Source organism: Solenopsis invicta, chromosome 9 (genome assembly GCF_016802725.1).
Source record: "Solenopsis invicta isolate M01_SB chromosome 9, UNIL_Sinv_3.0, whole genome shotgun sequence".
Lineage (NCBI taxonomy): Eukaryota > Metazoa > Arthropoda > Insecta > Hymenoptera > Formicidae > Solenopsis > Solenopsis invicta.
Window position 1 is genome coordinate 8,727,531 of NC_052672.1, and position 55,934 is coordinate 8,783,464.

The window sequence follows — 55,934 nt, forward strand, 5'->3', positions numbered from 1 at the left end:
ATTTCAAAACTTCGAAAGAATCAGTATATAATCAACGTGACATGTGCGCTCTTGAAAAAATGAACTGATAAATGTTTCAATAAATCATTCAGTAATTATATCAGTAACTGATGATACTGCATTAGTCACCGATATATGAAATATCATCAGTTATTGATATAGTAATCATTTCATTGAAACACTTTATCAGTTCATTTTTTTCAAGAGGGAGCATAGTTAAAGTGGAATTAATAGTTGTCTATTTTGTAAAGTATTAGGAATCCTCAACTTTTGAAATCAATTGATTATTTCCTTTCCTTTTTCAAATATTCATTCGAGCGGGTTCCAAGTGTAATCAACCTCGTTAGCTTCACCAGACGTGTAACGCGGAAAACGAAAGGGAAGACGATTTTTCACCGATGTCGAATCATACTCATTCGGCGATCGGTAAGATTTGTGGGGAAAGGGAAGAATTTCCTGGAAGCGTGTCTTCACGGTGGCTGGACACGCACTTCGCAATTCTCTCCGTGTCCCTCCCGCCATCGCCCACACCATGGTACCCGTCATCTTCTCCCCTCAAGTTTGTGCAGGCCACCACGCTTTTGCGAACAGCTTCTTCAGTGCATTTAGTACGTAACGAGATCACGAAAAGCTAGACTCGTGACCGAGGAGACGTTGAAAAAGATCAGGCATGTGTATCTGTGTGTGTGCGCGCGGACTCCTGTAAAAAATACATTGTTTGTTTTATATATGAGTGTAAATTATTTTCAAGAAACAAATTTGATTTCTCTTGGTGAATTCCGTTCTTGCTAAGAAACACAGAGTTCTTTAGAAGACGCTGACTTGGCGAACACTGCCGATATAGAAGGTAAATAAAACTTTATAAACAAAAAATGTTTGAACATTCATATTATTTGTAATTTTCTTTAAATAAATTTGACCGGCACAATAGCAAGATTGATACGTAGTTTTGTATTAACTGCTTTAAATCATACTTCCGTTTCATAAAATTTTACTTATTATTATTATTATTTAATTATTTTGATAGCACGCCCAGCGGGAAAATTAAAGTAACATTTAAAAATGTTGATTTTATATTCTTTGAACGTTTGAAAATAATATTGTATACATTTTTGTATTGTAAAGAGATAATTTTATAATGATTTTTTCGAAACACTGTTAAAATCCATTTCCAAGTCATGGTCAAAGTTTATATTGTTCATTTTAATGTTAAATTACAACGTAATGTTAAATATGACACGATGTTAAAAATGTTACATATTATTGAATATTGTTGCAATAACATGGTAGTAATGATTTCATGCATTAGGTGATAATACATAGAAACGAAAAAACTTTCTCAGAGATAACTAATTTTTCGATAGGTATATAATTATATAGAAGAATATTTTAGAAACTAAGTCAGAGAAATTTTACAATAAACAAGTTGCCAGAAATCTATATAGTTTTATATTGTTTAACGTTCTTGTGCGTTTTAGACACCTCGTCATACAAAGAGCATTATCTTCCTCATGCAGTTGCATAATGACGTAAAATTAGCATTTGAGATAGAAAATGAGATGTACGCTTGAGGTCACTGACGGCGAAATATCAGGGAAGTGGGTATCACTTTCACTAAAATTGCATCCATACTTACTCGATGCCAAACAAACGCTATTGTTTGATCGAAATTCTGATCTGATCAATTTATGATGATGAAATCGGAAGACAATTCATGACAATTACCTGCCGATAATCTTCATTGTGCTAGTTATGCCACAGTACTTATCAGTGCGTCTTTTGAATAATATTGTAAAAAAAATAAATAATAAATAATAATAATATCATATAATAATATAATTATATATATATATATATATATATATATATAGAGAGAGAGAGAGGGGGGGGGAGGGGGTGATGAAATACTATTTGTTTTCTTAAAATATCTCAATAAATATTGACGCGACACAATTCTTATGAATACCAATTTGTTAACACCATAGAGTTCTACCAATTGCTCTATAAGTAGAAGTTCATACAGATCATATATAATTTACAATTTACTAAAGAGAGAAAGAAAAACGCGTTTGCAAGATAGGAGGAGGGTCGTACTAACAATTAATGTCATAAAAGGCACTTTTAATCACAAAAAATCACAAAGTAATGATTCTTCATAAATCTTATTCAATAATAAGCACTATAAAACAAGGTTTTATGAACGTTTGTCTTAGAATCTATGACTGAGGAAAAACATTCCCTAACAGTACAAGATATCATATGAATATTCTAGAATACACATATCGTTCAAATATTTACTCATGACGTTTGTGACATTCGCGATACTCGCAACGTTCGTAACGCAAATAGCTCACAACCATCTCACGACCTCTCGCTATATGATAAAATTTTCTATGCCGAATTCATATACATATTATAGTACACATTAAATTCAACTAAATTCATTTATTTGAAGCCGCATTCAAAGCCTTTAAGTTAGACTAAAATTAAAAAATTTATATCTAACACATTTCTCAAAATTACGTAGAGAGTATAAACTGTAAAAATCGTTGCTATACTAAATATATAAATAAATGGTATATAGAATACTAACGCAAAACATAAAAGAAACTAAGACAAGGCTACAATATTAACATTGCTGTAATGCTAGAGGTTTAAACACATCTTTCGATAAGATACGTAAGCGTTAATTAATATACATGTATACGAAAATAATGAATACGTAAATAAAATTACAGAAAATGACAATAAGAATAATATACAATTAATTATCTCGAATAGAAAGAGATGTATTATACGAGAATTTTCAGTACAAAGAAAAAAATGAGAAAAAGAGAAATATATGTTAGTTGTAAAAAGTAATGGATACTGTAAACTGTTAATGCTTCAATGAATACAATAAATCTCTTTTAACTAATTGTAAGCACGTGCCGCATACATATCTCTCTATAAGGCGTAATTGCAACTTGATTGCCTACCGACCACGTAATCACTTTCGATGTACATATTAAAATTTATTTATGGCAGTTTAAAGTTTATTTATAGTAATCTTACACATTTTAAAATATGAAATTTTATACAAGAAAACTGGTTAGAGCGGTTTCCAAGCCTCAGCAACTTTATAGAACATATCCGTACTTTTTTTCTTAGATCCGTATTCAGAACGCGCTTGTAAGGATGTTATCGTGTTTTTATTATTCTATCTTTATCATTCATTAGATGTAAAACAAGGACAGAACAATATAAAAAGTGTGCTAATATCTTTATGAGCGCGTTCTAAACATGTGCCTTAATTTCTAAGTTAGCTATATATTGTTTTGCTAGCTAGAGTATTGCCAATCTTTATATTACTCACATTTATAATGTAAAATACTTACTAACCAATAGCTCATAAACGCATATTACATTTTTGCAATTGCACTATGAAAAGAGTCTTGCATTAATTAATCAATCAATTGTCTGTTGAAAAACTGACAAATCAGTAAAGTCTATAAAAACGTTTCAATTAAAAAATCTCGAGTCTTATTATAATAATCAAAAAATCTGTTTGGTTTCATCAAAATGCACTAAATCATATAAGTCTTGTTAATATAATAAAATCATTTTTTTCAATAAACCACTAATGTTATTTTATCATCTAAATTCAGACAAAAATTCGATGTTAATGTTTCAATTTTCTTTCTTCAATCTTACGGAAACATCTTTTGAGATGCGGAAATGGATGCATCAAGACGTGATCTTTTCGTTAGCGCAACACGCACAATGCAACTTAGAATCGTTTTATCGTGGATCGCACTGTATCGACGTTATTCACGTGCGAATGGCTTTTCAGGCCACCCAATTGTTTCCTCCTTCTTCTTAAAGGCTGGCACATTACGAAATACGTTTCTCTGACAGGATTCGTGAACGCCTTTATTTTTCTATTAATTAACATTTGCGTTAATTGCAAGTTATTCCTCACAATAATAATTACGCAAAATATTATTATCTCAAAATAGTGCGTAGTTATAACAAAAGCAAATAATGTGCTGCAAAACGTAAAAAATTAATGTTATCTCTTAACTTCATTTCTTGTATACATACACAGAAAAAAATAGTATCAAATTAACAATTCATTGTTTCATATATAAGCAAAAATATAAAATTTTCCTGGTAAAATTTATAATCTTAAACAGACATAATTTGCTTACACGAAGAAAAGAATTTTCTTTATGTAAGCAAAATTATGTCTGTTTAAGATTATAAATTCTTCAAAGAAGATTTTATATTCTTGCTTATATATGAAACAATAAATTGTTGATTTAATAATAATTTTTTTCTGTGTAGAAAAAAAAATATATGTATAAGTATAAATGTAATTGTATAATTTTGTGTCGTTTCGTCATGGCAACGAAACAAAGGTGCTCCAACGTATTATATTCAAAGTACAATAATTCCCTCAAACTTTCTCCCTCTTCAAAGTGTGAATTTTTAATCCGACTCACCCTCCAGTTTTATTCGCCGGTCATCACTTTATACATCAGAAGCGCGCTCGCGCGACGACAATTATTACGGACAATGATTGCCCTAGCGGTCTTTAACTTCGCTTACGGTACGGGACATCAATTTTGTCGTCTGCGACCGTGACGTGTGTACACGCGTACACAGTGCGTGGCATCGTGCTCAGGATACAGAGGCGTACCGTAACGTCCAAGGGCTTTTAGCGTCTAAAATCCCACCAATCGGTGGGTTATTTCGCTAACGAGATTTCTCAAATCTTAGCCGCGCATTCGTCATATTCGCGGAAACGCTACGTAACTCTTGATATGTCGAAACGCGACACTCGTTATCATTTTCATAATGAGTCTTTTGCGTTAAGTTCACAAAATCACGTGTAAGAGCGACTTGACAGATCGTGACGGGTCTAAAGGAAATTAAGAAAGCTCAACTATTCTTATGTGTCATGCCATGTTGCTCAGTCTAAAAAAAAAATGAAGATTTAGACAGATTTTGAATAGGAATCTTAATTATCAACCTGTAAAGCGCACAATCTAGAAGAGCAAAAGTCATTAGTTTCTAACACCTGATTCTTTTATTCCTCCAAACCCACATTTGTCCGTTCGCATGCGAATGCACGCGTATTCTAGAAAATGCGGAACTGGTACTCGCGGTCGTAGACTACGGTCCAAATGCGCGATGGTCAGGTCGTCGGAGGGCGGTGGGCTTCTGATAGTCGGCTGGCTCCTGGCACTCCGTTCCATCAGTGCCGGTGCCCAGTTAGATCCAGATTACGGATGTCCGCTTCAAGAAAGGATACTGCCATGCAGATGTTCCACGCGCGATATGGAGGTCCAGATATGGCAAGTTCACATGATCGGATAATCTTGAGTGTAGAATTACGCGAAATGCTCTAAATATTGAATGCTCCAAACGCGTGCAGGTGTAGCCACAGTGAATTACCAAAGGTACTGGAAGGTTTGCAGGCAGTCAGTCACTATATGGATCGACCGGTAGACGAGCTGATTCTGGAGAACAATAACCTGCCAAGTCTACCCGGCAAGGTGTTTGCAACATTACGAGTTTTACGCTTAATGTTGCGAAACAATCGCCTCGAAAGGGTGTCTTCCGGCTGGCTGGAAGGCCTACACGACTCCTTGCTAGAACTGTTCATCGTCGAGCCCGATCTGCGATCTCTACCCGTGGACAGTCTGGAGAACCTGCAGGGTATCGAAGCGATGACGCTGCAGAGTCGCGTGATGAAGCGACTGCCGAGGTTCGCCAGTCTGCCGAAACTGAGATACCTTCAGATCAACTCCCCAGCCTTGCTAGAACTCGTCCCGAGAAATTTCCGAGATGTTCCCAATTTGGAGCAGCTACACGTATTGGGTAGTCCGAGACTGACCAGATTAGAGGCCGGGCTTCTTCGAGATCTGCCGCGATTGGAACTGCTCAACATCACTGATTCCGGAATCCACTGGATTCATCCGCGAGCGATGATCAATCTGCCGGAGCTCAAGGAGATCTCGTTGGTCGGAAACGCCATAATCGATGCCGGTATGGTCGGTCGCGCGTGCATGGATCTACCGTCGTTGTCAGTGATACGTCTGGATCGAAATCGCATCAACCGCCTGGGCGAAGGCTCCTTCGTCGATCTTCCTGTTTTATCGCGCCTCTATCTGTCGCGCAATTACATCACCGAGATATTTGCCCAGGCTTTCCAGCAGGTGCCAGTTCTCAAGTCCTTGGATCTGAATCACAATCTAATTCATCGCATCCATCCGGAATTCTTTCCGCAGCGGACAGGAAACGCGTTGGAAGAAATATGGCTAATCAATAATGATCTTAGCCACGTGGCTGAAATACGATCGGTGTTTGAGGCTCTGCCAAGGTTGAAATTTCTAGACGCCAGTCATAATCAGTTAGAGGAAATACCCTTCGGTGCTCTAAGAGGCCATCCCACTTTGGAGAGGCTCCATCTAAATCACAACAGACTAGCATTTTTGCAAAGAGAAACGTTCACAGCGATGCCGGCGCTCAGGGAGCTCAGGTTAAAAAACAATTCCCTGTCGAACCTACTGGAGGCTCCTTTCTGGAATTTGCCAGCGTTAAAGGTAAAGTGCGTGTCAAATTCTTTAAATACTTTAGTTGTGGATTATGTGCAAGCATTCATTACTCTTCATTTTTTTTTATTAATTTCAAATTTAACTTCAACTTCTCTCTTAAAAATTAAACTGAATATCGCCAATCTTTTACTTCTACATTGATCGTAATCAATACGTAATTCCAGGGTCTAGATCTCTCGGAAAACTACTTTCGTCACATAGAACCACGCTTGTTCGCTAATCTGCCAAATCTTCGACGATTAGATCTTAGCGGTAATGCCATAGGACTCATTGAACCCGAGTCCTTTCTGGGCACTCCGGCGCTAGAGCACATCAATGTCTCCGGGAACGCTTTATCCGTAATTCATCCCATGACCTTCCAACACTTGACAAACTTGTACGAACTGGACATCGGTTTGAATCGTATGCTGGAAGTGGTTCCTGGCCTACCGAAAGATATCGAACATCTTCATATGTCCAAGAACCGTATTGTCGCCCTGCCAACCGTATCTTCTCAGGATCTAGCACTACCTGCCCTACGATCATTGGATTTGAGCTCGAATGGGATTGAAAGAATTCTGCCTGGCACCCTGGCTGACTTGTCAAACTTGAAAAAACTGAATCTAGGCTACAACGCTCTGAGAATTTTAGACGACGGAGTTTTCGATGGACTCACAGGATTAGAACAGTTAGACTTGAAGTGCAATCGCCTAGTCACGTTGCACGGACGAAGCTTTCGACCTCTAAAATCGTTGATGGATGTGAATCTTCGGGGTAATCGAGTGGAGGTTCTGCGACCGGATATTTTTCAAGAGAACAGTAGATTGCAAAGAGTCGACTTGAGCAGAAATAATCTCGCACAAATTCCTCACGCTACCTTCACCAATACAAGGTAAGAAGTATGATAATTTAAATAATAATAAGTGTTTTGCAATTGCTTAATATATATCGACACATATGTACACAAGAACGTACAAAGTGTAACATCGTGCACGATTCAATTGAAACAAAGTGTGTACTAATGTGCAAAGTTTCGGATAGGATTAGGATTATTTTTCAATACCATGTCCATGCCTTAGCATTTTTTAATTCCTGATCATGGTAGAGAAACTACGTTTTCAACATTTCAATCTCATCTATCACTGCCGCGGTTAGTAACTATTTAATGAAACTGGAAAATAAACTTACAGATGTGTAGTGTTGTATCGATGATTACAATTGGAAAGCACTTAATATGATTTTATATTAATAAATAATAAAATACGCTTGTAGCTGTTATTCCTAAACGAGGTACTTACATTGTAATGATATTGTTTTGCTTTCACGTACATATATTAAAAAATCACTTATATAGAAAGTTCCTATCTAAATATCCTATTTCACCATTTAATTTAATTATCAAAATTTATCGTAATGTCAAACTTGTAGTAAAAAACATAATTTTCCTCTCTTCTGTATATTACTTTGGTCGCGTATTATAGTGGAAAAGTAGTTTCACTCGTGGTTACTTGGTTGCATCACTCTTAACTTGGTACCTAGAAAGTTCTTCGTGCACACGCTAATATCTCTTTCTCGTCGTTGTATAGCATCGGCCTGGCGTGTCGACTAATTTGACAGTAATTTGGCTCGAGTTTATATGCGATTTTATTTAATCTCATCCATCAACTTTAACTTGATTGCATCGATCAAACTCAAGGCATTTTAAAAGATAAATGTGCTTCAATTCAAATCAAAACTGAATTATCTGAAACAGAGATAAGAATTAGAAAGCTAATGCCATCATAATTTTCTCCCGATAAGACCGATAAATTTATCGATCCGAGACAGCCATATTATTTGTGGTCATACTTAAATTAATAAATCCATTATATCTAAACGAGTACATTTTCGTTTAAAACGCTATAAATAATGCCGGAAAAGAAGTTCGAAGGATATTCATCCGATCGTTCATACATCTTTCAACGTCTTTCGCACTTTCACTGTGAGAAAGGATTTGCTTAAACATTTCAAATCCAAAATGGTAACAGTCAATGTCAATTACAGAGACCTTCGTGAACTGTACGCGTCGCACAATACTTTGACCGAGTTACCCGGATCGCTGCACGGCTTAACTGCTCTACGGGTCCTCGACTTGAGCTTCAACAAGCTGAACATCCTATCGCCGGAAACTCTAAGCAGTCTGTCGTCCTTGTTGGAATTGAAACTGGTCAGAAATCATATACGAGAGCTGCGGGAAGGCGCGTTCGACGGATTGCCGCAACTGTCCTTGATCGATCTCGAGAACAACGATCTTAGGGTGATCGAGAGAAACGCCATCAGAGCGTTACCGGAACTGCAAGCCGTCCGTCTCGGCAAAAATCGATTACAGGTAATAATAATAATAGTATTACAATCATCCACGATTATAGAATAATGATGTTAGATCAGTATCTTTAGATAAAGCATCTTTGTTATACACCTTGTCAAAAAAAAACGTGGATAGTTTCCAAATTTGTTATCGTAAAAATCTTCAAATCATATCGAAAACTTATAGTACACATTAGCGTTTAACTTTTATGTTTAATAAGTTTTATAAATGTATTAAGCTAAATAAGTAGTCATCTAATGTAATGAACATGATGTTGTAGTCCATCCCCAGCGGCGCTTTCACCGAATTACCACTGCTGCAGAGTGCGGAACTTCAGGAAAATAGTATTCAGGAAATCGCTAATAATGCTTTCATTAACGTGCCACATTTACTTTTCCTTAATCTAAGTCACAATCACCTGCCGGACTTGGAATACGTTGGTCTGGATAGTCTTCGCTCGTTAGAGGTTCTTGATCTCAGTTACAATCGATTATCCAGAGTTTCCAGCAACAGTTTAGCAGCTATGGAGTGGCTAGTGGAACTAAAGGTAATCACAGCAAAAATTCCAAGATCTCACGAGATAGATTTTACAAAATAAAATAGGTTACCTTGAGCTTCAGTGTAATATTAGTAATATTTTATATTTTTTAAATACCTTTTTACATCAGAAATTTAAAACTGCTGCAAACACAAATTTTTTTTTTAAAGATTTATTCAAATTAATTTGCAAAGCATCACGTATAAAACGATAAGAGTTTGAGAGCGTTCGCTAATAAAGAAGAATACTTTCTCGTCGAGAGTGAAACTCTAGTGTGAACCATGGTGCGAGACGGGCCGTTCTGCTGGCGGAGTAATTATTCGTACACCTGCATCGTTAATTAGGAAGATAGCTCAACCGTTTAACACAGCCGCCTTACAGACGTTTCCCTTTCTGCATGCAGATGGACAACAATCGGATTTGCGCCGTGCACGGTTCGCCTTTTGATGATATGCCCAGGTTGCGGGTATTGAGCCTGCGAAGCAATCGGATGACCGCGGTCTCAGAAAACGCTTTCAAAAGGCTGCGATCGAATATCGCTATCTTGGATATCGACGGTAATTTAGAGTGTTGATTAAATTACATAAATTAAATTATATAAAAGGTATTTAAGTCGATTACTTAACATTAAGATAACATATTATGAGAATATATAATACTTGCTTTCGATATCATTTTGGTATCTATTTTTAAAAGTAATTTTTTTTTATAAAAATATAACAACTATATTCTAGAACTTGGTACATTTATTCTTTGATATTTCAACTAGAAAAGATACTTCGTGTAAAGTATATTTCTAAATTTATATGAACAATTTTAAAAAATTTTTTGAAAAAAATTCTTTTAAACTTTTTGAAAAAAGAAACCAATTTTTAATTTGTTAATAATTTCGAAAAATATATTCATATATATGAATTAAAAATTCTTTTAAATTTTTTGTTTCAGATTTTGTTTTTATATCTTAAATCACGATATAGTGAGACAAAATTTTTTGACATATAGATTTACATATAATTTACAAAAAATAACTTTTCTAACGTTTGAAAAAATTTACTAAGAACATTAAAATATAAAAAAATTTTAAAAAAAGCAATTTTATTTTTTTGCTTTTTAACTTTTCTTAAAAAGTTGTTAAAGAAAGTTTTTTGAAAACTTTCAACTTTTATAAAAAATAAAAATGTTAAAATTTTTATTGAATTATAGTTCGAACAAGACAGAAAAAATAATATGTAATATTTCCTAAAAATTTTGAGATCGAATTAAAATTAGATAACAATAAAAGTAAATCGAAGTAAAACTAGATAAGTTATAGCAACAATTTAAAAAAATGTTTTAAGAAAAATCAGTTTAAGATTGTATTTTAAAAATACAATAGTTTATATTTGCAAATAATTAATAAAACCTTTTATAAATCTCTTACCCTTTTTTAACTTTGTTCTCTTCCTCTCTTAAATTTCAAACTATTAAAAAAAAACCAAAAAATATTAATTCAATTTTTTTTAATATCTAAAAGCAAGAATACTTCCTTAATTTGGGTCAATATTTTTTTATAAAAGTATTCCTTGATATCTGTATAATTCATCAATATGCTTTTGTATTTATATATATTTCCTCTTCATTTCTGAGAAAGGAAATCCATTATCCTGTTCTTGCGGCATGCTTTGGCTGCGAGGATGGCTACAGCAGGCTTCTTCGGAAGGTCCTAGATGCGCTGATGGTTCTCTCTTCAAGGAGCTCAGATTATCGCGACAAGATTGTCAGCGTGAGAGACACGTGGAACCGATTCATCCAGGATGCGAGGCCGAAATGATTAACGTTGCGACACCTTCAGTCTCTTCCTCAGGTAAATTATAATTAATCCAAATAATATGAATTAATTAACAACTCAGAAAAATTGAAACATTAATCACTGGAGAGAGAGAGAGAGAGAGAGAGAGAGAGAGAGAGAGAGAATTATTACATTATTTTATTTATTCAATAATTTCAATTAAATTTTAATTATTTCATACGTTTACTAATTCTGGTTACAATTTATACATGTAAAAAGGATTTTTCTTCGAAAGTACTGTGATACTCTTGAATTATGTACATCTAAAATTTATAAATTAAATTAAAACAAATGATACTCGAAATAAGCAGATTATGTTATAAATTATTTTATAACTTATTAAATTATATTGAAATTCGCCAGCGTTTGGGATTACAGAAACGGTACCATTATGGATGAATCTAAAGGATTCCTCGACACAGAGGCCTTCCGTTTCTCAGGACTCCGACTATTTGTATCAATATGTAGATTACCAGGACAACGGAAATGATACGAGCACGTCGCTGCCGAGCGTGTCTACCATTAGCTCACCTACTCAGACCGTGAAGATCATTCACCCGCCGCCACATACGCAGAAGCATCCAGTGCAAAAGAACACTACATTACCAATAAAGAAGAATCCTCTAATGCCCCCATCGCCCAGCAGCTCCGGTTTTACCTTCTTCGGTTTACCCTTACCGAATTTAAATTTCAATCTGTGGGGCAGGAAGGCGGAGAGAAAGGAATCCTCGTTGTCGTCGTCGTCGTCGTCGTCGTCGGATAGACCTGGCCGAGGACGTTACAGGTCCTTCCCGCCCTCAGAACCGGAAATCCACAGAGGAGGCTTCGTACCTCTGCCGCGCGGTCAAAGCGGATTCGTACCGATCGCCGATCCTAGATTGGCGTACGAGAAACACGTGAAGCATGATAACACTTCAAGATCATTGAATGCAAGTAGTGCACCGATACAGGAGGAACGTGCTCGAAAAAGTGGAAACAGCACCGTGACCAAGATAGAGAAAACTATCTCCAAAAGCGGAAAACCGCGGACGAGCTACCGAGAGAAGGAAGAACTACCCACTGCTGCGTCGACAAACGTTCGACCAACTAGTTTTGAATCTCGCAAGATTTCATCCAACGTCAGTAAAATCATCCAAAGGTGAATGATCTAAATTATTCTCTTCCTTTCTGCAACCTTTGTAGAATGTAGGAATCTTTTAAATTTAACAAATACAGCCCAAGATAAGACATTCTCCAGAGTCTTTAATTAATTAAAACAAAATATTTTTTAGTTAATTTTCAAAATAATTTACAGTTTAAAAAATGTATACCTAATATATATATATATATATATATATATATATATATATATATATATATATATATATATGTTTATCTCGACATTTTAAATACAAAAAACTGCATTTTAAATTGCTATAAATTTAGCTATTCTTGACAAAAATTATTAGAGAATGTGTATACATACTATATATCTGTTTGTGAAAAATTTTATCGATGGTTACATTGTTTAAGAAAAGTTTCATTGATAGTTAAATATGTTGTTTAAAAGTATATTGCAAATACCTGATAAATCTTCGGTTAAATAACAATTTTATAAATACTTAGAAAACTATAATGGAAATGTTTGAGACTATGTTATTAATGTCAGGTGGACAAGGTGTAGTTCTATTTCTCGTAAATAAAACAAACATTGTTGAACATCTTATAAATCAATTCCATATTGAAATTTCCATCTCATAAACACTTTAATAAATGTTTTTAAAATTTCTATTAAAGCTTAAGATTGCTGTTAAATAAACTTCTTATAAACTTTTAATAAACATGCTTATATTTTCGCCAAGGTATCATAGTGATACTTTCTTTCAGCTAATCTTTTTAAACATTTTCTGTTTGTTAGCCTTAATGCATCAAATACAGTGAAAAGTAGTACATCGATAATCGTGGAGGATGATTCATCGCAAGAAGCTCACGAAACATCAGTGTCCACCGAAATTTACGGCGGCGAAAGTTTAGAAGTAAATACGGAAGATACTAAATTCATAGAGAAACCGCAGATGGAAGTCGCTAACAGGATAGTTTGGACCACGCCAAAAGCAATAATAGCGGAAACGAAGAAAACTACGATTACTAAGGAGACTACAACTGCAGCGGTGAAGGTGGCACCGTCGAAAGAAACCGGATCCAAAGATTGGAACTTAGAAATACCTGAGTATGAAAAGGATTCAACCCTTGTAGGCAGTACAACTGAGTCTTATGAGAAATTTGGTTAGTTTACATCTTAATGAAACTAATAAAATTTGAGTTCAAAATGTTCAAAACGTGTTTGCATACTTCATCACAAGATTTCTTCATTCTTACATTTTAACTTTTAACCCTCCATGGTCCAATATTCTTTTTTGCTGCTTTCCTAGTTCAACTGATGCCTGATAATGTTTTTGAACTTTAAAAAATCTGAAAAAATTCTGGAACACATTCCAACATTCCAGAATATATATAATTTCACAATTGCTTGACTCAAAATGTTTTTCATTTCTTTTTTGTCCGTGTTCAAATTTGATGCAGAATTGATAAAATTTGTTGTTATACCAAACTAAAAAATGCATAACTTTTTTATATATGCATAACAAAAAAAACCTTTGTAGCTTCAAATAGTCGAAGATAGTACTTACGAGAAAAAAACAGAGAGCCACCTTCCTTATTGATTTATACTAAAATTTAATTTTTAAAAAAAGTTAAGAATTTCGTATCATAACCCATAAAACATCTAACAAGAATAATAATTCATTTATTGCAGACAATTCGGATGTTGTGACGGATGCGGAACCGATTCCATACTTTTCAGCACCTGTAACGTCTACTACATCGAATCCACGACCCAAAGAAACCATGACTGTGACTTCTCGAGGGACAGAGGCATCCGCTCTGTCCGCGCTTCTGGTTCCGGGGGGATTAGTACCGTCTTCGGGATCCGTAGTAAATATACGTCCGCTTGGTAGATCTACGATAACCAAGGTTGCCTCGCCGTACATCAGCTACAACGCCGATCAATCCAGAGAAAAGCAGAAGTCGATCGCTGGCGCCGCTCAGAGGAGCGAGATCATCGACGAGACAACCGAAAGTCAGAACGAGGCGTTTGTCGTTGACGATGAAGCTAAAGTGATAAAGGACAGTCCTTTCAACTGGTACTTCCAACACTACAACGATACAAATTTAGAGCCTTATGTGGGTATAGCTTACAGCAGTGCTACAAAAATCGACGCCTATCAATGGTTTCCTTTGCTTATCTTCAGCATTCTGATATAAAAAAATTTAGAATTTGCACAGCGGACTCTAGATAACAGACAAATTAATCTCTCCCTGAACACGAAAAGTAAAATATATTGTAATATTTGTTAATAAATGCTATAGTACGTGGATGTTTCAAATAATATATCATACACGTAAAATCGTGCTATGTATACGATTGAAGAAATTTATATGCAGTCGAATCTCGATAACTACTTTGTAATTTGAATTTAAAGTAGCCAGACTTTTATAAATCGAAGTTCACCTGTATAAATCAAATTTCTATTATCGCTGCCTCTAACTCAAAGTTGTTACCATTCGTAGAGGAAACTCCAGTTTCGACTAAGCAAGCCAGAACAGCGGTAACGTTTTACGAAGTTTTGTAGAAAGATATAATATTGAGGACAACGTATTCTCTACTTTGATTACCGTTGAAAATGCCATTGATCAACTATGTATTAAGTCATTAATACAAAATAAAATTACAGATTTTTTTAATAACTATGAGTAATAGCCTGGTATTTGTTATGATTATGTTTATTATACATATGTATGCAATAAATAATTCACGTCAAAAATGGAATTTTTTCCTTTAAAAGCCATTATAATCGGAAAATTATTGACGTACAAAGCCTCTGTAAACCAAATTTTCATAGTTAATCGTCTTTTACTTGAAAACTTCGAAAAGTTGAAACTTCTATAAAAAGTTCGAAACTTTTAGCTCTTCCCTTTTGAGATTCGAGTTATCGAAGTCCGACTGTATATTAACTTAGTAAAATAGCTTTGATGTTGAATATATAACAGTATTAGTCTTTCTTAAATAAAATTTAAACATTTTTAATATTAAAAAACCAATAAATTGTTTATGATTATTATCTGATTATTATTAATTACTATATTATATAGTATATTAAAATTATTTTTTAATAGTTCTCTTAATCATTAACTTATTTGCAAGAACTATAATAAGTTCACTTAACTATAATATATATTATATTATATTAACAAAATTTGTATGGTTTACCCCTTATAGTTACCATTGCTAGAATTTTTTCTCTCAGTGTAAATGAAGAAAAAAGCTCATATTTTCTTAATTCCTTTTGTAAGAGAGCGATTAGTTCTATGAGTAAATACGATATATTATTTAAGAATCTATGAGATATTTTTAAATAAATGAGAAATTTCTTCAAAAATGAATTTGTTTTACATATTATATGTATACGAGGAAAATATGAAGATAATCATGTATAAGAGAAAATAAAAATTTTTGTAATTGTTACATTGTTATTCAAGCGTTTCAATATTAAATCATGTTCAGTTTATATTTAAACAAAGCAATTATTTCTTAAATTATTTTTTGTTTTTCACAGTATCTTACATGACTGGAAAAATTTGTAACTATTTCCCTGAGTTTATATTATAAAATAAAATAAATGTATAAACGTTGATATCAATTTCTACATACAATTGTCTTTGTTTAATTAATTTTTTTATAATATATAAATATAAAAAGTCTGTAAATTTATCATCAATTTTGCTGTGTGTGACATACAAGACATAATAACATTTAATTGCTATAAATAATTTGATAAATATGAATTCCCATATATAAAATTTAAACGAAATCAAAGGTTTACCAATTCCAATAACACATCTTTGTTCGAGATTTAATCTGCGGCGTCAAGGATTTTTTCTGTTGTTTACGTATTGGTATTCTACTTCAGCTATCACGTATTTTATTTGATTACTTCAATATTAAGATATAAGTAATTAAAAACTGCACATTTTATACATGTCGCCTATACAAATTTCATAAAAATGTATTTAGTTTTGAAGTGGTTATGTTAAAAATGACTCATTTATATATATTTCGTTTGAACATGCACAAGTTGTACAAATATAAAGATCACGCAGATAATGCGTTTTTGTATATAATTCTTTTAAAGAGTATAAATAAAAAAGCATTTCTATATCAATGATAACTTAATAAAAGAGTATTATTAAAAGATTATTTTATATATTAATGCAATATTTTCTTTTAATAGAATGACTTGTATTCCCTAAAAAATACATTATCTATATCTATCACACATGTTAATTGAAACTTAATTTTTAAGCACCTGAAGCAATTTGAAAAAGTACATTGATTACTTGTTACTAGTTAAGTAATGGATGGAACTGCAAAAAAATAAATAATTGTGCCTCGTATAGAATACTATTGTTTGTATTAACGGATTGTTAATTAAAACACTAAAAATATTGTAATGCTTACAATATTCTGTAAAAATGTCTTAATCCTATAAAGTTCTCGGTATATTTACTGCAGCATTCATTACATTCAAAATACACACAGAAGTGTAAAGTTGTTATTTTATTTTTTTTTTCTCTCTTGTGCCTAATATATTAAAAATTCACAGTATTATGCCGAAACAGTTCGGGAATTAAATTGCTATTTCTCATTCATATTTAAATTGTCAATATTTATATGTGAGGGATGTAATTCTGTACAAATAGTGAACAGGCTTGACTATTACACACAGAGTCATTAATTGTCCTCAACTTTAACAGTCTCAGTCTCGCAACTCAGAAATGCTCTGATCACTGACTTTTAGCTTTTGCCTTCTCTTCGCCTTTCTTCTCTTCTTCCTTCTTTTCCTCCTTCTTTGTATCCTTTTTCCCGTCTGTCTCTTTTTTCTCAGCATCACGATTGGTTAGCTTGTTGTTAATTAAATTGTGCAACGCCACTATAGACCTAACCAATGCTGCTAGATATACAACCAGCATCTGATCGTTTGTCTTTACATATAATGAATCGACAAAACTACTTTGAGTCATATCCGGTAATAAATTAAAGATATCCTGCAGCTGATAAACAATTTGATGATTTATAGGTAATTTCCCATTGCCAACCTAAAACAATATTTAATTAGGTAATCCTCTCAACAATATTAACACAAAAATGGTTTTTGTATCAACATATACCTGAAGCAAATAATCTCTAATTTCTCGGATTTGTTCGTGAAGACCTTTCAAACCAAGTAGTTGATTCGTAATTCTTTGACTGAGGGTACCAACTGTAGTATCTTTGATATCCCGCAATAAATGTTCTACTCCAACCTCTTCCGCTTCTTCAGCTCCAATTTCACTTGGAATATGCTCGAAAGTTTTGGAAGTAGGAGAACCATCCTGCAAATAAAATTCTTAGTAAACTTTGTATTCATGGTACTAGAAATCGGTCCAAGATCTAGAATGGAGAGTTGATTAATCACATTGGTCAATTAATTTGTCAGTTCTTTCTCTATCTGAAATCTCAGACCAATTTCTAGCATTATGGACATAAAGCTTTAAATATTCTATACTTCTTTTTCAAAACAAATATTAGATAATATCTATGTAAACACACATCGTGTACTTCTTCTACAGCTTGATACGCCTCGGTAGGAAGCCCAAGATCTTTTGGTTTGGCATCGATAATCACCAAAACTGAATTAGGACAATATCTTCTTATTAGTTCGTTGATGGCAACGTCGTTTTGATGCAGCTTAGGTCCAGTGTGGTACCAGCCTACTACCTTCTCGCGAGCTAAGAGTCAACATGGAATATCGCAATCAGAATTCTTGCTCCAAGTAAAACTTATCAAATTTACATTATTTACAGGGCTTTACCGTTAACTTTCTTGAACATTCCATACATATTTTCAAGATAATCATGATCAAGGAACCATACACTTTTGTCCTTGTCATCCTCATCAAAGGGTACTGAAACACAAGTATTTATTTCTTTATATTGCACTCAGCTTCAAAGGAAAAGACACTTTTTCCTCGTGCATTTATGTATCTATTAACAGAAGCACAATAGCTTGACTGCAAATTGATGCGAATATTTTAAGAAACATCGTAACATATCTTCCTAACCTGCAAAGCTGTTCGACACGTCCAGGATTCCCTTGGCCCTCCAGCAGCCCAGGAGCACTCCGACTACTCTCTTTTGATTTCCGATTTTTCCCATGCGATTAAAGTGGTCCACCACACTCAATAGCACCAGCGGGTGGACCACAACTTTCGTCGTTACAACCTCTTGACTCGGCATTTTTGGACAACCCAGAAACGACACACATATACCGCTATACTATTGACACTCACTCCGGCCCGGTGTTACTAGAGAAGTCGCTTTCTCGCGCATGCGGTCAGCGAGTCCAGCGATGTATACGTTATGTGGCGCAAGAAATTTTAGAGAATACCAGATGAGAGAATTAATACTTATTTTTATAATTATATTTGTATATATTTATATACACGTACGTGTCTTTTATATAAATATGTGTCTGATACATATGATTAATTTTCAGAAAATTTTTAAAAACTTATTTGTAAATACAGTGTGCTTAAAGTACCCCATTTGTGATAATTTTTATACTTTACTTACGCGCATGTGTAAAAAAAGACTGCCCAGCCATGACTGATCATTTGGAAGAAAATCATGAATACTTGTATTTTTTTTACGAATAAAATAATAACGGGATAATTTTAAATGTCAAAAATAAAATATTATATTATATTTAATTGCTTCTCATTATAAATAATAAAGCTATTTCTCATTTTACTAATGAATGAAGACGATCTTTGGTTTTCGCGATTTATCTGACTGAAGTTGGTCAGCTTGTTCGAGAAAACTACATTGGCTACAGTGCTTTTGTTGGTTAGGAGCAACTACAGAGGTTTTAACGTAAAAGTAGTGCAGTTAAGAAGGTAACAGTTTTCTTTTTCTTATCGTATGCCTTACAAAAGTAATTCATTATTCGAACACATTACACTCATATTATCTCGAAATCAATCCGTAATAACAAAAATCTAAACGTGTCAAACGTGTATAACATGTATCATGCAATTATTGGACAGGTTCAGAGCAATAGCTACCAACTTAAAAGATGCAAAAAGCGCGCGAGATCGGAAAGAGAATAATTACAATAAAATTAGTTCAATAATAATTAATATATTTGTAAGACCGTAAAGAATATAACATAATTAAAATTAAAAAATGATCAACAATCAGAGTGGATCTTAATGTACATTCAAATGATAGTTTCTTAAGAGATTTTATATACATTTTTGTTTGTGCATTACATGTTCAAGTCTTAAAATGCACTTCTTAAAATGAACAAAGATACATTCAAGGCCTTCAAGTTAGATTAAAGTTAAAAAAAAATTAATTCCTAACAAACTTCTCAAAATTACGTGAAGAATATATACCTAAGACCATGTATAAAAACATATTGTATAAAAAAAATGTACAAATAATCGATGCGCAGTTTATATAAATTAGAAAATCAAAAATTCAAATAAAAGTATTCTCAAAAGCTGTTTAATCAAATCGATCCTCCTTTATTTATTAATTTGTGTCCACAAATCGGTCGAATTCACACAATTTACTATTATTTATGAAGATTATTTAATTAATTTTTTTAAGTATATTCTTTTCCAAATTTTTAAGTTTTGAAAAAATTAAATTAGTATATAATTTCAGTAGATATGTCAAAATTTTAATAAAAATTTAAATTGTATAAAAAATATAGACAATTTAATTTTATTTCCTGTTGTAATTACATGATTTTATTCTTCATAAGGCACAAAAAATACAAAAATTATTTTTCATAATTATTTTTTATGTCAAAAACGCATAAATCATTATTTTGCAAATGTGAAACTATTAAAACTAATAAAGTTAAAACAGTATTAAAATTGACAATAAACAATATATACTCTTGTAATAGTTTTGTTAATGTTCTTAGGAATCAGTTGCGTAGTAAAAATCAATATTGACTGTGAAAAAAATTAAATGATAAATCGATACGCGTGCTGTAACGAGCCTGAGCGCACGATTTTTATGAGATATTATTAGCTATATTTGATCAGTTATAATTCAAAAATATTATATTCTCGACATTTTTGTATTAAGATCTTTTACTATACCTTATTTCTAAAATACGCTATTAAAGTACTGCTCAGTGATTGTGAGATATCTTGCATGTATGTACATCATATCATAAATATAACTATGTATAGTTATATAATAGTAAAAAAACTAAGAAGTTTTTATTACAATTTTTCTTGTTTTGTAATAATTTAATTCACTTTATACCATAAAAATAAGATAACTATATATATTTATGCATATATATTTATCTTATTTTTTACGATATAAAGTATATTAAATTATTACAAAACAAAGAAAATAGTATGTATAAAAAAATTATTTTGTTATACCTTTTTCTGTTTTCTGTAATAATTCACTGTTTTTTATTGAAAAAATTGTTTAAAATTGTTTTTTACAAAATTCGATAACATAATTTATATTACGTCAGTCAAATGAGTTAATCCTATAGTGAAAAAATTTTGACGTAATGATTGACCGAAGAGATTTTAATTAAAATAATGTATATGCCACACCTGGCGCATCTATGTGTCTTCTGTTGCAGAATGTCTATAGTGTTTGTAACGGGAAACGCAAAGAAGTTGGAGGAGTTTATCGCTATTTTGGGAAAAGATTTTTCTCGATCGGTAACGAGTAAGAAGATCGATCTGCCTGAATATCAAGGCGAAGTAGACGAAATATGTCGAGACAAGTGTCGGGCTGCAGCAAACTTAGTGAAAGGCCCAGTGATCATCGAAGACACTTGTCTCTGCTTCAACGCGCTGAAAGGTCTTCCCGGGCCTTACATTAAATGGTTTCTTGAAAAACTGGGCCCCGAAGGACTCCATCAGATGCTCTTTGGATTTGAGGACAAATCAGCGGAAGCAGTTTGCACGTTCGGTTACTGCTCCGGCGAAAACTCTGAGGTCCATCTATTTCAAGGTCGAACTCAGGGCACTATTGTGAGTCCACGAGGTTCCAGGGATTTCGGCTGGGACCCTTGTTTCCAGCCGCTGGGCTACGATAAGACCTACGCAGAATTGCCGAAGGAAGAGAAAAACAAAATTTCTCATCGCAGCAAGGCATTAGAGAAACTAAAAGATTATTTGTTAAATAACAAAATTTAATTTATTAATATATAAATAATAAAATGACTGTCGCACACATAATTCTTGCTGTCTTCTCTCTCTTTTTATGGCTTTTCTCCTCAAAATGTCTCATCTCCACATGCCTATCGATAATTCGCTTTCAAAAGATCAGAGATTTTTTATTATAATTTTGCATTAATTAATTACATTTACATTAATTAGATAGAAGCACTTTATAGAAGCACTTTATAGATATTTATATTTTTATTTTGTAAAATTCAATCATACCGTAATCGAAATAGTAGGTAACTGTCGCAATTACTGCCACTTCAAGCGTATAGTGGCAGTTGATATGCTTATTTTACAATTTTTAAGTATAAATATTCTTTATCTATTATCATTATCCAAGTAAATACTTTCATATATACAAAATAAGAACAACAAGCTTGAAAGCTGATTATTTTAAAAAATATACTGAAAGAAAAATATAAGAATGTTGAACTTATTACTACCAAAGTCAATGTTCTGAATACTGCTCTTCTCTCCCTTCTTTCTGTTACTGTCGTACCTAATATATTGCCTTCCTTTTATTGAAAGTGTACTTATTAATAGTTTCATTCATTTACTGTCATCTCTATCAAAATCAACCTGCAAATAGCTCCTAGTTTGAGTTAAGACCAAAAATATTAGACCAGTATTTTAGCCAGTATCAAAATTTCAGCACCCGATATTAAGCCAATATTGGGTTATTTGTAAATTTCCACTGGTGGATTCATTAACTAACTGGTAAAAATGCAGAGAAGCCTGAAATAATTATCTCTAATGCTGCTCAATAAATTAAATTTAAAAGATAACTTGTCACTTTTTCATACTTATTTTTTGAAACATTATTTAAACATACAATTGCTTTAGAAAATATCAAAAAATGAAAATATCTTCTTTTTCAAAATGTGCAGCTTTTATTTAGACTATGATATACCCACATCCTTAACTATGTACCTAACTTCTTCATATTATTAATTTATAAACATAAGACTTATTAAATATTTTATATATAATAATTATGTTTATATTTATATGACAATCTTAGTTTAGCATTAAAATATTTTTAATACGTTCTATTTTTAATACATATTTTTATTTTAATACTACAATTAGAAAAAGCGACAGTAATTGGGACACTGGCAGTAATTGGAGCAGTTACCCTAACTGATATTAATGCGACCGCATTAATAAAATTCTTCTTAATTTTAGAGAGTGCAATGAGTACGCGTTGTTTTGTCTTCACTTTGTAATTTACACTGTGACCTATAATGTTAACGCTCGATATCCGTTCAATTTATCAAAGGTGATTCTTCTCCGAAAACAACGCATGTATTTCTTGTCTTGTCACAGCGATAGTCGTCGGAACATATGGAACTATTTGCCGACAACCTTGAAGCCATTGCGACACCTTACGTCTGAAAATCTGATAACTTCAATTTTAATAGATGACGCAATGTGTTATTCGACCATTTTCACCTTGCAAATCTTACGTGACGCAACAAATTGAAATATGAAACAACATAAATTTTAATCGTCCAGTGGTAGATATTGTTAATCATATAAACCGATACCTCTTGTACGCAAGCACTTTTAATTAATAAATAAGAACAGTAAATCATGTATAATAATAACCACGACGAAAAACTGCCGCTGTCAAAATTGCTTTATTTACTAATAATGCGATTGCATGTGTTACAGGAGTGTCACTGAAATAAAAGCTATTTAAAATATAACGAGTAAGATATTAGCGAATAAATGCATAGATAGATTAAGAAATGTATGCAATATAATGCTATCTATCAATATCAAATAATTAGATTTTTTTATGAGATACATGCTCTGCATTTTTAGCACTGCAAATAATCAATTTCTGTCATGTATAACAACAAAGATTTTTATAATCTTGCTAGTTGTTTTCATAAATATGACGGTATCTCGTTTTATATCTCGTTTTAAAAAAAATAAATTGATTACTATGAGAGAGTATAAATAACATTAAATATCCCTGCCAGTTAATGAACATTTAAGAATGATAGTGCAAGAATAAAAAGAAACAAATTAATTTTATACATATTAAAAAGTATATAAAATAATTTGTATACAATTAATTATTATTTATTACAAAATTAAATGATTGATTGATTAACATTGTATACAAAATTAATACAAAAGTATACACACTAAATTTTATATTGTGTCACTTGATTCTATTTAATGCAAAGGAACTAAAAATATATTTGAATATAGTAAAAAAAGAGAACATTATTAGGTTTATCTTCAACATAATGATCGCAACAAAATGAAAATAAAGTAATCATTCAATATACAGAGTATCCTGTAAAGAACATAACAACGCTCAAGGGTAGACTTCTGAAATCATTTTGAGAGATAAAAATCCTAATACCAAAATATCGAAATTACAATAATATTTAAATAAAAAATTTAAAGTTGGCAAATCAAACTGCGCGAAACTCGCGCGCTCAGGTATAGCACATGCTGAAAAATAAGAATAGTAATCCGTTCTCAAGACCAGTTTCTTTCAAGACCGTCTCAAGAACAGTCTTAAGATGATAGTACGGCTCTGTGATTTGTTTATGCTTACAATTAGATTAAGATTATACTTAAGATCATGATTAAGACTATCTTGAATATAAGAACGGACTGTGAATACCAGCTTAAGAATCATACTTTCGCGTTTAACATAAAAACATATTTAAGAGCACCTTCACTACGTGATACGTCGTACCTGAGCGCGCGCATGACGGACAATTTGATTAATCAACTTTAAATACTTCCCAGCAAACACTAAATTACAATTATATAACTGTTAGTTGTAATTTTCTACTCAACAATATAACTATTGTATAACACACTCGTTATACAACAATTATATTGTTAAATAGAAAATTACAAGTAATAGTTATATAATTCTAATTCGGTCCACATTTAAAAACTATTGTAGGCTCGACATTTTGTTATGTGAAGACTTTTTTCTCAAATTGATTTCAGAAATCGAAAACGGTCTTTACAGGTTATCCTGTATATAATTATTATCTACAAACAGACTGTTTACCAAAGTAAACTTGCAGATAAAAATAATTAATAACGAGATATCTCACAAAATCGAATGTTCTTTTAAGGACAAATTTTTTGACTAATTTAATTACAAATTTTTTGTAGCGAATTCATGTTATAAGGTAAGAGAAGAAGCATATTCACGATGCATCTCTAAACTTTAAGAAATCAAATGAATACTATGTTCTTCATTCATATTCAGTTAATATCCAATAAATTTGCTTTAAAAAATTTTAATGCAAGACATAGTTATAACCAGTGTGTTTTCCATTATTTGTATAAAATTATCTAAATGATTATCTAGATGAAAAAATAGCTTTATCTTATCTTTATTTAGATTATTAAAAGGTATATCACTTCCTTTATCTTAGGTAAAAGAGAGTGTTCTGTTTTTCAAATTATCTAAAAATAAGTTAATATGAAGAAGAATAAAGTATTAATTGTCCTTAGCTTCCCTCTCCAGGGTATCATTTACCCTAACAGAAGTGTTTTTCGAAGTGGTAATAACAAATTGCATGGATTAGAAAATAGTAGTGCAATATAAAAATTACCCCAAAACTTTGTTCGAAAATTTTTACAATAAACTTTGTCAGTCATTATAATATGAGTGTTTTTCTACATTTTTCAACTTTGATTTGTATTTACGCAATGATCTGTATTTACGTAATGATCCAAACCAAAAGGAAACATTTATTGATTAAATTATTCAAAAAACTCTTGTTTTTTTTTAAATAAATAAATATTTAATATTTAGAAAAAAATAAATATATTGTTTTTATATCCTAAATTCTACTTTAATAGCAATATTATTAAAAATTATCTAAATAAAATGATATATAATTTTATCTTTTAGACATTTAAAATCTTCTAAATAAATTAAAAATTAAATCATCTTTATCTCGTCTATGATACATTTTTTTTATCTTTATTGAAATACTTTTAAGTTATCTAAGCTCATACACTGGTTACAACCTTACAAACCTATATGATAGGAAGATCGAAAAGTTACAATAAATAATAATCACCTTCGACATTTTCAATCAGGAAAAATCGAGTCCAAAGAATATATCAATCATAGGATATTTGATATTCGAAAACACTCAGTATAACAGTAAGACGACAGATAAATATACTTTACGGCACGTTGGTGTGTTGTTGTTACGTAAAAGCGCTGGTAAACATGCAATCGTTTTTTTTATTTTTTTCATTTTTTATCAAACTGTCGATAATTATTTAAGTTATGCCATCCAACGGAAAAATTGTTGATTTATCTTCTAGACTATAATTACTCTTGATAATCGTAATTAATGCAGAAACACGATATAAAAAGGAAAGCCGCCTCAGAGCTATTAACTAGCTTTTCTGCAAAACGAAACTCATTGAGTAATAAATGAGACTTTAACTCTATGATTGATAAACAAAAAAACAAGCAAATTGCTAATTAGCTTCTATCGCAATAAATACATTACTTAATCTTCCTTATCGCTTTTACGCTAGCAACAGATTTTTGGCTTTTAACATAAAATTAGAACGTTACTCCTAATAGTAAGTCATGTTTTAAAATTAACGCTTTGCATACCTTGCTTTATTTTATTGTCATCAAGAATACTTGGACTGCAGTAATATCAAAAGTATTCGATAGTTGCTCGTTTTCGGTGCATATGGAGTATCAGGAGCAATGATGCGCCTACACGTGGTAGATGGCATGTGCACAAAGATAAAAGCGTGAAATGTACACGTAATTTAGACGGAATCTAGACAGACAGAAAGAAAGAGAATTTTTTCGATGAAGAAGCGCATGGACCAATCACGATCGGTCAACATGCGAATTAATATTTTTAATATGCACGCGTACGTTTTTTAATCTATTATTAGCTACAGGGGCTTGATGCCCGAAAGGGTTATCTTCGTGATTACCGACATTATCTTCTTTCTCTTTCTTTCCATAACGTGTAACACCCTTTTGTCGGGAGGTTATCAATTCGCCCACACTTTTGCATTTTACCGGCAATTGGAGAATTTTGCGTCCTATAAAAGCGGGAGAATCTCGCGTACGCTACCAGTCTTACATCAGGGGCCACGCTATGATGAAAGCCCTTACTGGTAAGTCGTTCGCCGAATGCCAAAGAAGTGTTTTCGTGCTTCTGAATCGGTATCGCGTCTCGACGGAGTTTGATCTCTTCTCCTTTTCCTTTCGCAACTCCGGAGACAAGTGCAATGTGCATAATTGTGAAAAATATAGGTGTTTTGCCATCCATTGCTCTCATATAAGGCGAACGCTCAGTTCACATTTCATTCTTTTGCACAGATGTGTTTAATTGTATAAAAGCTGACACTGAAACTTTCTAATTTTTTTTATTTACAATCTTCTTAGCACATTCGTATGGCTGTCTTCTTAATTCCGTTCAATCAAATTTTTATTAAAAACTTCGAAAGTGTTAATGTGTGATAATCTATTTAAGCGCAGCAGTGACTAGAGCAAATACGTATAATCTATGCGACTCGCGATGTTGCCAAATTTTACTATTCTACTGATTCACTGCGTTAAATCAACAAATCAATCCTTTTTTCATTTTTTTACTCTTACAATTTGTTGACGCAACTTAGATTGTGTTTATGAACTATTTTTATTTTATTTTTTTATTAAATTTTATTTTTCTCTTCTATTTTTCTTAACGACGATCTCCATATGATCTAAGAAACCTATATATGTCAACGTTGCATAGTAACACACATCATAGACGCAGCGCGGCGCTATACGAGAGCAATTGAGGGTTAAGTCCGTGGCTTAATCATACTATATGAATTACGCAATGGAGATTGAGGATTCCAAATTAGACATTGGAATTAATCAAAAGAAATTAAAACTAAACTTATCTGATTGATCATATTTTGAAGTCTTCAATTCGCAATCCTCAATCTCCAATGCATGCCCTAACATCACACTTCATCCAGAGAATGTCCAAGGAACGTACGAACGTCCTTCGAACGTCCCACGAACGTACCTGGGAGATCTGTACTGTTAGATGGATAGTTTGATACAGGCTTTATTCATCTTCACATTAATTGACCGACCATCATCCGTTTAACTTTTCTTAAATCACAAAGCACACTCTTTTTTTCAATTTTTTATTTTTAGAAAAACTTTGTATTAAGGAAAAGTATGAAAAAACCCAGGTAGAATGTGTTGGTTCAGATACGTTTAATATATGTTTCCTAAACGTATCTAATGTTTTACAATCATTTAGGAAATGTATATAAATCCAACATGTACTAATTTTCTTACAATTTATAAATTCTGATAAAGAAGTATCTAAAGAAGCTGGTTGCATTTTTATATAGAAATATTCTGAGATCTATATTTAATTATAATATTACAATCAATAAATATATCGATTTAAGTTTCACATTTTCTTATAATTCCTCTCTTCATAGATGTATCTTCATAGATATTTTTAATGCATTATATCACAATATGAAATGTAAATTGTGTTTTCAGTATTACTGCTATGCCTAGCGGCCGCGTCTGCGGTACCAGGTAAGTTTTACTTTTCTTATTTTATCAAATACAAAAAAACATATTTATGTGATTATCTAGTTTAGAGGTCATCGCACCGATGGCCTTGACTTTGACATATGTTATAGAGAGTTTATCTCACTGACTTTGTATCTTTATAGTCTTAATGTTTGTTTTAATTTTATGTATATCTTGAATACTATATCGGCAAGACCGCCGATTAATTTATAAAAAAAAGTTGATTAATACCAACACCTATAACATATGTCAAGATCAAGATCAATGTCATCAGTGCGGTGTCCTCTTAATTAATTGCTGCTATTTGTCAATAAATTGTCTTCAATGTTTAACAATATTAGATTATTAATATTAAAATCATATTTTTTCGGAAAAAGTCAATAATTCGTAATGAAACGCAAATAATTATACTTGTAATAAGGATATATGATAGTCCAACACACGTTGTAATAATTTAAAGAAAATATAAAATTGTTTTGATATCTTTCTTAAAGTCGTAGATCATTATATTTAATAATTGATGAAACGTTACTTGCTTCAATTAACGAATGAATAGTAAGAAACAGAATACAATTAAAGTAGAACGTAAAATGATAGACAAGTTAATTTGCGCACTTCATATCGGTATAATATTTCAGTACACTTTCCTGCTGAGAAAACGGTGATTTACAATTACTATGCCGACGTAAGAACCGGGATTATCGACCCAGTGCATTATGTCTCTCAATTCAGTCTCACCGGACAACTTCACATACAGAAGGATGTCAGTGATTCGACTTTAAATAATGCTTATTACATCAAATTAAACGACGTAAAGTATGGCATGTACAATGGCATGGTCACCGTACATCAGCCAGCCGAAGTTCTCCACCAACTCGGAGATGCCGCAAATCAAATCCATGAACCGTTTGTGATCGTTTACGACGAATATGGCAAAGTAAATATCTGACATCTTAACATGACGTAAAAATTATTCGTAAAAGACGAGTGAATTGATTTGTTGAACATTCAATTTCAGTTCCAAGGTATCAAAATGCCAGAAACCGAGAGCGGTTGGTCCAGGAACATGAAACAAGCTATCGCCTCGATGCTGCAATTGGATCTGGCTCACATCCAGATACAAACCCCGATGAAGCCGCACGCTTTCGTCACGCACGAGGTAGGTAACGACTGATGGGAACATCCAGCAAAAGCGTGTCTGTTTCAAAATGTTCTCTTTGGTTGTTACCACTAGAACACCATCCACGGTACCTGTCAAGTCGCCTATGATGTTCACCCGACTATGATGTTCACCCGAAGATCCCATCGACTCCAGAGAACGTCTTTGTGGTCACGAAAATGCATGATATGCAGAACTGTAGCCACTTTGTTCAGCGTGTCTTCAATCACGACGAGTGTGAAAAGTGTCATATGGAGTCTATGGTAAATTTCTATTACTTCGTCTTGAAATATCTTTTTTGAAATACCGAACCTCTTTATTTAAATTCTGGCTAAACTAAATTATAATTAATCTATTGTTCTTTTAAATTTCAGGATGACACTGTTGCTTCCGCCAGTAGAGTCTTCGAGATCAAACAACAGGACAACGACATTCTCATTGAGCGCATGGTTGCTCACTCAACTATCGTTTACTCTCCTTATAATAGCCGCTCTGATTCTCACTATCTCTTAACCAAGTAATTATACGACCATTAACGCATAATCGTATAATTGCATCAGCGATTGTACTAATTTCATTCGTTATTTCAGCACTACTTTGGAACTGCATTCCGTAGGGCCCACGATAGAGGTTCCTGTTCCAGCTGTAAATGTTCAAAACGTGCCTATCATTCGAGACATTACTTTCAACAAACCGATGGGAAATTATGCTCTCCATGCCGCCGAAGATCTCACTCATGGTCGCCATATTGTAAAATTAGATGCGCTAATCCCTAAACTTAAAAAGATGTTGGTCGAGGCTGCTGATTATCTCGAAGAAAATCACATGGAAGCCAAAGAACCCGAATGGAAGCACGGACAAACTATCAACAGACTACAGCACACTATGAATTACATGGATCTAGGTTCGCTAGAGCAAGTTTACAATGCCATTCATGATTCGAAGATCCCTAAGGAAGTTACGATGAGGTGAGTAGTATTCGGTTATCCCTTTTGTGCTGCAATAAAGTCAGTTATTTACAAAAATAATTGGTTGTAAATAATAATTAATATCAGATCGTTTAAATAAATTACACAAAGAAGTATAAAAAGCATCAATTACAATCGAAGCTGGATCTTGATGACTCGTAATCATTTAGATGTAAATTTTAAATATATCCTCAGTTTTGTAAATCGCACGCCGAACACAGTCGGTCTTGAAAATCATAAACTAAAGCTAGAGATAATATCAAAAATTAAAATTGATTGTCAATTTTAATAATGATGCTATAAGCCATACTTTAGGCCATTACAAAGAATTTGACGATCAATTTTAGTTTTTGACAATATTCTAGCTTACGATTGCGTTTCAAGACCGAATGTGTTCGATACGCGATTTATAAAAATAGATTTAAAGTTTACGTATAAAAAATTATTAAATACCAAAACCCAGTTTCGGTTGCAATTCGAGGCGTTTCTTTACTTATTTGTATTATTTGTTATAATTTTGAAGAAACCTAAAATATATTTCGAATTTTGCCTGACGCAACATAATAAAATAATAATTGGGATTTTAAAGGAATATCTTCTTGCGACTGATTCCAACTGTGGGCACGACCGCTGCCAGCCACTTCGTACGAAATGTCGTCCGCAAAAATAAAGTGGATGAAACAACTGCCATCTCAATGTTGATGAAATTACCGATGCATGTCAAAGTACCATCCGAAAGATTGCTTCTGGAAATGGAAGAGCTATTGAAATTAGATACCACCGTATCACCGCAAGTCAGAAAGGCCAGCATCTTCTGCTTCTCCATTTTGATTCGCAAAACGTTCATACATCAGCAAAGCGACATCGTCAATCCTCTTATAGAAAGATATCTTCACCGTTTCTTCGATCATGTCAAGAGTGAGTATTGTGTGTATATTGTTTTGTATGTTAAATATTAAAATGTTGCAAAAATAGACTTTATACGCTATAAAAAATAAATATATATTTAAAATTGGAATAAATATATATTTAAATGGATATTTAAAATGGATATAAAATGGAAATTTGGATTTACATTTATTCTGAATTTTTCATTTAATTATTTTTAACAACGTATAAGTTAATCCTTTTCGCAAATATTTCAGACAATCAATCATACGAGATGAGAATGGTGTATCTGATGGCGATGAGAAACGTGCAAGTTGGTAACATGGAAAAACTCTTGGAACCTATTATCCGTGGCGAAATTATGATATCCGAATACCCACATCATATTCGCACTCAAGCAATCTGGGCTATCAAGAAAGCAGTCGCCGATAAAGTCGAGTACACTCATAATTTGCTCTGGCCTATTCTCGCTGATGTTACTCAACTACTATCAATCAGGATTGCCGCTTATGACGTCTTAATGAGCCAGATGCCAAACATGCAACGTATCATGAACATGTACTGGCTCATGATGCATGAGAGGAACAACCATCTGTACAACTATCATCTTACTACCCTGAAGGGTCTTGCTAATTCCGTGGATCCTTGTCTTATGCCAGTTCGCGAAATGACCAGAATGGTCTTACGTTTCACAAAAGTCAGACCGGTCACCACTCATCTCTCGTCTAAACATTTCGTTGACTATACAGACCCCATTTATGAACATGGTGAATCTATGAATACTGCCTGGGTTATGGATGAAATAACCGGTATGCCTAAGGCTGGATACTTGGAAAAATACGTCTCGGTCGCTCGTAAACCCGTCAATAAAGTTGGCGTGAGTAGTATACCATTTTTGCATAAATTTTGTGATACACTTTGTTAACATATCTCGCAAAAGTCTTTAAGAATAAAAAAAAATATATTTTTTATTAATTTTTTCCAGACAATACAAAAGTCTCAAATCGGGTCATAAGAAGTCGTAGTCCGTTTGAACTTTGTATTGGGTTTATATTTATGCACCTAGATATAATTTGAAAATACAATGAATAGAATAGAATTTGAAAATAGAATTTGAAAATATATATACGAGCAGTATTTATTAAAATTTATATAATTTCCTTCAGATCTACTGGAGCGCCTATGGCCTGGACGAGGTGATGAAAGTGGTTAAAAAGGAACTGTTCGGTACTGCAGTAGAGAACCTCAACAACAAGAATGTGCAGAATATTTTACTGAGCGCTGCACAGGATATGCCGATGAAGAGAACCCTTCACGTAGACATCTGCATCACGGTGAACGATCTTGTTGTCGTTGTACATCATTTTGACCAGAACACCTTCAAGAGCTTGTTAGATGAAATGTACCAGATAAAACAGATGATGACCATCAATTTCCAAGAGATCATATACGACACTCTTTACGAGATGCAGGTGCCCACTGATATGGGTCTGCAGGGAGTTTTCAGCACCAAAATGCCTCACCTGATGTCATTGAGGTTCAACAATATTCGCACCGAAGTCAAGAAGCCATCAGTAAACCTGAAATTCGATATCGACACTCGCATCTGGAGGCATGGCGAATACGCCATGTCAGTCTACAATCCAATGGTCGACGTTTGGCACTCGGTTCGTCGCGCCACTGTCCAGGACATCGCCTTGCCCGTGCACATGAGCGTCGGTTACAATCCCGAAGCAAAGAGTCTCAAGATCACCATGCCGAGATTGCCAGTTAACAAACTATCGATTACCGGAATACGGTCCTATGTGAAGAATCTGGTGACTATCATCCAGGACGAGCAAGATATTCTCAAGACCTGCTGCGCTACCTGTCATCATCACACGGTTGTCACCACCGGCGAGAAGAAGAACCATCACGTCACCGTAGACTCTAAAGATGTAGGCCTGAAATACAGTATGTCAATCTTCGATTGCGAGAACAAGATGACTCCGGTGACCAACAACCAAGAATGGCATCGTGTGCTGGGCACGGAACACAAGAACACTTGGTAAGTAATAAATAAAATAATAGATAGAGTGCAATCTAATTGATCGTTGCTACTACAATCTTTTTCTGTTTTACAAAAAAATAAACACAATTTTGAGTTAAATCTGAATATCGATTATTAATGCAACTTCTTAGGGAGAAATTACCATGTTATGATTTATTCATTAGGAACTGGAAGTTCCTGCAATACGTCATGGCCATTCGCCAAAAAATGATCAACGATTACATATCACCGGAGATGGGCAACTGTGGAATGATGTGGAAGATGGAACCCAGCATCGTTTATCCTACGTCGCATGTGAGCAGTCAAAAATCTTGTGCTGAGAAAGAAAGAAATTATTTCGATGTTCTTATCCCATTATCTTCTTTTTTCAGGTCGATTTGAGCATAAGAGCGAACATGGAAGATGTCGATCACATTCATGAAAAGATTCACTTCCTTAACAGTTACAAGATCAACGTACGCGGTACCCTTGATGCCAAAGCAGCTTCCACAAACGAGTCCGTCCGTTCGTGGGACGTGAACGTAAATCTTGATATGTCTCCGTCACACGTAGTCAGCAATTTCAAAGTTCAAATGTTGAGACAGACTCCAGGAGAGAAGAATTTGAAGGTACGTTCCAGCAAACGTCAAGTTACAGTTGTAAAATTGTTAGTTATAATTTCGCACTCAATAATCTAATTATTATGTAAAAAAAAAATATATATATAACTGTTATATAACAAGTGTGTTATACACCAGTTACACTGCTGAATAGGAAATTACAACAGTTTTATAACTGTAATTTAGTGTTTGATGGAGTTTGACTTAACTCAATTGTGTAAATTAAAAAATAGATCAATTCAAATTACATATAAATGAAAAACTACGAGATTAAATTATCGATTATGGAGCATGCATTTCTTGGCTTCTATTTCTAGATCTGCGTAGACGCTCAGAAGAACTACCCGGTTGTCGGAACGGATCCTTTAAAGATCGATAGCACTAAAGAGGAGACCAACAGCAAGATGACTATCACAGCAGGATTTACGGATGATGACAAATGTGTTCGCGATGAAATGATGATCGTTATGACCGTTAAGGGCGAGATGACAGAAGAACAAAAAAGACAACTGACACACGATAATGTACATGGTGCTTGCGTTAAAGATACCCAAAACCCGCAGTTCCAGACCAGGCAGGGCCATATTGCTAAAACCATGAATTGTGTTCGTGAAACTTTACAATACACAACTTTGAAGAAATATACCGTTAACGCAACGTATAAGAAGGTAAGAAAAAACTTAATCCATTAATCGTAACATAATTTTGATCTAACAATTTGATGTGATTTAAAATTATAAAATACGTCAAAAATTATAAAATTATTAAAATCATAAAAAACACACAAAAGTAAATTTAACATTTAACTCAACGTTTGACTCTCTAATTTCGCAAACGTCTCTTAAATTCATTTAATACATCTTTGAACATTTCACTGTTTAGCTTCATTATTAGACATTAAAATGACTTTTTTGTTCGCTTGTAAATATTATAGAGAATAGCATAAACTTAAAAAAAAAGATTCTTCCGATAATATTAAAATAATAGACACAAGCAAAAAAATGTGGTTTTTTTTAGGTGCCCGTACAAGTACTCTCGTACATAGCTATGATCGAAGATCATTTTCGCGCGTCGCACTGGCCGCATGTAAGATATATCACGGATCGTCTTGAAAGTGGTAACGCGAGAGTCGTGCTCGAGTATGCTTCCGATTTAAGTCACGTCAATGCAAGCGTCGTCACTCCGGTCAGCGGATACGAGTACGTCCAAATTCCTATGCAGCAACGTCTCTTCGATGGCATGGTTAGATCAATGCCGCACTCGCCATGGCACCCCATGATGGACAATACTCGTTTCTCCATAGGAGCTATGTATAAAATGACGCAAAACCAAGCTAGTAAGTCGCAACTCTTGGATAATTTTTTTTCTGATAATTTTCTGATAATTTTTTAAACATCATAGTAAACTCATAAATAAAGAAGCTAAGAAAGTCACGCAATTTCATTGAACATCTTTGTCTCAGAGATTTGTACCATCTATCCGCAATCTTTGGTCACCCTTGATGAGGGCGTGATTCCATTCGTCACGCTCGATAAGTGGACCCTTGTATCCGGCGATCACATCGACCGCACGTATGCCATTTTCGTAAAGTCGGTGCAAAATACCAAACTAGCTGTGAAGATGTACATTGGCGATCACGAAATGGAGATCATACCAAACGATGTGAATGTCCACGTTTCTGTTGATGGTAAGGTGGTCAACCAACACGAGAGGGGAGTCATGGTGCCGAAAGACGAGCCGCACTCTTTCGCGTTTAGGTAAGTACAACGATAAATCGATCAGGCAGAAAACTCAAGAGACATTGGTTGTATCAAAATACAACTTTTGCTTGCAGACTCACCGAGACCTTCGGACACCTTGTGGTGCAATCTCAACGTGTGCCGGTGATGATGATGTGGACCCCCAACAGCGTAGGCCTAATGCTAGACACCGTTCTGCAAGGTCACGTAACTGGCGTGTGCGGACACATGGACGGCACGCATAAAGAGAAACTTCCCAAGATTTACACAAGTGTAAATCTTTAATTATATAATGTAACTTGAAAAAATGTAATTAACATAATTTTTGACTTATAAAATTATGTACCGAATTTCAGTTTAAATAACTAACATAAGTACAGAGCACAATTTTGTTTTAAATGACGGTAGCATAGAAGCAGAAAGAGAATTAACACACAATAAACTTTTATTTTCCAATTATCTGTACTAATTTATTTATTCCTTCAATCTATGAGTTAACCCGAACAACATGTGAAAATATTGTAGAATAATTTCACAAAAATTGTTGAAATGATTCGCCAAAGCAATAGTTTTGTAGAACAAAATTTCTAAATAATATTTGTCAAAAATTAAACAAATTTAAATTTTAAAAAATTAAAATTTTTTTAATTACAGTAATTTATTAATTAAAAAAAAATTTAATTCAAAATATAAATATATTACAATTATTTCAAAAAACCGTTTGATTCTATATTTAAAATTTTTACTGAATGTGCAATATTTTATGTTGCAATATTTTCACATTATAAATTAGAAATAATTGTGCATTTTTGTAAGAATGTACGTTTTGTCTCATAAAAACATATACACCATATTTGCAAGAAGATTTATGAGAGTTTAAAAAAATATATCAAAAAATATATCATTTTGAAATTTATTTAATGACCTATTTCGTCATTGCGCCTAATATGTTTTCCCCAACTTCATTATAATTGTTCATTACATCTTAAAATTGTTAGGTGTGTGTGAAGCTGGCATATCATTTGGTGAAAATTCATTGACAGTTCTGCGTTTATTTTCAATAGTTCTACAGTTCCTGATAGATAAAACAAATAGTTCTGGCCTTTAAAGCGAAAAAAAACGCATAGGACAAAGTGAGACGCCAGGTTCACGCAACGTCTCAGTTTGTCATGCGTCAATTTTCAGACCCAATTCTTGTAAGATTTAAAAAAATCTATAGTTCTACATGAACTCTAGAAAGTTCTAGCGTTAATAGTTTATTCAATTAAAAAAAAAAAAATTATTATAAAATATTTATTTAATAATATTACATAATAGAGTTCCGTGTAGAAAAAAATATTTTTTCTGCAGTTCTGAACGTATCTAAATACCTTCCGAAGAGTTCGGGTCGATTCAATTATTTATTAATTAGAAAAAAATTATTATCTTCCGCAAAAGTCGTATATTCGCGCATATGGATCAGTCATTGGTGTATATTCGAGAGTTCTGTGTACAAAAAAATATTTTTCCTACGGTTCTGAAAATATTAAAGCGCTTTCCAAAGAGTTGCAGTCGATTCCAATATTAGTTAATCAACAAAAAATTAATATCTTCCAAAAAAGGAAATTTTCCGCATATATGAGTGAGAAGCTGATCTTTTTCAAAGAGTTCTGAGTACGAAAAAATATTTTTCCTACAGTTCTCAACATATTAAAGCGCCTTCCGAAAAGTTGCGGTCGATTCCGATATTAGTTAATCAACAAAAAATTAATAACTTCCGAAAAATGCGATTTTCCGCATATATGGGTAAGATGCTGATCTTTTTCAAAGAGTTCTGAATACGAAAAAATATTTTTCCTATAGTTCTCAACATATTAAAACGCCTTTCGAAGAGTTGCGGTCGATTCCGATGTTAGTTAATCAACAAAAAATTAATAACTTCCGAAAAAGGCGATTTTCCGCATATATGGGTGAGATGCTGATCTTTTACAAAGAGTTCTGAGTACGAAAAAATATTTTTCCTACAGTTCTCAACATATTAAAGCGCCTTCCGAAGAGTTGCGGTCGATTCCGATATTAGTTAATCAATAAAAAATTAATATCTTCCGAAAAAGCCGATTTTCCGCATATATAGGTGAGATGCTGGTCTTTTTCGAAGAGTTCGGTGTACAAAAAAACTAATATCGGAATCGACCGCAACTCTTCGGAAGGCGCTTTAATATGTTGAGAACTGTAGGAAAAATATTTTTTCGTACTCAGAACTCTTTGTAAAAGATCAGCATCTCACCTATATATGCGGAAAATTAGTTTTTTCGGAAGTTATTAATTTTTTGTTGATTAACTAATATCGGAATCGACCGGAACTCTTCGGAAGGCGCTTTATTACGTTATGAACTATTGGAAAAATATTTTTTGGTACACAGAACTCTCGAATATACACCAGTGTCTCACCCATATGTGTGAATATACGACTTTCGCAAAAGATAACAATTTTTTTCTAATTAATAAATAATTGAATCGACCGGAACTCTTCGGAAGTCGTTTAGATACGTTCAGAACTAGAGGAAAAATATTTTTTTGTACACGGAACTCTATTAAGTAATATTATAAAATAAATATTTTATAATAATTTTTTCAATTGTTCAATATTTATCCCACTTATGATACTACATAGGCTATATTCAGATTCCCCATCTGGGTGCACCCGGATAGACATCACTCTATGGTTGTTTAACATTCGGTAAACATATGGGAATCTGAATGCTGCAATGTTTTTAAAATGCTGTGTTATATGCAATGGGATAGCTTTATTAATTTTTTATAAAAACATTATTAGTAAAAAAGACTGGTATTATATTTTTCATTCAAAAAAAGAGAAATTGCGGTAAGTAATTTTTTAATTATTGTCAATGCAATATTTATATAATTTCAAACATCGACATCTACTAAATAACGCATATAAAGTTTCGTTTAATCAACAAATTTTATATCAAAATTGTACTAAAAATATTTTAATGTTTATTATCAAATATCAAATAAAGTATTAATATTATCTGTGCAAAATTTTTAATTATTTATTATCTGCAAAATTATGAATTATTTCAATGCAAAAATATTTTTTTTTCCTACTTGACTTTATGTACTGTACGAGAGCAACCTCAGCGCAGTTGCCTCCGTGGCGCAATCGGCTAGCGCGTTCGGCTGTTAACCGAAAGGTTGGTGGTTCGAGCCCACCCGGGGGCGAATTTTTTTTACATCGTAACATCAATAATATTATACTCTCACAACATTTTAAACATTATCCTTGCGTGTAAGACCAAGATAATTGTAAACAAACATCTTATCAAATAATATATAATTAAAATTGTCAATCAAGTGATGTTAATCCAAATTTTACAAGATTTCTGTAATTCAGATGTATATACAATTTGTCAAACAAAAAATCACAATCATAGAAAAATACGATATACGCTGTTTATCGTTATACAATGCAATTATTTATGTTTAGTATGAATTATTTTCGAACTTGCAGATATGTTCATGCAAGTAGTATTTAAAACTGCCGCGCAAACTACGTCAGGCCTGCCATTATTGAAAAACGTAGCGCTCGTATAGCTTCCCAATTATCACGCCTCCATTTTCCTTTTATCGACTCCACGCAACTCCATGCGAGAGGAAAATTGAATATTCCAACCCTAAAATCACGATTTATTACGTAAGAATTAATTGTTTTATTATAAGCACTTGCGATTATTTTAGCTTGATTATACGTTCGTATATCATTAGGAGATGGACATTGATGTTAGATCGGCGAAAAAAGAGTTCAGTTTCACCGGTCGAGATACATCACGTTGCCACTCCATTTAGTAAATATAAGAATTAACATAAAGTCTACAGTTATAACTGAAAAAACCTATAATATATTTATTATTATTTCTTTCTCGTATTCTCTTTTTCTCATGCTATAGATACGCTTGCTCCAAATATATTTTTCTCAAAATTTTAGGTTAACATAGTATCATTAGTATTAAAGTTGAACTATGGTGATAGATTTCATAACTGTACATTATTATTATTATTCTTTTCTCTTTCTATTTTTCCCTTGTCATAAATACATGAGTTCCAAATATATTTTTCTTAAAGTTTTAGGTTAGGACAGTATCATGATTATTGAAAATGAAATATGATCATAGATTTCATCATTCCACATTATTATTATTACTTTCTTTTTTTTCTTTTTCTCTTGCTGTAGATACCCATGTTTTAATTACATTGTTCTTAAAATTTTAAGTTAGGACTATATCAGGATTATTTAGAATGAACTATGATAGATAGATTTCATCATCCTACATATTACATAATAATATTTCATGTTTTGCAGATAATTACATTTGATCATGGCAGCACAGTTTTTCAATCGATTGGGTCAGATTGGCCTGGGTATAGCATTGACAGGTGGTGTTGTTAACTCTGCATTATACAATGGTACGGCATTATTCCTTATTCCATGTAAAGACCAGCTATATTGCTTTCTTATATTAATATATTAATATTTTTTTAGTTGACGGTGGTCACAGAGCAGTTATATTTGACAGATTTGCGGGTATAAAGAACAATGTAGTGGGAGAAGGGACACACTTCTTCATTCCTTGGGTGCAAAAACCAATTATTTTTGATATCCGTTCACGTCCGAGAAACGTGCCTGTCATTACTGCTAGCAAGGATTTGCAGAATGTAAATGTCACCCTTCGTATTCTCTTCAGGCCTGTACCCGACACATTGCCTAAGATATACACGATACTTGGCGTTGACTATGATGAAAGAGTACTACCTTCTATTACGACAGAAGTGTTGAAAGCTGTTGTCGCACAATTTGATGCTGGTGAATTAATTACACAAAGAGAAATTGTGTCTCAAAAAGTCAATGAAGAATTAACGGATAGGGCTGCACAGTTTGGACTTATTTTGGATGATATTTCTATTGTAAGTACAATTACATTTATATGATCATATTGCTATAACAATGACAAAGAATAAAATTTTCCAATTTAAATGTTTTAAAATATTAACATTTTATAATATCACTTTTTTGAATATGATTGTACAATGATTTGAGCTACTAACAATAAGTGAAAAAGGTATCATTAGCTCTTCACTTAATGTATTGAATTCTCAACAATTTCTTTTTATTAACAAGTCAAAAATGACATTTTTTTAGCTATGACATGGTTGTAGCAAATGAGCAATATATGCATTGTATTATCACAAGGAAGATATGATTTATTCTTGCAATGAATGCATAAACTAATATTATGTCTTGAAATTCTTTCAGACACATTTAACATTTGGTAAAGAATTTACTCAAGCAGTAGAATTGAAACAAGTAGCGCAACAAGATGCAGAGAAAGCTCGTTTCTTGGTGGAAAAAGCAGAACAACAAAAGAAGGCGTCTATTATTAGTGCTGAAGGTGATGCTCAGGCCGCTAATTTACTGGCGAAATCTTTAGCTGAGTCAGGAGATGGTTTGGTTGAACTTAGAAAAATCGAAGCCGCGGAAGATATCGCGCATAATCTATCCAAATCTCGTCAAGTGGCATATCTGCCATCGGGTCTAAATGTGTTGCTTAACATGCCGCAGTAAAATGAATAAATTGTTACATGTTTCTATATGAATTGTGCATTTATGAGAAGTTGATGCTACAATAGAGAAGACAGTGTGTAAAAAAGAATATAGTCTCTATGATGAAAGCTTCCCTGAAAGTCTTACATAGCAGGAATATATAGTATTTTGTATCATCCATAGTTTATTTTATAAATTTGCGTTTATAAATATATTGCATCCTTATATTTTTTAATTGCTATAAAAACTCCAGTGTTAAATAATTTACTTAATATTAAGGTAATCGGGTCTAGCATCTACAGCTTGAAGAATGTTTGGAAAATCTGAAAGATTTGCCCAAGATATCCTACATTTAAGAGATAGTATTTTTTATACAATTATTAATTCATAATGCTTTTATTTACACATTTTTTTCCGCAATTAATAATGACATAATGTAAATTTTAACTCGAACAATACGATCATTATTTTAACTCGAACAATACAATTATATTGCTACCATGTACGAACAATGTGCGAAAAATTATTTCGTTTGGTTCAATCAAAGCTACTGATTAAATAAAAATTCTGGTAAAAACAGCATCAACAAGATAGATGGGATATCTATACGCGAATCATTCAATTGAGCCAAAGTATGATGATTGAATTTTAATAATTGCTGGATCGATTAAGTTGATAATCAAAAAAGGTCAGTTATAACATCAGTTTAGTATATATACATATATTTACGCTCTAAGTTCGTATCAGTCTTGAAATTATACTTATCTATTAATGTGCCAACCAAATTGAACTTGTTTATTTATTCCACTTAAGCTTATTCTTAGTATACATGTGAATAATTGTCATTTTGCTAGTTTCATTCAGTCTTTGTTTTTTTATAAGTGATAAAACAAAAAAAAATTTAATTTGAATCTAATTTCGCGAACTTAGGAGTGTCGACATATACTTTTTAAATCCGCGATAACGAAAGGTCTTGGATCGGTAGGTGATCCGACTCGTTCGTTCCAGACGATCCGTTCGAGCGAACCGTCCGATGGATCGCTATGATCAATCAGGAAGTCGAAATTGGTGGAAGATTATCTCGGTCGGGGTGCTCACGTCTCGCCTCTGTCGGCGAAAGCTGTTAATAGAGAAAACAATCCATCATAATTTGGCGATCGTCGCGGGGCGCCTTTACCATGGTGGTCCACTGTAAAAACGTAAAATATACACGGCGATGTCGGTTGCACTTACACGTGTTTCGGTTACCGGTTATTAATGTCCGGACAGATTTATTGCGTGCCTGCAACGGGAGCGAATAATTAGCAGGTCGATTCGTTTTTATTTTAACACGAAATATTATATTTCAACGTTTATTATCGTTTTTTAAATACCTTTGTGTGAGAAAAAAATATAACTCAAAAATATAATTTATAAATTTGCTTGCGTTGAAATAAAATATAGAAAAATTTAATAACGAAAGTTTCGCGCGATATTTTAAAAAATTAATCTCAAAAGGCGTTCCCTGAGTCTCAAAGATACTGAACACTGTATCATCACGCAGTACGCATCGTTTGCTTCACGGTTGTGCCGTACGATAATAATATAATATAATTTCCGCGAAGTATACTACACACGAATAGAGAGGAGCAAGTGAGTGAGAGAGAAAGAGAGAGAGAGAGACAGAAAGGAAGCACCGAAGAGGGTTCGCGGTGGCAGCAGCACGGGGCGAGAGCAGATTAGCGTGAATAATGAAGACACGACCCCGTGAAAGCCTAAGCGGGTCTCCTTAAGTCTGTTCCTTCGAGTAGAAGCCGAAGCTGGAAAGGGAGGATGCTGAGGGAGGAAGGGAGGGAGGTGGAGCGGACACAGAAAGGAGGTAGAAGCAGTTAATTACTCCTCCCATCCACGGGATAACGACTTCCCCTTATTTGTCGAGAGGCGCAAACAGCCAACCCTCTGCAAAATCCCTTGCCAAGACGCTTTCTCCACTCTATACGCGTACATTTGACTTCATATATACATATATACGTGTATAACGCCATGTACATACATATACATATATGTATATATATGTGAGCGTAGGTAGACAGGACCGAAGACCACCCGGTCCATCTCGGAGTTTCTCTCGTATACATCCCCGATCGATCGGTCAGAATTTCGCGAGGAGATAAGCTTGCCTCGTTAAATCGAAGATGCAAATCTCAGCCCAAGATAAATCGAATTTAGAGCAGCAGCAGCAGCAGCAAGATGATCGGAATATGAGACATGACCGAAAGATGTACGAGCGATGTATGACATAAAAGTAATAACAAGATGATTATCTAGAATGATAATTAAGAAGCTAATGCATCGTCTATTGAATTTCTCGAGATGCGTTTATCTTAATCCTTTGAGTTTTATTAGCGCATAATATATATTGACGCTCAGAGTAAGAAGAATTACTATTTCTTAGAGTGTTTTTTTATTGTGTTATTCCCCGCTGCAAACGGGGATTTGAAGATCCAAGTGAATTTTCAATTTTTATTTTTATTATTCTGCCTCAAATTCGGGCACATACTCGTACAAAAAAAAAAATAAAAAACGTTTCTGATCAAACAATTGTGAAATCGTATTCTGGAATGTTGGAAGAGTGTACTAGAATTTTTTAATTTTTTAGAATCCTTTCAAAAACACTATCAGGCACCAGTGACCCAATTGGATTAAGAAAGCAATGAAAACAACATTGGACTACGGAGAATTTTATTCTTCCATGCGGATTTATTTTTAAACGAGATATACTCTCGTTTAAATTCGCACGGATGCTATACGACGTAAAATCATCGTTAACCGCCGTTGTTGTCCCTTCGCTAAGTCGAAGAGCCATCGGCAGCTATGGGGTGATGCGGTATAACACATGTTACGGATCGAGCCACGAAACATGCAACGAAACAAATGTTAGGTACGCCCGAATACACGTACGAATACGGACGGGATGCGAAGGAAACGAGAGAGAAAGAGAAAGAAAGAGAGAGACTAATTACGAAAGAAGAAATCATAATAGGCACACATGCACCGCGGGCTGTCGGGCTAACGATCGGGCTTCCTCCGCCACATCTGCACCTGTTACTCGGATCCTATGGTCGCACCGATGCACGCAAGCTGCATATGCCGATGGCCTTCCTCAGAGACAAAACGCCTTAGGCTCGCCTCTCGCCGAAGAGTCCCCATAGATCCCGACTCGAGAAGGGTGAAATTACGTCCTCTAGAAATTCACTCCTTGCAACGAATTTTCTATGTCTTAACGATCCGCAGAAGAAAAGAAATATTAACCAAGAGAAACAGAGAGAACGACAGAAATTTATTCTGCGAATTTTTCGGAGTAGTGAAATCTTAAAGATGTTAGTATCCAGTAATATTAAATTGATTGTCAATTTAATTCTGTAAATATTACTTTTTTAATTCAATTTCAAACCCATATTTGAAACCAAAAATAACGGCGTACAGTTTAAAAAAATTAGAAATTTTATCCCAGACACAGGCCCGCACACAATATTTACGATAATTGTTTATAAATATTTATTACTAATTTACTTTTTATATATTATAAAATATTTTATATACATGAAGGAAAGAAATCATAAAATCTTTATTCGAAATGTTATTAAAAATATAGACTACATAAGTAATGCTTATAAGTAAAGATATTAATATTTATAATAATATTTTATAAATATTTTTGTGTGATATTTATGATAAATTTTTATGATCTATTCAAAAATGAAATATTTTTGTAAATATTTATAAAATATTCAAATAATTATTATAAATATTTTGTAAATCTTTTATAAATATTGTGTGCTGACTGAAATGTAAAATCACACAAGAAGCATTATTAAAAATGTTATAGCATTAAAACCGTATGACCGTATACTGCCTTTCTCAGTGTTATGGATGTATGGGTCTCATACCTCAAAATATTACCAAAAATATAAAAATTTCATAAACTGTAATTCTAGTATTACGTTCGAGTATCGGTGTAAAATTGGAACAATTCACTTATTGCTTTAAAAATTACTTAATTTTTTGTTTACTGTTGATTCTTATGAAAAATCGCATTTTTCAGTACTTATTTTCAAATTTGATGGCGAAGTAACATTGCCAATTAAATCAAAATTTTTTACATATACTAATAAAACTCTAATAAATATCACAGTCTTAATTATAATGTGAACTATTGTTTATTCTGCGAAATTAAATTGTCAATCTTTGACTTTTAAAATATTGGAGTCCATTAATTAATTCTAAATAAATCCTCTCTTTCTTTCTACCTGCAATTAATATACACTTTCAGTTTCAACACCATAGCTGCACATAAATATGAAACGTAATGGTCCACGACACGACAACGCTGAAGCCTAAGGGAGACTCGGGCAACCACGTAAGGTACCGGCGCGATTAGTTATTAGACGCGACTAGCTACATCATCGATATTAATGATACGAGCGGCGAGCTATAAAATTTCCATCGATTAGGTCCGCCGGGTCGCAAACCGCACCGCGCCGACTCGCTTGCTCGCTCGCTCGCGCGTTTCCTATCTTTCGTTCGTAATCGTAATTAACATCTCGACCGTTCCGTTTTACGGCGTTACTCCGCTTACAGAGAGAAAGGGAAGTATCGCCGAGCTTGAGAAGTCGCTCACGCACGACGAGTCAGCGTAATAACGGCCGCTTTGAACTGACCACGAGAAACCAAACGATAAACGCGAGTGCGCGAGTGTCCCGCCCGCACCGCCCACGCTACTCGTTACAGAAACCTCGTTAATTAAGGCGGAAAATGCGCGAGCGAAAACTGCCGCTGGTCCCGTCGTTACGCCTAAAGGCGTACGAACGACGACCTTTTTGTCTTGATACGGTCCGCGGGGCACGCGGCTGGTCCCTATAGCCCCGGCCGACTGGTCGTCCGCCCTTGCCTCGCTGTTCTGCATTAACGGTCGACGATGAAATTGGATGAACCGCGATTTTAAACACTCGTGCTGACCGCCGTCATCGCCGTCGTTTCGGCTCTTTTCATCCCGGCGACGAGTCGTGCGTATGATTACGCACTTTGTTCGTGATTCTCGGGTAATCAACGTCGCATATTTACGTCCGCGGGTTCCATCGGACTGCGCTTTTCATCGTCGCTCTGTGATGAAACGCGCAGCCAAGTACGAGTATCCTCTTGTTATTAGAAATAAATTTTCGATGAGAATTGGATTGAATACTTTCGATCAAGCGACATCTCGTCCTTAAACTAACACGTCGTGATTTCGATGTCGTTTTAAGTCAATTCCAAGTTCATTTTCAGAGGCACATTTTATTTAACACTCTTGAAATCATTGCAGGTAGCGTGATAAAGTTATTTGTCATCATTTTAATGTCAAAAAGAAATCTTAACGCCAAGTTAACAGTAAATCCACTTGTTACCTGGACTACCAAAATTTATAATACTTTTAAGATAAAATATAATCAATATCTATCACCTTCCTTCATTATCTTAAATTATCTTATCTCCAAATAGAAGGAGCCGTCGCAAAAATTAAATGCAACCGTAACTGCTACATATTATAAAGATAACATCTGAAAGATACTATCTGAATAGCGAAGATTGCTTTTATGAAAATGCGGTCAGCAGCAACAGGCTACAATCAGTGATGGGTAAAATACTTTTAAAATATATCTAGATACAGATAGAGATAATTAAAATGTGTATAGATACGGATACTTAGACATTTTAAAAGTATCTCAGGTACTTCAAAATTATATTTTATTGTAATAATAATAATAATAATATATATTCACAAAATATACTAAATAAACATTCTATGTTAAGGGCACATAACGTTAGTGGCGATTTGTCCAAAGTGATCTAAAAGTACGGAATAGGTATCGTGATTAAACACACGACATTAATTTAAAATAATGTAAGCTACATCATGTAGTCTTTTATTGCCACAGATTTTTTTTTTATAAAAAATTTTAGAAACATGACGGCTCGTGATAAATTTACATAAATGTGAAACATAAATAAAATTTTCACAAAAATATCTGTTACAATTAATTAAAAAATAATATTTAATAACTAAATTTATATTATTAATTTAATAATATGCAAAATGTAGAATGATATCAAAGAATTCTTCAACCAAACTTATAATTTTAGAATAAAAAAAAGATCATGTTCTTTATTTGTCATGATGACAATTTTATAAATTTATTTCTGTAATACATAACAAAGTTTGAAGATGTAAAAAATGTGCCTATTTTCTATTTCTATTGATGACAATTTTGACAATCCCAATCGGAATCGTTACATGTACAAGGAGTTTAACAATTTGAGATTATTTCGAGAAATTTGATTTTGGTTTCTACTGAGTTTGGTTACTAAACAATTCTTCGTGAGATACTTTGATAATTCCTAGTATTTAATGGCTTCTCTACTGTTTCTTCAAATTGTCAAGAATAGCAAAAGTTGTTGCAAAAATTGATTGCACCGTAACTGCTGCGTCTGTTAGTTAGCGTTCCGTTTGCACACGCGAGCGACAATTTGAAATTAGAGCACCCTTTTAGGTACTCTCTTCCGTAAAAATTCCCCTCGGGCACATGAATTTCCTTCGAATCTTCGTTACTGGATAGTCAGAGTGTGAAGATATTATCCTCTTAAAGTGTTTTAACCCGTCAGAACAAACGCAGGCCGTTCGCCTCTTGCAGTCGCAATTTTGGGTTGATTGTGAGTCAGATTTTTCCTTTTGTTCTCTCCCTCTCCTTCCTCTCTACCTTCACTCAAAACCTCGCACGCGAGGAATAATTTTCAATAAGTACACTGCGTCCTGGCGATCAATCTCTTAGATGAGATGGGGACCGGCCATCTCATCTAACTACAGTTGTGAAGTTGGTATAATATGACGCACGGAAAAAATAAGCTTCGATCCTGAATCTTTCCTTCACTGAGAACAATGGTTTCGATTGCACCAGCAAGACATATACCATAGAATGCATTTTGTGCACTCTATGATAATTATTTTAATAATTATTATTTAATGAATGATAAAACTATTTTCAGATTTAAATAAATGATTAGATACTTCAGCAAAATCGTTCTTTTCGTATAGTTATATTTAATAGACATTTATTCTTTTCCTAAAAAGTTATGCTGATCTAAATATAAATTTAGTATTATATTATTATGTAAGAATTCTGGTTTATTTAAGAGAAGGATTATATTTCAAGCTCTCACCTGTGCGTATTTCATTCACCGAGCTGATCAAAAGTGAACAACAAAGCGATAAATAATCATCGCTCTGATTTTTTCTCCCGTGACACATGTATTCCAATTTTGTCCCAAAATTCCAAATGTATTTAAATTTCGAAGTAACTTTTTTGAAGTCAGACTTGACAACAAGTAGATACGACATGTCTATTATCAGGGTCGCTTTATCTATGGATAAAGTGAGCTGACTAGGATCCATGACCGCAATAAGCTCATCAAGCAGACTCGCAAAATTCGTATTAAGTTGTATAACACTCCTCCTGAACAAACGCCCAAAAATTTATGAGCCCCTATGCATTTACGATAAATAAACAAACTGAATAGGACTATGTTACAGAACTAGAATTGAATCATTGAGTACAATAACCACATATAACTACATTAGAAAGGTTTCAAGACTTCCCAAGATATGTATTCTTTAATTACGTCTAGAATTTTCATCGTTTTTCTAATGGATATATTAGTTAAATCTAGATTTCTAATTTATGCAGCCAGATTGCTTTTCCAGTGTTTTGTTTGCAAAATATGAAAGGAGATATATCCTTTTTCTTTGTACAAATTTCTTAGTTAATGTTAAAAACAAGTACACATGTACGCTTTGATTCTAATCAGAAAATTCTATGCTATCTGTCTGTTATATGTCTTGTTTTTTAACGAAGTTAATTACTTAGACGTGTCATATCTGCTTATCGTCAAGTTCAACAAACTAAAATGATTATGTTGGAATTAGATGATGCGAGTGTCGAACGAGTGTTTCAGAAAAAAAAAAGGAAAGTATCGCCATTTACCTCCTATCGGACGAGATACATACAGGTGAGAGCCGAAGGGGGCCACTCTCTTTCTCTCACTGCTCGGCATTCGGCTCGTGATTGATTTAGATCGAAGGAAGTCCCGAACAGGCCCTGTAATCACGCTGGCACGCCGGTGTGTACGCACGCGAACGTAATCCCCGGGGGTACATTAGGCTCCGGGAGGGAGGGATGTTTGCCGCGGGTCTGCTGCATTCATGCGCGCGCTGGCCTGATGTCCCTCGAATTTACTCTCGTCAAGGTCCGAAAATGAGTTGCACAGTAATTCTTGGTAGAACAAATCAGATGGGAATGTGTGCCGAGCATCTATTTGTCATTCGACATGTGAGCAGATAAAGAAATATCTTCGAGAGTAATTAATGTCTAAGGAAGCAATTAATAATAACGAAGAAAAAAAAGTCGAAGTAAATCAATAGCTACATTTGAGTCTTGGAAATTTTCCTTAACTCTTGTATCCCAATTTTCCGCGAAATTCGAGCACGCTATCTCGTTTTGCGGTAATACAACTTACGAAACTTCACGTACCCCATTTCACAGTAATACAAATTGTACGTCGTTAAAGTTAGATGGAAATTTGTGGCCGGAAAGTGGGATAGCGCTCCCGTTAGGAAGCTCCCTCCCCTCGCGAGTATCCTGAGGAAGTGCCGAGGTCATCGCGTGCAGACCTGTATGGGACGATCGCGAATTTCTATTGTCGACGGCATACAAGAAAGAGAGGTTCACGGCTACGGAGTATGCAGGGTCAGGTGATGACACTGGGTGTCACCGTTACCTGGCGATCACCTCAGCAGCGCAAATACAAGCGTGTACATTCGAACGAAAGTGGAACGGCGACCGTGCCGAGTTACCTCTGCTAAAGAAAGAAAAGCTTGGCTTCAGAACAAAATCAGGAAATTTTCTTTTTTTTTCCTCTTATCACTATTTTCTTTTTTATTTTGTTTTGAAATAATATATGAGTATATTCTGAACGATGTGAATTATCCATGTGTTATGTCATAATTAGTAATAACCTGTATATAATTTAATTATTTCTTGATAAACATTTTTCTCAGAACTTTAATACCAATTAGAAGTCTTTTCAGAAATATTGAAAAAATCTGCATCTTTTCTCATAATTTTTCGTATATGTAAATTTTGCAATATTCCAAGATAACAAATCTAAGAAATTTTTTAAGACGTGGAATTGTACAGAAATTTTAAAAAATACTAAAATTTATGTAAAAATTTTGAAAAATTACTTTATAACTTTACCCGGTTAAAATTTTTCTCAGAATTATCCATCTAAAATTTTTCAAAATTTTTCAAAATTAATGTAGTTTTATAACTTTTTAAAAAATTTCTCAGATATTTTACACGAATCTCCAAATATTTCAGAATTTATATATATATATGAGCAATTCTGAGAAAAGATATACATTTTTTAAATATTTTTTGAAAAGTGTTCAATTCGTAAGTGTTCAATAAAATAAAAAAAAAGATATTAAAAAAAAAAAATATTAAATGTGTTATTTGTCAAGCAATTTTTCAAAATTTCTTTACAATTTTATACAATTTTAGATATTTTTATCTTAAAATATTTCAGAATTCATATATATGAAAAATTCAGAGAAAAAATGTAGACTTTCACAATATTTCTGAAGTGTTCCAATTTGTATAGAAGTTCTGAAAAAAATTTTCATCAGAAAATGGTTAAAGTTATTTGCAGGTTATTACTAATTATGATATATGACGAGTTCGGAACACTTCTCAGTTTAATTAAGGGGTTGCCAACATCTAGAAACAAAAAGAGCCTTGAGCTAGAAACTAACTAAAACTAGAAAAAATATTGTTCAAAATATATTCTATATATATGTATATTATATCTATGTAAAATAGACATTTTAAGCTACTGGAGGAACATGATTTTTCACTGTTTTAGTCCCGGGAAAATTTTCTAAGAAATCTTTTTCTTTATGAAAAGAATTCCGATATCATTGCGATAAATGTTTATCTTCCCTAATTTCCGTAATTTTAAATTAATATTTTAAAGAAATAAATTAGTGGAAATATTCATATGGTGAACTTTGCGAATTTTCATGCACAATGCGCGCGGCTGCAGCCAGCAACACGCACAACGTGGAATACTCGCGTGACAAGAACGATCGACATATTTTACGCGCGAACGTTCGGCTAACGGTCAAGTTTCTTACTTGCGCTTCATGAAGTATGCGCGACATTTTTATCTCCTGCATGATAACCGCTCGCCGCGATCATCTTGGTCTTTTTCTCTCTCAAGCGATCGAGTCATACGAAGCAGACCCATTTCTTCTTCGCGCCTTCGACTACCTTTCCGACACCGTCACGCGACTCTGCTCAGGCAGAGAACCATTTTGCATTTGAGGTCGATTAATTTCTCGAGGTTGTGGTCTTCGCGAGCCTGCATGCTTCCTATACCTCGGTCTCACACTTTTTCCACAGATTTCTATGGAAATAGAAGATTAAATGGTTCAGATAAAAACAGGCTAAGTGTTTCAAATGAAAATTCTACGTGAAAGGTGAGCATCATGGATACACATGGCTCTTGGCCTTTCAGCATGATTCTATCGGATTAATATTTCTATATTTAATATAAAATATAAATGTAAGAAAAGTAGGCCCATGTCAGACACAGCGGTCTTTAGTGCTAAATAATAATTTTAAATTTTAACAATTTTCAATCTACTTATTCAAACTGCGCGTAGCATATTTGTAACACATTCGACTTGAAAAACATTCATAAAGCCAGAATACGTAAGATATGAATCATATCTTAAAACAATTACCAAAAATATAAAAATTTCGTCAAAAATTCCAGTGTTACGTTTGAGTATCTGTGTAAAATTTGAGCACAATTTGCTTACTGGTTTAAAAGTTATTTAATTTTTTGTTTACTCTTCATTCTTATATAAAATTTCTTTCGCAGCACTTATTTGCAAAGACGGGAAAGTAGCATTACCAAATAAATCAAACTTTTTACATATTCTAATAAAACTCTAATAAATATTTGTACAAATTTATTTAGATCCACTTACTCATTTATTTATATTTAAAACTGCTGCAGAATATGGTATAGTAATTTTTGCTGCAAAAAGCAAAATGAAGCTTGTAATTTCTCATTGTTTTCTTCTTTGCAGCTAGTTTGAGGGCCAAAAGTCGGGCATTCGCGACAAAATTTTTTTATTGTTGATTAGAAAAAAAGTATAAACCTAGAAGCCTTCAGTTTTTTTTTTAAATTTCAATAACGCCTTTAGCTCGTGTCGCATAGCCAAAATATCCTTAATGCTTTACAGGCATCTATAAGATTCCTCCTCTTCGGAAAAACTGTAAACTTTATTATTGCTTATATTTAATGTCTTAATAACTGTGTCATCCGTTTACGTTCATTAAGCGTTACTTGTGCCGACCGACACTTGTTACCGCCATTTCCACGGCCTCGGTCTCGGTAACCGTCTCGGCGACGACCTCATGACGAACACGACGACAGGTAAATGGCGTTCGCCGTGACCCTCGTGATCATCCAGCCAGCAGCGGCTTCCAGGATCGGCGGCCGCGGAGGACGATGCCGCCGCACAAAAGCGGGGCAGCTCGGTTCCCACAGGAGCCGCTCTTCCGTGCTCGTACACGTACGTTAATTCGAGGGAGAGGTCGCGCGGGTTGGAGGGACACATCGCCTGCCGGAGGATCATCGTCGACGTGGAAGGAGAGACCGGCAGGCAACATATGTGTAACGTGAGGGGCGTTTCGTGGCTGCGGTCCCGTCCGTCCGTCCGTTCGTCTGCGGCAAGGAGCCCGTAATTGCCACATCCTCAGATGCTGCCGTGGTGTGTATGTACGCCCGGGTCGCGCGATGCATTGCGGCACCACGACCACCACCACCATCATCACCACTAACGTCACCACCACCGTCACCACCAAAATCGTCCCGCTTCGCCGTCGCATCCGATGCACCGACTTACCAGGGGCGGATCTGAGATTCAACTATCGTGCGTAAAAAAAGTGGACAAATTAAAAAGTCTTGATGATGTTATTAGAAAATGTTCCCCTTATTAATGATTAACCCTTTATTTGGTAATACTTAAACGATATGACTTTCATATTTGCTCTGCACGTCGTCTTTGCTGTCATGGTTCGAACAAGTCAAGTTATAATCAGGGTTGGATAATAATTAATTAAAAGGTTAAATAATAAAGTGAAATGTTAACAACTTTTAACTTAACTTAGTTAATTTTTAACTTTAATTAGTTATTTTCAAAACACGTAAACTTTAATTTATTAACTTTGTAAGTTAAAACTTTATCTAGGTAAAAAAAATTATAAAATAAAAAAATATATTATAATTGTTTTCGGTAATCTAACTTAAAAACTTGTAAATTTTTAATTTAAGATGCATGAATGCTTTTCAAAATTAACTTGAATTAAATTAATTTAACCTTAATGTAACTTTTTATATAAATTAATTTCACAGACCTTTGACTTTAACTTAATTTAATTAACAAAATATATTGAGTTAATCAATCCAGCATTTTGCCCTAAGGGGGAGGTTAATAAAATTAATAATATAAGAATATTTAAAAGATTGAAATATTTTCACCTTCGAAGATTTAGAAATATTCTCGAGGAAGAGATCGTATTACAGTTTTCCCAGAAATTGTTATTTCTTCTCTCTTTGCCATAATTATCCTTTCGAATTGTAGTTTTAATCCGAACCATGTTTCCGGTTTACATAATTTATTCAGCGTGAATGTCTTTTGCAAATTACTGTTTGCCTGGTTTATATAGCAGCGTGCAACGTGCAACAACACGTGTTGAAAGCTACGGCCAATTTATTCCCTAGCCGTCGCCTAGTATTTATAAGTCTCGCAGTTTTATGAAACGGGGCCCCGGTCCTCCGCCCCTACCGTCCACCGGCCGCAGCCCCAGCACGTATGCAACACTCGTGCAAGATGCAAAATACGCGTGTGCGTGTCCGCGCGGCGCTTCCGTCACGCGACCTGCTGTGCGACCATCGCGGCGTTTCTCTCCCTCTCGGGGCGAGCTTTTTTTTCTTTCGTCCTCCTTTTCTCTCCCGGGACTGCCAGAGCCCTCGGCCTCCGGCCATCCGTCGTGGATTTTGATGGACGGTGACTCTCGCACGAGAGGACGAATTCCCGCGGATGCGGATCCGCAGGAAGGACGGATGCGCGCGGAGAAAATTGCCGCTTGGGGTGGAATTAATTTTCGACGGGCCTTCCTTCCCGCCCTCCTACTCCCGTTCTCGTGCGGCTTCTTTAGAAATGCATCTCTGGGTGTTAATGTATATACGCCGTTGTCGCAGAAAAAAACGGTGCTTTTTAAATATCGAACGAACTTCTCGATAAATCGACAGAAAATTTGAGAATCGCATGTCGCGTTCTTACGCCAGAGTCTGGCGATGCCAGAATAAAGATTCTGGAGTTAATAAGGATATCGCGGAGACCTTGCGAACAATTAGCGAAATGCGCTTCTTTTTTCATCGCTTTAACGTCGAACGTGCGCTGCTACCAAGCAATAAAGGGAAACAATTATCCCGTTATCTTGGCGTCTTCGCTTTGTACAACGGCGGTTGTTAAATTTCTCGCTTTCACGATGGATAAAACGACGCCCGGCTACTTCGACCTGAGAACTTAAACGAAGAACAATCCGCCGCCGACTCTCTCCCTTCCGGCCTTAACAACGTTTTTGTCCGGAGCGTAACCACGATTTCGCCGTAGCTCACTTTTTACCGCGGCGTAACGATACCGCCAAGATTAACCGGCACAACGTCAAATAAAAGCGCCGGAGAAGAGATAACGTAATAAATCTTCATTAGGAAGGAAAAAGCGCCGGGCACATATACACGCAGATAATACGACGATAAATGACCGCGCGGCGCCCAGGCGTTTCCTTTTCTTTCCCCGGGAAATCGCGGGCAGAAGTAAAGATATCCGACGCAAAGAACGAGTAATTTACAAAATTATCCGCTAATCTGACGAAATTGCATTAATCGCAGAAATAACGCTGCATCTAGAACCAGCACGAGTAGATTTTAAATATTCGAACTATTTTCAGAGGGTATTCTGGTCTAGAGCGCGAAATAATAGTGGCCTATATTTGGGAATTTTTTTAAAAGAAAACTGCTGCACATATTCTTTTACACTTTTACACATTTACTTGTATGTATTTAAATGTGTAGATACAAATTTTAATGACTAAATCATTATTTTTATATAACGTAAAAAAACTAAACACATTTGTCAAGCTGGTTGACACGACTTTTTAGAAGCTACTTGAGCTATCGACTTCAACATTTGCGTAAATATAAAATATATATATGTTTATCGCTTGAACTAGAATTAATAAAAAATATTAAAATAATGCGATTTTAAAGAATAAGAATCGATTTTTTAACAAAATCGATTAAATTTTACAACATGAAAAAATAGTTAATTTAAATCGCAATAATCCTTTAGTTCAAGAAATAAATAATGGACATATATTTCATACATCCAAAAGTTGAAGTTGTTAGCTATGTAGTTCTAAGAAATCGTGTCAGAAAAATGTGCTTGTTTTTTAAATTTACGTAACGTAAACGCTAATAAACAGTTAGCCA

General features: G+C 34.0%; 5 protein-coding genes and 1 non-coding gene across 7 annotated transcripts; 5 read left to right on the forward strand and 1 right to left on the reverse strand.

Annotated features, from left to right (window-relative positions):
* Nucleotides 1-278: 278 nt before the first annotated feature.
* Nucleotides 279-15,429, forward strand: LOC105197043 (protein artichoke). Of its 2 annotated transcripts, none has more exons than XM_039453839.1 (11): nucleotides 279-847; nucleotides 5,127-5,339; nucleotides 5,420-6,590; nucleotides 6,767-7,473; nucleotides 8,625-8,949; nucleotides 9,209-9,475; nucleotides 9,870-10,023; nucleotides 11,097-11,309; nucleotides 11,673-12,432; nucleotides 13,192-13,559; nucleotides 14,089-15,429. In XM_039453839.1, the coding sequence occupies exons 2-11, from the start codon at nucleotides 5,176-5,178 to the stop codon at nucleotides 14,595-14,597; spliced, it is 4,638 nt and encodes a 1,545-aa protein (XP_039309773.1). In that variant the 5' UTR covers nucleotides 279-847; nucleotides 5,127-5,175; the 3' UTR covers nucleotides 14,598-15,429. The 2 variants fall into 2 exon arrangements, with proteins under 2 accessions (XP_039309773.1, XP_025993506.2); XM_026137721.2 differs by having other exon boundaries at nucleotides 281-847; nucleotides 11,658-12,432.
* Nucleotides 15,430-16,298: 869 nt separating this feature from the next.
* Nucleotides 16,299-18,750, reverse strand: LOC105197042 (26S proteasome non-ATPase regulatory subunit 7). Its single transcript, XM_011163239.3, has 5 exons — nucleotides 18,494-18,750; nucleotides 18,245-18,337; nucleotides 17,983-18,161; nucleotides 17,562-17,765; nucleotides 16,299-17,489 (listed from the first exon to the last, which is right to left on the reverse strand). Exons 1-5 carry the CDS (start codon nucleotides 18,666-18,668, stop codon nucleotides 17,178-17,180), a joined length of 963 nt encoding a protein of 320 aa, XP_011161541.1. The 5' UTR covers nucleotides 18,669-18,750; the 3' UTR covers nucleotides 16,299-17,177.
* Nucleotides 18,751-19,199: 449 nt separating this feature from the next.
* LOC105197041 (inosine triphosphate pyrophosphatase) lies at nucleotides 19,200-21,658 on the forward strand. Its single transcript, XM_011163238.3, has 2 exons — nucleotides 19,200-19,327; nucleotides 21,055-21,658. The coding sequence occupies exon 2, from the start codon at nucleotides 21,056-21,058 to the stop codon at nucleotides 21,614-21,616; it is 561 nt and encodes a 186-aa protein (XP_011161540.1). The 5' UTR covers nucleotides 19,200-19,327; nucleotide 21,055; the 3' UTR covers nucleotides 21,617-21,658.
* A 5,028-nt stretch (nucleotides 21,659-26,686) lies between these two features.
* LOC105197040 lies at nucleotides 26,687-36,094 on the forward strand. The gene is given in 17 exon segments (XM_011163237.3): nucleotides 26,687-26,800; nucleotides 28,197-28,235; nucleotides 28,871-29,169; nucleotides 29,251-29,391; nucleotides 29,467-29,512; nucleotides 29,515-29,654; nucleotides 29,766-29,908; nucleotides 29,982-30,359; nucleotides 30,949-31,277; nucleotides 31,505-32,124; nucleotides 32,414-33,294; nucleotides 33,462-33,591; nucleotides 33,669-33,905; nucleotides 34,214-34,564; nucleotides 34,914-35,232; nucleotides 35,359-35,653; nucleotides 35,731-36,094. Coding segments are annotated over 17 exon segments (4,557 nt in total). The 5' UTR covers nucleotides 26,687-26,781; the 3' UTR covers nucleotides 35,921-36,094.
* Nucleotides 36,095-38,783: 2,689 nt separating this feature from the next.
* Trnan-guu lies at nucleotides 38,784-38,857 on the forward strand. Its single transcript has one exon. It is a non-coding gene; the product is annotated as a tRNA-Asn (tRNA).
* Nucleotides 38,858-39,213: 356 nt separating this feature from the next.
* Nucleotides 39,214-42,019, forward strand: LOC105197039 (protein l(2)37Cc). The gene is made up of 4 exons (XM_039453351.1): nucleotides 39,214-39,329; nucleotides 39,996-40,099; nucleotides 40,176-40,597; nucleotides 40,947-42,019. Exons 2-4 carry the CDS (start codon nucleotides 40,012-40,014, stop codon nucleotides 41,253-41,255), a joined length of 819 nt encoding a protein of 272 aa, XP_039309285.1. The 5' UTR covers nucleotides 39,214-39,329; nucleotides 39,996-40,011; the 3' UTR covers nucleotides 41,256-42,019.
* Nucleotides 42,020-55,934: the final 13,915 nt, after the last annotated feature.

Excerpts from the sequence above, each read along its gene's own strand:
- LOC105197039 (XM_039453351.1), top strand. The coding sequence starts at position 40,012 with ATGGCAGCACAGTTTTTCAATCGATTGGGTCAGATTGGCCTGGGTATA. Across the intron at positions 40,100-40,175 it reads TAACTCTGCATTATACAATG|TTGACGGTGGTCACAGAGCA; the intron begins GTACGGCATTAT and ends ATATTTTTTTAG. Across the intron at positions 40,598-40,946 it reads TTTTGGATGATATTTCTATT|ACACATTTAACATTTGGTAA; the intron begins GTAAGTACAATT and ends AAATTCTTTCAG.
- LOC105197043 (XM_026137721.2), top strand. The coding sequence starts at position 5,176 with ATGGTCAGGTCGTCGGAGGGCGGTGGGCTTCTGATAGTCGGCTGGCTC. Across the intron at positions 5,340-5,419 it reads GATATGGAGGTCCAGATATG|GTGTAGCCACAGTGAATTAC; the intron begins GCAAGTTCACAT and ends AAACGCGTGCAG. Across the intron at positions 13,560-14,088 it reads TGAGTCTTATGAGAAATTTG|ACAATTCGGATGTTGTGACG; the intron begins GTTAGTTTACAT and ends CATTTATTGCAG.
- LOC105197042 (XM_011163239.3), bottom strand. The coding sequence starts at position 18,668 with ATGCCGAGTCAAGAGGTTGTAACGACGAAAGTTGTGGTCCACCCGCTG. Across the intron at positions 18,338-18,493 it reads CGTGTCGAACAGCTTTGCAG|TACCCTTTGATGAGGATGAC; the intron begins GTTAGGAAGATA and ends CTTGTGTTTCAG. Across the intron at positions 18,162-18,244 it reads AATGTTCAAGAAAGTTAACG|CTCGCGAGAAGGTAGTAGGC; the intron begins GTAAAGCCCTGT and ends GTTGACTCTTAG.
- LOC105197041 (XM_011163238.3), top strand. The coding sequence starts at position 21,056 with ATGTCTATAGTGTTTGTAACGGGAAACGCAAAGAAGTTGGAGGAGTTT.